General features: G+C 36.4%; 1 long non-coding RNA gene and 1 pseudogene across 2 annotated transcripts; one reads left to right on the plus strand and one right to left on the minus strand.

The window, feature by feature from the left end:
• Positions 1-17,526: 17,526 nt before the first annotated feature.
• Positions 17,527-36,142, minus strand: LOC107777293 (linoleate 13S-lipoxygenase 2-1, chloroplastic-like; annotated as a pseudogene).
• On the plus strand, positions 30,255-32,868 carry LOC107777292 (uncharacterized). 2 transcript variants are annotated; one of them, XR_012695065.1, is made up of 2 exons: positions 30,255-31,489; positions 31,636-32,868. It is a non-coding gene; the product is annotated as an uncharacterized LOC107777292 (long non-coding RNA). The 2 variants fall into 2 exon arrangements; XR_001646163.2 differs by having other exon boundaries at positions 32,562-32,868.
• Positions 36,143-72,089: the final 35,947 nt, after the last annotated feature.

Consider the following 72,089-nt stretch of genomic DNA (forward strand, 5'->3'; position numbering starts at 1 on the left):
CTTCTTCCACGATGGAAGAAATGTGTAGAAATTCATAACCAACTGCTGAGTCAACAAATTATTGATTTTCTCTTTCTGGCAAGAACCATTGCCTCATTATGGACCAAATAATGGTATTTGCTTTTTATTATACTTCATATAATCCGATCGTACTGATCCCAGATCCAATAACCTCGTCTTTCTTAGTATAAGTTGCTCAGGCAATAAGCCACCTCAGACATGACAAAAAAAATCTCCTATGACGCCATAATGAGCTAATAAGCTACGGACTCGATTGCGATACATAAAGAAAACAGACTATGGAAAGGATTACTCAACCCACGTGACTAATTAAACAACTGAAAAGGTGTCATGAACCTTCCTCAGAAAAATGGGACACAAAAACACACAAAATAGAATATAGGGAACTGTACTCAACATCACACTGTTGCAGCCTGCAACCCGATCCGCACAAAAAGAATCTATAAAACAAAAATACTTACCTATCTAGAATGCTCAGTACTTACAAAATATCTGAAAATCGGTCACAAGCACGCTAAGTGCTTCCTTGGAAGGACCGACAGCGCCATACGCTGCAAAACTCAAGCACAACTAAGGTGCGATATATGATCTGAATCTCTAGAGCCATCCTGCTCACATAACACCATCGCTACGCGGAACCTCAACACATAATAATTTTATCAAGCCGTTTCATAACTCACATGGCACAATATAGTATTTCATGAAATAACTGACGACGAAACGACATCCAACATCTGAATATTCCTCCATAGGGAGCGATTATGCTGAAATAAACACATCCGGCCTGATATAGAGCCCATATTCATATTCAAATCCATCCACATACCTCAAGCCGATTCTGATCGCATCTTACTAGGCTAATAACCTTTCGAGTATCCATAATAACCCTTTTTCCCATAACATACAAGAATAGCCATCATAACCGGAATAATACTTCCACAGTCGACAACCAAATGAACCGAGCGCCCTCCAGGCATAAATTCTCGAATCAGCGATATTACCACAATCTTCATAATTGGTTTCAATCTTCACTCAATCAAGTGACTACATGTCACTCTTACACAATCGTTCCGTGAGACACGCTCCCACGACCTTCCGCACCAGGTAACAAGTCTGCACATTCATGCTACCGGTTACACTAATGTTGTAAAGCATATCAAGAATCCACAAATCAATACACAAGGTCTCTTACACCTGACATTGACATTAGATGATGCCAAAAACAATACCATCTTACTTTAAACATCTAAATCCCTTTCCTGCTCATCCGAGCTCATGGCATCCTTGTCAACACCGAACCGAAATCTTAAATCCTCAACTTTTGAATCCCATGCTACTTAGTGCACTTAACCACACCAATGCGCAGGAGTACAAGAATTCCATCATAACTCCCGAACCACTAATAGGGTAAACACTCCATCATATAGAAACCTTCTTCTTAACTCATTTCAAGAGAACCATTGCAACACGTGATTGAATTTCCATATCCGTAGAAAATACCAGCCTCAAGTAGTGGTCTAAACCACCATAACTCTTCTAGGATCCCTCTATACATAACATGTCATAATATTTGAATTCCTCCAAATAAAATCAATTACGACGGCCGTCAAGCCTCGCACGTACCGCTATAAATCACATTCATAATTCAATGCACTGAAGGAACTGATCATTGCCACCATCATGCTGATTCAACCATTGTTAGCCCACCCGTTATTTCTCAATTTATTCTCAACTTTCCTTAGAAATAATAATAGCTCCATTCATTACAACATGAACTCAAATCCGTACTCATCCCAAGTGACCTTATTTTACAAGACCATGCTGTTTCAAAACCCACTAATCATCTCATATCCCTCATTGTGCGCACTTTCACATCTTAAATTGGTACACCCATACTGATACTTCTTTTATGAATCCGAAGTTATTGTCTTCTATTTCTCTAATGCTACACTACAACCTGAAGATAACGTAGAGTACTTCACGCCCCATTTCATAATCTGCTGCAAAGGCTCGATACTCAACCATACTATAGACTCGAGATCCTTAGATACCACACTTTAAATTGTTGAATCCACTAGGACCGTTATTGAAAGTCACTTGCTCTGAATTGTTTCCAAACATGATCAATTCTAAGGCCCTGCTAGCATATGGACACTTTATCAAGGAAACATCCGACTATTTCACTTTCCCGTGCATTACATCTATACGAAGCATAAACTCTGAGTCTTCCAAAAACCTGAATATGAATTAATAAGGCCAAATATGGCACACGTTCCCCAAATGCTTTGCTCAAATTACCACTGATATTTTCTTTCCTTAGTTGCAATGACCTACCAATACACCGATAACCAGAAACTGCACAAGTTGACACTACGCAATCCAATCATAGACGGTGGGGCTTTCCCACTTAGCTTGAAGCCACAATTACAAATTTGTTGGAATCCACCGAGATTCTTTATTCATTGTTGACATGATCCTGCACACGCAACTCGCCAAATTTTCTCGAAATCCTTCTATTAACCTTTAATAAATACTCTGAACCACTAGCCACATTTACTTATTAAATTTCTTACCGGAAGCTTCGTCAGTACCACGCAACCGCTAACCTGCTCACAGGAGATAACCCACCCGTGGAAATTACATGCCGACATATTCCAACGCCGCTGCACTAGGTGCAAATACTACAAAATCAGTAGATCATCCCAAGTCTAGGCTCATTCACCAGTTGCACCAGTCCATTCACTCCTCATGGACGTCAACTAGAGGTGCGACAATACCTTCCAATACAAAGTCATGTTGTATCCTTCTTCATATCAAGCAACTCTCTCCTGTTGTATTCAATCTTCCTCAATGTAGCAGCTAATATTACAACTTTAAGTCCGTAGACCTAGTCATTGTCCATTCTACATCCCAAATCACTCCAAACGTTCCTCAAGACGTGTAATCATACTACCACATAACCCATGTGCTACCTTGGCACTCTCCTACTTTGGTCAACCATCTCCTTTAAGCAACTACTCTGCTTCTATTTTTCTTACACTTCACCTTTTCGGAGCCTAACCACTGCAAGGCACCTACCACATATCCTTCCTCATCCTTCGCTGCCCAGTTGTTGTTTCAACTCAAAATCCGTCTCTATAGCACTTGAACCAATAGCTCGTTACCAGCTTTAAACCTTCTGACGATCATCCTTCTTGAGATATCAACACTAAAAACGCTGCTTCGATCTTGAATCACTGCAAACCGTGATCTCTAACTATTGTTTCCCCTATACAAATTCCTAACACCCCGTCGTGAAGGCGAGTTGAAGAAAACCTTAAAACCGACGAACCTTAACGCATTTTACAAGGCGATGACACCACATCAAAATTGAGAATTCTACCACATTCGAAAATAACAAGCTTCGGTACTCCATCAACCCCAAACCTGAACATTCATAGTTCGATTGCCTTTTCTCTGCTGGAATTAAAACATGGAACCTCTGAATCATGTACAAAGAAAAACTTTCTTTCAAGTCATTTACTGCCCTGACACATAGACATGCATTCTACCATTACATAAACACTATGCGATAATAATGTATGAATCGTCATAATAATCAATGCCAAATCTCAAAATCTTAGGTAGTATTGATACTGAACTAAAACGATAGAGTGGCCTTCCGCAAGGCGACAACAGTAGCCCAATTAATTACACAGGGAGAAGCATCCCGCACAACATCTGTAGTACCATTAAAAATTTCCTCGATACCCAATTTATAACAAGCACTTCACTTCGCATAAGATTGAATAGGAAGAAAAATGTAGGCATAAGCCTCAAAGGAATCAAATCGCACGATGAGGAATCAAAAAGGAAAGTATTCCTAGCAGCCCTGTAGCCTCTCGAAGATAAGCACAAACATCTCTGTACCGATCCGCAAGACTCTACTAGACTTGCTCATGACTCGTGAGACCTACGTGAACCTAGTACTCTGATACCATGTTGTCACGACTCAAAATCCAATTAAAGGCCGTGATGGCGCCGGAAACCACTGTCATGCAAGCCAACCATAATAAATTAACTTAATTACCCATTTAGTATTTTTGAAATAAAAATTTCTTCAATGAAATTATAAACATAAAACTCATAGAGTAAATGATAAATATTTTTAGCAACTAAATTTCTAAACAATTCACAACCATTCCCAAAACCCGGTGTCACAAGTGCATGAGCATTTACTAGGGAATTAAAAATAAAATACAACATCTGTCCAGAACACAAATTGGACAGGAAAATAAAATAACTCTCAAGGAGACTCTGTTAGCTACGGATCGTAATATAGAATGCAGCTCACTTATATCCCCACAATTATTAACCACACCTCTCTGCCCACAAGGCTCCTATACATATATGTACCTGCACAATAAGATGTGCAGCAAGTGTAGTATGAGTACGAAAATAACGTGTACCCAGTAAGTATCAAGCCTAATCTCGAAGTGGTAGAGACGAGATAGCCGACTTTGACACTCACTATGGGTCAATAATAATAGTTGGAATAAATTATAATTATTCAAATCAGCATGGTTCACAGAGTTAACAATAATTTTATTCAATTAGCAGAAATAATAAAAATCCTTCAAATGCAACAATTTTCCAATTTATTTATTTAAAACATGCAATTTCAATAAAACTTTCAATTTATCATTCAATTTCAATAAATTTTTATTTTATCAATTAAATCTCATCTACAGGAATAACAAATAATTCTTTAACAAGCAAGAATAATAATTCATTAAATTCCAAGGATTTTTCAATTTATCAATTAGTTTCGCAAGCTGAAATAAATTATTAAAGTATCGTGTAATAATTATTATTAAGCACGATTTCTGTCAAGGACGTACATCCCTATCTAGAGTGTCATGTATGCTGACGAGGGACGTGCGGCGCGATCCATAGATGCATCTATCATGCCGAGGCGTTCGGCCCGCTCCGCAAGAAAGGATGACATTTTCTTATGTACCTCCGGAAGGAGAGTATATTTATTATGAGATAAATTCGGAAGGAGAACAATTTCTTTTAACAATTAATTAATTTATACAGAAAATTAAGCATATGATATTTCAATCCTTTAATATCTTTATCTAACAATTCACAATATATTCATATATATCAATTAATATTAATTAATTAAGGAATACAATTTACACAAGTAATTCATGCTTTGAGTCTTAAACTACCCGGACTTTAGCATTAATTGTAGCTACGCACAGACTCTCGTCACCTCGTGCGTACGTAGCACCCGCAATTAGCAACAATTATTCAATTTAATCCCTATGGGGTAATTTTTCCCTCACAAGATTAGACAAGAGATTTACCTCGTCTCAAAATCCACTTTTCGATTACCACGCCGCGTTGAATTCTTGATTCGATGCCGAAAGATCCGAAACTATCCAAATATTATACACAATAATTAATATATGCTAAATGATTCAAAATTTATCTATTAAATAAATTACCCTATCCAAAATGATAAAATTTCTAAAATTCACCTCGGGCCCACATGTTCGGATTCTGAAAATTTTTGGATGAAAGCGCTACCTATAATCTCAAGAACTTAAATATATAATTTCTACCCAATTCCATAACTATTTTCGTGGTTAAAATCTTATTTTTATAAAAATCTAGGTTTTTCATCTAAGCATTTGATTTCTAAGATTTACTAGTTATAATCTACCTATAATCTATGTATTTAACTCAAGGGGTGTAGAATTAACTTACCTCCAAGTTGTTAGTTGAACTCCCATCTCAAAAGCTCTGAAATCACCCGAAAATGGAGGAAAAATGGGCTGAAAATGTCTGAGCCCCGATTTTTAACCATTCTGCCAAGCAGTGGTTTCGCACCTGCGGAAGGGGTACCACACCTACGGCTTTCACATATGCGAAAAATCCTCGCAGGTGCGAGTTTCGATCGCCTACCCCCTTTCCCATCTGCGCGCACTGCCTCGCACCTGCGCGTTCGCAGGTGCGCCAAAATTCCGCATCTGCGGCAGTGGCCTCCCCTTCCCTTTTTCCGCTTCTACGCATGAATCTCACATTTGCGAGAGTAGCACTTGTGGTTGTCCAAGTGCAAGTGTAAATGTACCAGAAGCAGAAAGCTTCAGCATTTTTTTCCCAAGTCCGAAATTGGTCCAAGTCTCGTCCGATTAACCCTCGGGACCCCTGGGCCCCCGCCCGAACATACCAACAAGTTTGTAATCATAAAACGGACTCGCTCGAACTCTTGGAACGCATAAAACAACATCAAATCTAAGAATCATACCCTAAACCAAATTGATTCAAACTTAAGAATTTCAAGATCTTCAATTTACTTCCAATGCGCCGAAATATACTTAAATTACTCGGAATGACACGAAAATTTACGTGCAAGTCTTCAATCACTATACGGAACTATTCCCAAATTCGGAATTCCAAACAGACTTCAATTACTCAAAATTCTACTCCAAACCAAATTTAAAGAATTTTAAACCTTCAAATAGTTGATTTTTCACTATTAAGAGCCAAAACGCTCCCGGGTTATCCAAAACCCTATTCGAACATACGCCCAAGTCCAAAATCATCATACGAACCTATTGGAACCGTAAAATCCCCATTCCGAGGTCGGTTTCTCAAAATATTGACCGAAGTCAAACTTGGTCTTTTAAGGTTAATTTAAGGAACCAAGTGTTCCGATTTCAACCCAAACACATCCAAATCCTGAACCAACCATCCCCGCAAGTCATAAATTAATAAAAGCATGTTAATGGAATTTTATTTTAGGGAACGGGTTTCTAAAAGTCGAAACGATCGGTTGGGTCGTTACATTCTCTCCCACTTAAATATATGTTTGTCCTCGAACGTGCTAAGGAGTGTTCCGGAGTTATCCAAAAGTACTGTTTAACACCTCGTGCACCTACCCATGCTACCACACCCCGTTGAGCACATTAACTCGAGCCAATCTGAAAATCCTCCCCTTTATTTAGGCAAATAAGCCTTAGAGCCCAAGTCTAACATCCAGAATTCTCCACCATGCCTGTTTCCAACCTATGAATGTCATATCAATCACTACACGATGCACTAATATAGGATTGCATACCTTTGTTGAATTTAGACCATGCACCGCATCATTCACATGACTATAATAACATTCTCCGTTAACAATAGCCAAAATTCCACGAATGTGATGTTCACAACACACCTCATGATACATATAAGTCCTGTTCCAACTCTTGAACTTCTTCCACGATGGAAGAAATGTGTAGAAATTCATAACCAACTGCTGAGTCAACAAATTATTGATTTTCTCTTTCTGGCAAGAACCATTGCCTCATTATGGACCAAATAATGGTATTTGCTTTTTATTATACTTCATATAATCCGATCGTACTGATCCCAGATCCAATAACCTCGTCTTTCTTAGTATAAGTTGCTCAGGCAATAAGCCACCTCAGACATGACAAAAAAAATCTCCTATGACGCCATAATGAGCTAATAAGCTACGGACTCGATTGCGATACATAAAGAAAACAGACTATGGAAAGGATTACTCAACCCACGTGACTAATTAAACAACTGAAAAGGTGTCATGAACCTTCCTCAGAAAAATGGGACACAAAAACACACAAAATAGAATATAGGGAACTGTACTCAACATCACACTGTTGCAGCCTGCAACCCGATCCGCACAAAAAGAATCTATAAAACAAAAATACTTACCTATCTAGAATGCTCAGTACTTACAAAATATCTGAAAATCGGTCACAAGCACGCTAAGTGCTTCCTTGGAAGGACCGACAGCGCCATACGCTGCAAAACTCAAGCACAACTAAGGTGCGATATATGATCTGAATCTCTAGAGCCATCCTGCTCACATAACACCATCGCTACGCGGAACCTCAACACATAATAATTTTATCAAGCCGTTTCATAACTCACATGGCACAATATAGTATTTCATGAAATAACTGACGACGAAACGACATCCAACATCTGAATATTCCTCCATAGGGAGCGATTATGCTGAAATAAACACATCCGGCCTGATATAGAGCCCATATTCATATTCAAATCCATCCACATACCTCAAGCCGATTCTGATCGCATCTTACTAGGCTAATAACCTTTCGAGTATCCATAATAACCCTTTTTCCCATAACATACAAGAATAGCCATCATAACCGGAATAATACTTCCACAGTCGACAACCAAATGAACCGAGCGCCCTCCAGGCATAAATTCTCGAATCAGCGATATTACCACAATCTTCATAATTGGTTTCAATCTTCACTCAATCAAGTGACTACATGTCACTCTTACACAATCGTTCCGTGAGACACGCTCCCACGACCTTCCGCACCAGGTAACAAGTCTGCACATTCATGCTACCGGTTACACTAATGTTGTAAAGCATATCAAGAATCCACAAATCAATACACAAGGTCTCTTACACCTGACATTGACATTAGATGATGCCAAAAACAATACCATCTTACTTTAAACATCTAAATCCCTTTCCTGCTCATCCGAGCTCATGGCATCCTTGTCAACACCGAACCGAAATCTTAAATCCTCAACTTTTGAATCCCATGCTACTTAGTGCACTTAACCACACCAATGCGCAGGAGTACAAGAATTCCATCATAACTCCCGAACCACTAATAGGGTAAACACTCCATCATATAGAAACCTTCTTCTTAACTCATTTCAAGAGAACCATTGCAACACGTGATTGAATTTCCATATCCGTAGAAAATACCAGCCTCAAGTAGTGGTCTAAACCACCATAACTCTTCTAGGATCCCTCTATACATAACATGTCATAATATTTGAATTCCTCCAAATAAAATCAATTACGACGGCCGTCAAGCCTCGCACGTACCGCCATAAATCACATTCATAATTCAATGCACTGAAGGAACTGATCATTGCCACCATCATGCTGATTCAACCATTGTTAGCCCACCCGTTATTTCTAAATTTATTCTCAACTTTCCTTAGAAATAATAATAGCTCCATTCATTACAACATGAACTCAAATCCGTACTCATCCCAAGTGACCTTATTTTACAAGACCATGCTGTTTCAAAACCCACTAATCATCTCATATCCCTCATTGTGCGCACTTTCACATCTTAAATTGGTACACCCATACTGATACTTCTTTTATGAATCCGAAGTTATTGTCTTCTATTTCTCTAATGCTACACTACAACCTGAAGATAACGTAGAGTACTTCACGCCCCATTTCATAATCTGCTGCAAAGGCTCGATACTCAACCATACTATAGACTCGAGATCCTTAGATACCACACTTTAAATTGTTGAATCCACTAGGACCGTTATTGAAAGTCACTTGCTCTGAATTGTTTCCAAACATGATCAATTCTAAGGCCCTGCTAGCATATGGACACTTTATCAAGGAAACATCCGACTATTTCACTTTTCCGTGCATTACATCTATACGAAGCATAAACTCTGAGTCTTCCAAAAACCTGAATATGAATTAATAAGGCCAAATATGGCACACGTTCCCCAAATGCTTTGCTCAAATTACCACTGATATTTTCTTTCCTTAGTTGCAATGACCTACCAATACACCGATAACCAGAAACTGCACAAGTTGACACTACGCAATCCAATCATAGACGGTGGGGCTTTCCCACTTAGCTTGAAGCCACAATTACAAATTTGTTGGAATCCACCGAGATTCTTTATTCATTGTTGACATGATCCTGCACACGCAACTCGCCAAATTTTCTCGAAATCCTTCTATTAACCTTTAATAAATACTCTGAACCACTAGCCACATTTACTTATTAAATTTCTTACCGGAAGCTTCGTCAGTACCACGCAACCGCTAACCTGCTCACAGGAGATAACCCACCCGTGGAAATTACATGCCGACATATTCCAACGCCGCTGCACTAGGTGCAAATACTACAAAATCAGTAGATCATCCCGAGTCTAGGCTCATTCACCAGTTGCACCAGTCCATTCACTCCTCATGGACGTCAACTAGAGGTGCGACAATACCTTCCAATACAAAGTCATGTTGTATCCTTCTTCATATCAAGCAACTCTCTCCTGTTGTATTCAATCTTCCTCAATGTAGCAGCTAATATTACAACTTTAAGTCCGTAGACCTAGTCATTGTCCATTCTACATCCCAAATCACTCCAAACGTTCCTCAAGACGTGTAATCATACTACCACATAACCCATGTGCTACCTTGGCACTCTCCTACTTTGGTCAACCATCTCCTTTAAGCAACTACTCTGCTTCTATTTTTCTTACACTTCACCTTTTCGGAGCCTAACCACTGCAAGGCACCTACCACATATCCTTCCTCATCCTTCGCTGCCCAGTTGTTGTTTCAACTCAAAATCCGTCTCTATAGCACTTGAACCAATAGCTCGTTACCAGCTTTAAACCTTCTGACGATCATCCTTCTTGAGATATCAACACTAAAAACGCTGCTTCGATCTTGAATCACTGCAAACCGTGATCTCTAACGATTGTTTCCCCTATACAAATTCCTAACACCCCGTCGTGAAGGCGAGTTGAAGAAAACCTTAAAACCGACGAACCTTAACGCATTTTACAAGGCGATGACACCACATCAAAATTGAGAATTCTACCACATTCGAAAATAACAAGCTTCGGTACTCCATCAACCCCAAACCTGAACATTCATAGTTCGATTGCCTTTTCTCTGCTGGAATTAAAACATGGAACCTCTGAATCATGTACAAAGAAAAACTTTCTTTCAAGTCATTTACTGCCCTGACACATAGACATGCATTCTACCATTACATAAACACTATGCGATAATAATGTATGAATCGTCATAATAATCAATGCCAAATCTCAAAATCTTAGGTAGTATTGATACTGAACTAAAACGATAGAGTGGCCTTCCGCAAGGCGACAACAGTAGCCCAATTAATTACACAGGGAGAAGCATCCCGCACAACATCTGTAGTACCATTAAAAATTTCCTCGATACCCAATTTATAACAAGCACTTCACTTCGCATAAGATTGAATAGGAAGAAAAATGTAGGCATAAGCCTCAAAGGAATCAAATCGCACGATGAGGAATCAAAAAGGAAAGTATTCCTAGCAGCCCTGTAGCCTCTCGAAGATAAGCACAAACATCTCTGTACCGATCCGCAAGACTCTACTAGACTTGCTCATGACTCGTGAGACCTACGTGAACCTAGTACTCTGATACCATGTTGTCACGACTCAAAATCCAATTAAAGGCCGTGATGGCGCCGGAAACCACTGTCATGCAAGCCAACCATAATAAATTAACTTAATTACCCATTTAGTATTTTTGAAATAAAAATTTCTTCAATGAAATTATAAACATAAAACTCATAGAGTAAATGATAAATATTTTTAGCAACTAAATTTCTAAACAATTCACAACCATTCTCAATATCCGGTGTCACAAGTGCATGAGCATTTACTAGGGAATTAATAATAAAATACAACATCTGTCCAGAACACAAATTGGACAGGAAAATAAAATAACTCTGAAGGAGACTCTGTTAGCTACGGATCGTAATATAGAATGCAGCTCACCTATATCCCCACAATTATTAACCACACCTCTCTGCCCACAAGGCTCCTATACATATATGTACCTGCACAATAAGATGTGCAGCAAGTGTAGTATGAGTACGAAAATAACGTGTACCCAGTAAGTATCAAGCCTAATCTCGAAGTGGTAGAGACGAGATAGCCGACTTTGACACTCACTATGGGTCAATAATAATAGTTGGAATAAATTATAATTATTCAAATCAGCATGGTTCACAGAGTTAACAATAATTTTATTCAATTAGCAGAAATAATAAAAATCCTTCAAATGCAACAATTTTCCAATTTATTTATTTAAAACATGCAATTTCAATAAAACTTCCAATTTATCAAATAGCTTTACAAGCTGTAATTCAATTTCAATAAATTTTAAATTTATCAATTAAATCTCATCTACAGGAATAACAAATAATTCTTTAACAAGCAAGAATAATAATTCATTAAATTCCAAGGATTTTTCAATTTATCAATTAGTTTCGCAAGCTGAAATAAATTATTAAAGTATCGTGTAATAATTATTATTAAGCACGATTTCTGTCAAGGACGTACATCCCTATCTAGAGTGTCATGTATGCTGACGAGGGACGTGCGGCGCGATCCATAGATGCATCTATCATGCCGAGGCGTTCCGCCCGCTCCGCAAGAAAGGATGACATTTTCTTATGTACCTCCGGAAGGAGAGTATATTTATTATGAGATAAATTCGGAAGGAGAACAATTTCTTTTAACAATTAATTAATTTATACAAAAAATTAAGCATATGATATTTCAATCCTTTAATATCTTTATCTAACAATTCACAATATATTCATATATATCAATTAATATTAATTAATTAAGGAATACAATTTACACAAGTAATTCATGCTTTGAGTCTTAAACTACCCGGACTTTAGCATTAATTGTAGCTACGCACAGACTCTCGTCACCTCGTGCGTACGTAGCACCCGCAATTAGCAATAATTATTCAATTTAATCCCTATGGGGTAATTTTTCCCTCACAAGATTAGACAAGAGATTTACCTCGTCTCAAAATCCACTTTTCGATTACCACGCCGCGTTGAATTCTTGATTCGATGCCGAAAGATCCGAAACTATCCAAATATTATACACAATAATTAATATATGCTAAATGATTCAAAATTTATCTATTAAATAAATTACCCTATCCAAAATGATAAAATTTCTAAAATTCACCTCGGGCCCACATGTTCGGATTCTGAAAATTTTTGGATGAAAGCGCTACCTATAATCTCAAGAACTTAAATATATAATTTCTACCCAATTCCATAACTATTTTCGTGGTTAAAATCTCATTTTTATAAAAATCTAGGTTTTTCATCTAAGCATTTGATTTCTAAGATTTACTAGTTATAATCTACCTATAATCTATGTATTTAACTCAAGGGGTGTAGAATTAACTTACCTCCAAGTTGTTAGTTGAACTCCCATCTCAAAAGCTCTGAAATCACCCGAAAATGGAGGAAAAATGGGCTGAAAATGTCTGAGCCCCGATTTTTAACCATTCTGCCAAGCAGTGGTTTCGCACCTGCGGAAGGGGTACCACACCTACGGCTTTCACATATGCGAAAAATCCTCGCAGGTGCGAGTTTCGATCGCCTACCCCCTTTCCCATCTGCGCGCACTGCCTCGCACCTGCGCGTTCGCAGGTGCGCCAAAATTCCGCATCTGCGGCAGTGGCCTCCCCTTCCCTTTTTCCGCTTCTACGCATGAATCTCACATTTGCGAGAGTAGCACTTGTGGTTGTCCAAGTGCAAGTGTAAATGTACCAGAAGCAGAAAGCTTCAGCATTTTTTTCCCAAGTCCGAAATTGGTCCAAGTCTCGTCCGATTAACCCTCGGGACCCCTGGGCCCCCGCCCGAACATACCAACAAGTTTGTAATCATAAAACGGACTCGCTCGAACTCTTGGAACGCATAAAACAACATCAAATCTAAGAATCATACCCTAAACCAAATTGATTCAAACTTAAGAATTTCAAGATCTTCAATTTACTTCCAATGCGCCGAAATATACTTAAATTACTCGGAATGACACGAAAATTTACGTGCAAGTCTTCAATCACTATACGGAACTATTCCCAAATTCGGAATTCCAAACAGACTTCAATTACTCAAAATTCTACTCCAAACCAAATTTAAAGAATTTTAAACCTTCAAATAGTTAATTTTTCACTATTAAGAGCCAAAACGCTCCCGGGTTATCCAAAATCCTATTCGAACATACGCCCAAGTCCAAAATCATCATACGAACCTATTGGAATCGTAAAATCCCCATTCCGAGGTCGGTTTCTCAAAATATTGACCGAAGTCAAACTTGGTCTTTTAAGGTTAATTTAAGGAACCAAGTGTTCCGATTTCAACCCAAACACATCCAAATCCTGAACCAACCATCCCCGCAAGTCATAAATTAATAAAAGCATGTTCGAGGAGTTTTATCCAAACAGACTTCAATTACTCAAAATTCTACTCCAAACCAAATTTAAAGAATTTTAAACCTTCAAATAGTTGATTTTTCACTATTAAGAGCCAAAACGCTCCCGGGTTATCCAAAACCCTATTCGAACATACGCCCAAGTTCAAAATCATCATACGAACCTATTGGAACCGTAAAATCCCCATTCCGAGGTCGGTTTCTCAAAATATTGACCGAAGTCAAACTTGGTCTTTTAAGGTTAATTTAAGGAACCAAGTGTTCCGATTTCAACCCAAACACATCCAAATCCTGAACCAACCATCCCCGCAAGTCATAAATTAATAAAAGCATGTTCGAGGAGTTTTATCCAAACAGACTTCAATTACTCAAAATTCTACTCCAAACCAAATTTAAAGAATTTTAAACCTTCAAATAGTTGATTTTTCACTATTAAGAGCCAAAACGCTCCCGGGTTATCCAAAACCCTATTCGAACATACGCCCAAGTCCAAAATCATCATACGAACCTATTGGAACCGTAAAATCCCCATTCCGAGGTCGGTTTCTCAAAATATTGACCGAAGTCAAACTTGGTCTTTTAAGGTTAATTTAAGGAACCAAGTGTTCCGATTTCAACCCAAACACATCCAAATCCTGAACCAACCATCCCCGCAAGTCATAAATTAATAAAAGCATGTTCGAGGAGTTTTATCCAAACAGACTTCAATTACTCAAAATTCTACTCCAAACCAAATTTAAAGAATTTTAAACCTTCAAATAGTTGATTTTTCACTATTAAGAGCCAAAACGCTCCCGGGTTATCCAAAACCCTATTCGAACATACGCCCAAGTCCAAAATCATCATACGAACCTATTGGAACCGTAAAATCCCCATTCCGAGGTCGGTTTCTCAAAATATTGACCGAAGTCAAACTTGGTCTTTTAAGGTTAATTTAAGGAACCAAGTGTTCCGATTTCAACCCAAACACATCCAAATCCCGAACCAACCATCTCCACTAGTCATAAATTAATAAAAGCATGTTCGAGGAGTTTTATTTTGGGGAACGGGTTTCTAAAAGTCGAAACAACCGGTTGGGTCGTTACACATATTATCACTTTTGCTTTCCTTATAAATTTAGCACTATTGCACTTTGATATATTTGTGATGTAACTACGGGAGATACATAATCTATCTTTGAAGTAAATAAGCATGTAACCAGCACAATATTTATATTTCTGCTTGTATTTTATCTGTAGTTGGTCTTCTGTTTCTAGTAGAGTTCTTTGGTCCATGCTTCATTAAGATCTGTTACATCTGTTTGATGTGCTTTCATGTATCTTAATGTTTAAGCTGCTATTATATCACCTTGTTTCGTGTGCGGTGAGGTTACTTTATTTTAGTACAAGTATGAGGGTAATGCCAGGGAAGGCAAAGTGGGGAGAGTAATATCAGAGAAGCAAAGCTTGCAACTACTGAACTGAAAACATACATTTTGTCATGGAATATATAATAATTGGCAGCTCGAATGTAGCAATATATATGAGTGTATAAGCTCGGGAAGGTCATTGGATAATAGTTTGGCGGGCGACGTCCACACGGGCGACGCGGGGTCGATGCACCGCAATGCCCCTCTGGGTCTGAGCCTGTCGTACGAGACTTACCTAGTACGGTTTACATCTCCTGTGTGGATTGCAAGTTATTACACAGTGGGGGATTTACCCAGTACGCACAGAGTGTAGGCATGTGTATATTATACCTCACACACCCCTCATGTGTTGGCATGACTCTTTTTTCACATGCCAAACACGTGATATTGATATTTACTTTTTGCCTTTTTGGATAACAGCACAATATGAAACCCGTGACTTCTTGTTGTTCTAATAATATGATGAATTGTGTGTTAACTCATTTAAATTTAAAAGTTTAAGCGGTAAGGAAGACTACATTTCTTATTATTTAATTATATTCTTATGTCTCGACATGTAGGTTTTATCTTCACATGTTTGATAATGGGAATTTGGTGCTTGTTACCCAAAGTGTGCCTTCCAATTCAGATTATGATGATGAGTACTATAACAGTCTAACTTCTGACGAGGCGAATGTAACCAATTCTGGTGATAAATTGGTGTTTGAAGTGAATGGCATGTTGTACATATTGAAGAGATATTGCTTGGCCAACCTCTGATTTTCAGAAGATTAGCCTTTCTACTGAACAAGACTGCCAAAGGGCTTGTCTGAATGATTGCTTTTGTGTTGTTGCCATTTATAAAGGCATTAGCTGCTGGAAAAAGAAGCTGCCAATATCGAATGGAAGAATAGACACCAGTTTGAAATCAAAAGGTTTTATCAAAGTCCGAAAAGATGGTGTTCCTCCTCTAAGCCCTGGCCTTCTAAATCCAGGATCTCGCCAAAGCAAGAATTGGCGAAATTGGGCAGTTGTGTCATCCAAAGGAAGGTCACTCAAATGCTCCACGGATCAATTGAAGTGGCTATTCCACCATGCCCATATACTTCAGCACTACTACCCTCAATATCTCTCTCGTTTAAGATCAGCCTCATTTATGTGCAATTACCTCCTCTGTATGTCTTACTATTTAAATACTACTCAAGTTATGTTACTCACTTTTATATTTAATGTTCTTTAAACTGTATGATCTGCACAAAATTCATGGTGTACTATAAATGAAGCAGTTAGACCCTATACTATTCAATTGGAGGCACATAGTTTTATAACTGCATCTTGACTTTACTGTGTTATAAAGATAACAAAGTAACCCTTCGGGGTTGACCACTTGGTTTGGAGGGTGGTCATCCATACGGATGACCTGGGATCGAATCCTTCCTCATTGTCTTCTGGGTTGAGCCTGTCGCACATGGCTTTCCTAGTGCGGTTTACATCTCTTGTGTGGTTTGCAGGCTATTACACAGGGGGAGGTTTACCTAGTGCGCACAGAGTGCTCACCCGAAGGGCAGAGGTTGTAGCGGATGCGGGTTTTCCGTCTCACCAAAAAAAAAAAGAGATAACCAAAGTAAAAAAAATAACAGTAATAAAACTGATGATAATACTATAATAATAATAATAATAATAATAATAATAATAATAATAATAATAATAATAATAATAATAATAATAATAATAATAATAATAATAATAATAATAATAATAATAATAATAATAAGGAGAAGAGAGGTAGAAGCTAAGGTGCTCTACCTTTTATAGTTGTAGTGGTAAAGAAAATAGTTGAAGTGTATAACATTTTGCAACAATTCGAAATATGAAGTGCATAATATAAATTGTGACATCATATCGTTACTATCTAAAAAGACTATGATTTCTGATCCATTGGTGCAGTTGCCTATGGTTCTATGAAAGATACAGGTTACTTTGTGCTCGTCAATAAATATTTTGAAAGTTCGTGCCAAAACTTTAATCAAAGCAAGGATATAATCGTGCAAAGCCTGGAATTTGCATAGCGATTAGGCTCTGCAAATTCATATGATTCATATCATATTTGCAAAAGAAACTAAAAACAACATATTTGGCTTGCATTATTTTTCTTTCACTTGCATCTTATTACAAAATTCATGTCTTGAAAATCAAATGGAAATGCTATAAGGTACACCTTTTCCGGTAACACCAGGTCCAGAAAATGGTTTGAGCAGTTCATAAGGCACAACTCCAGCTCCATTTCTGTTCATTAAATTGCTATCAGCATTTCTACCATCAATAATCCCTTCAAGTTCCTTTAACCTACCAGAAAATTTCTCGAACGCCGCATTAATCACAGGATCCTCTGCCCAGTAAGGTTCTATTTTCTCTCCAAGATATTCTTCATCTGGAGAATGATTAGATAAAACATTTAAAATTGCCATGACTTTTGTTGCCTGCATTTGTGATGGGAAGCATTTTAATAGTGCATCCTCAGGTCTTTTCAAGAAATTCTCCCATTCTTCATCAGTTGGATCCTCAGTTGGCATTTTTGCTCTAGCAGTTGTTGGCCTATTTGGAAAGTAGCCTACATATGCAATATCACTGTCAATATTCTATGATTTATAAATACAATAAGTAGAAAATGGAACTTCCATTTTTAAGAAATTTGGAGAAAGTGGATGGGAGGATTACAATGACAATGTAAAGATTTTTATACTATAAGTGTAGTTTTAACTTATGATAGTAGATTGTTATCATTTTTATCAGTTTACTCGTAGAGATTTAATTGTAATTGTCTTATAAATGGCTGATTGTGTAATGTCTTTCACATCACGAGTACATAGAACTTAAACTTGTTTTAAAACGAATTTAACCTCTATACACCGATAGTGTATAAAAACCTTTACACTATCTGTGTCAACTAAAAGATAACTACAAGTAAATATCCACAAAAGCTGAGATTTTTAACTTGAAAAATAAGGAGGGGGGTACCTGCATAGCTGTATTGGCCAAAGTTTACTGCTGCATGGTGTCCAGAAGTTACCCAAACTATTGTTGTGATAATTCCAATTAAGTCATCTGGGGTTTTTAGTTCTGGCCACCACGGCTCGTCTTTCTTGTCGCCATGGCCGACATTTTTTATCTCTGTCCACCAAACTTGGAGTTCTGTATCGGATTCTATGAGTTCGGTTTCTGTGTAGTAGTGGTTGACATAATCTGTTACCCATTGTTTAAGGGTATCCCATAGTACTAAACCATCATTTGCAAAAGGGTAATCTTCTATTGTTAGTTTCAAACCATATGGTGCATTTGGATCTTTCACAGCCATTCCCCTGTTAAAGTTTGCACAAATAACATGTTATGTGGAAGGTTAAAATGGAACACTCTGTATTCTTAGTGTAAATAATTTTTATACTATCAGATCATTGAAAATATAACGGCATGTAATTCTCCATAATAAGTGGGATCAGTAACATGAAAAATTAGATAGGTATAACTTGCTACGACAAGTTAAAATATACTGATAGTGAATTACCTGCTAATGAGGTCTTCTGGGAGTGCCTGTCGATCAAATCGCCATTCAAGATCATAAGCAACAGAGCTTAACTCCACGGCGTATTTGCCAGGGAAAAATGAACTCTCAATAACGCCATTGGCATTAATAAGAGCTTCTCTAGCTAAGGCATTTATCTCCATTGTGTATCTGAAGTGAGGATGCAATAATCTGTATATTGGATGCATTGCACTAAGTTGCCTATTTGTTGCTATGATGTATGGCTCTGTAGCACAATGAGTTCTTAGCCTGCGAAAACCAATTTCAAAGTATTAATATTCCGATAATGGATTTTAGCTTATAAGTATTTTTGGTTGTTGAAGGCATAATTAAATATATAAAAGTGTGTTCTCTCTAACATCTTAAGCTTTTAGATGAGATGATCATACATTTTAATATGGTATCAAAGCAGGCAGAGGTTCTGGGTTCGAATCTCATCGCCACCCAATATCAAAAAAAGAATTCACGTGTTTGGCTCATAAACAAGAATCAAGCCCTCACGTGAGGGGCGTGTTGAAGACATAATTAAATAAATAAAAGTGTATTCTCTCTAACAGTTTAAGCTTTAAGATGAGATGGTCACATATTTTAACATTGGTATTTACCAAACACGTAGATAAACTAAAAAATATTTATAAGCTGGTTAGATATGATTATAAGCTTATCTAAGTACCCTCCAAATGAAAAGTGATATATGAAGCAATGTTGATCTGACTCTTCAAAAATACTCGCAGATACGTGTCAGATCCTCCAAAAGTAGTGCATTTTGGAGGATCCGACACGAACGCGGCAATATTTTCGAAGAGTTCGAGCAACGTAGATAAGAAGTAAGTTGGTAAAATGCATGTCATCACTTACCAGTGGCTAACAAGCTGGTGATAGCCAGAGTCTTGAGCAAGAACATGAGCTTTAGCCAACTTCCATAGCCAAGAACCAGTGGCATGCCAAGTAGGGCAATATACTTGTTTCCATTGAGGTTTATCATATACTGGTGGCCTTGTTAATTCAATGGCCAAAGGTCTCAATGTTCCATCTGGTGTCAAGAAAAACAAAATTCTTGATCCATATACCACTCTTCCTTTGAGTTCATTCACTTTGTTCACATATGGTAACAACAAATCATGATAATCTAGGATAAACAACTTCTTTTGTTTAACTGCCTGCAATTTATGTATAATATCAAGAATTAATTAAGGCAGAAGGAAGACTATGTACATATCATATATGTATAATTAAGCATGTAAAGGCATAGACTTTACAATGGATTATTTGCACTATATGGCCTTTTTTGAGACCACTATTTAAATTATGTCCCCTTGTAAGTTCAATGGACTAAATATCACCTTTAAAAGTAGTTCGATGAATCTTTTTTTTTTCCAGACAAATTTAGTCCACTTAGAAATTTGATTTTTTTTTTGGGGGGGGGGGGGGGGGGAGGAGAATAATTTAAAGATTAGCCTCAAAAACGCCATGTGTGCAAATAAAGCGATCCAACCGTTGGGTAGAAATGACACCAAGTAGTCATTCTAAAGAGCTGATATTTGGGAATTAGCCAATATGTCCTGAATTTTAATTTTAATTTTCAGTTTAATTTTTCGGGACACAAATGCCCTGAATTGTCCTAAAAATAAGATTTTTACTTCAAATTTTCAGGACAAAATAAACGCTGGCTAATTACTAAATAGGAGCCCTAAGAATGACTGTTTGTGCACTACCCCCAAACGTTGGCTAGCAGAAACTATAAACAATGTGTTTTTTCTCATAATTATTTTTTTTAAAAAACAATAATTTGTTTATACCTCTTCAACAGTCATGAATCCTCCAATTTCTAGCTCAATTAGCTCTTTTGTGATGGCCGATTCAGGAGGTCCATATATCTCAGGGTCTAGCTTGCTCTTCAATGGCCATTCCTGGAATTTTCATGAACTATTTTTAGTTCTGTGTTTTCTAACAATAATTTGATCTTTAAACCATAATGTATGCCTTGATTTATAAACGACCTATTTAACGAGCAATAATCTTTCTTTTACAAGAAAAAAGAAAGATTGATCAGCACTGAAACAATAATTAAGTAATATTATAAAATGAAATAAAAATAACTAATTAAGGGAATCATACCGTAACCAAGCGTATACTATATGGGTTCAAACCAGCTAAGGTTTGACGAGCAAATTCCACGTCTCTAAACCAAGAAAATTTGTCCCCTGCAATAACGTTGAAAATATATAACTTAGATTTTTACAAGAAATTTACTAAAGGTGCAATAATATTACTTCTTCTGTTTTTTTTCCTCAACATACCGTGCACTTATTTTGACAGTTCCACTAAAATGATGCAAATTAAGCTATATCTATCCAAAAAATATGGCCCTATATTCGTGTCGAATTATCCAAATAAGTTATGCATTTTTGGAAGATATGTATCGATGTGACGTCATTTTGAAGGATCCAATCAACATAAGTTTTCGATATAATATTTTGATTTATGAATTTTTGATGGATCCGAGCAATACTAGGGACTTACTTTGAAGCAATTCAGGGGTTTCAAAGAGCAAGACATCTTTTTGGGTATCAGAAATGGCCTTAATGAGCCTTGGTATGATATTCAACGGGCTACTTTTATCGTTAAGGGGTGGAAGTCTGACTCCGGCGTTGAACGGTGAATCAATGGCCGGAAAATGTGGAAATCCGACGTCCGGATCGACGGCTACGGACTCCAACGCCGGCACCACCGCGTGCAGAACGGAGAAAAGTGTGTTGCCTGAGAATGTTAAGCTCTTCACTTCTGAGAATGCTTCATCTCTTGGTACATATACAAAGGCACTCCTTGATTCAGATAATGGATCTGCAATGCAACCACAAAAACGAGTACTATAAAATTCAATTCGAGTTAAAACATTGGAAACTGTAGAATTTTTATACTATCAAATCAAGAAATAAAACTTTATAAATAGAGTTATATTGACAGTGTAAAAAATTTGTCAATTATAAGATAATTACATGTATTTATATGATAAGCACTAAGTGATACAACAACAACAACCTAATATAATCTCACTAATGGGGTCCGAGGAGGGTAGTCTGTACGCAAATCTTACCCCTACCCTGGGGGTAGAGAGGATGTTTCTAATAGACCCTCAGCTCCCTTCCTCCTAGAACTCCCCACCTTGCTCTTGGGTGACTCGAACTCACAACTTCTTGGTTGGAAGTGGAAGGTGTTCACCACTAGAGCAACCCACTAAGTGATAGTCTAGTAAAAATAATAACTAACTTGCTATTTCATATTACACTACACTATTACATAAAAAAAAATTGCATTACCAATATTGTATATAACTTAAATCTTGACCCTTTTTTCTATAACAAGCAGTTTGATAACATGCAAATAATGGTAACATGTTATGTTATAGTAGGTAAAACTACATAGAGTGGAAATATAAATTACATGGTTAATGTATATAATTAATTAGATTCAAGCCAAGTTTAACTTCTATAAACTTAATAGAACTTTAATTTTACATTATCATATCACTAAAATATAACTATGAATAACTGTCCATAATAAATAAATTTAGGATAATATGACAATAATTAGTTACAACAAAAAAAAATAACATAGTATTATAAAAATTATTTACACTACTATGGTATATAAGCTAAGCCTATTTAGAAATAGTATATACTCTTTTTGTCCTAATTTCGGTTACATACTTTCCTTTTTAGTTAGTCCTAACAAGAATAACACATTACTATATTTAGTAATAATTCAATTTTACGCTTTCGTTTTATTTTTAATGTGATGCTTTATAGCCTAAAATCTTTTATAACTTTTTATACCATAAGTTTTAAAAGTATTTTTTTCATTCTTAAATTTTAAATTAAGTCAAACTACTTCATATAAATTGAAACATCGGAGTACCTTTCTCGCTTCGTGGGCGACCGGTTAAGGGAAGTCTTTGCCACCAAGTACAGGTCTTTTAGTATCATCACTAGCATCGGTATCTCCAATATCATTGTATACATCTTAATCATATACTCTCTCGAATTGTTTACGTTGTCCAAATCCATCACCTCTCATTAATACAAGTTCTCTTTCTCTTAATCTCTTAATTGCACTTGGTGTTTGAGATGGTAGATATGACTGTCAATACGGCAAAAGAAAAAAACATATTAATAAGTCTGGATTGATTCTCATTATGCAGACAATTGAAAGAGGGAATCAAAAAAGATTTTGCAATAAAGAGTACATTGAAAAGAGACAATTATGTTAGTAGAGTTTCAAGAAATTATTGAAATCAAATCGTAATACGCTGAATTTGAAATCTCTTGACTATCAAATCGTCCTACGAAGTAATTTTTTTTTTTTATCCTTGACGTAACTGGTAAAATTGATGTCATGTGATTAGGAGGTCACAAGTTCAAACCCTGTAAACAGCCTCTTGCAAAAATGTAGGGTAAGACTGCTTACTACATATCCTTGTGATCCGGCTTTTTCCCAAACCCCACACATAACAGGATTTTAGTGCATCGGACTGCCCACTTAGTGCACCGGGCTGCCCTGCCGGATAGCGTGTTCGAGATTACTGGTATGTCTAGCCTTTTTTTCTTTTTTCTCGTATGGGTCCTAGGGGTTACCTGTTGCGGAAGCCGAATATATAGAGAGTGATTAAATCACAACTACTATATCTAAAGGTAGCTAATAAATAGTAAATGAGACAATAATAAAATGAACACCAGAAATTAACGAGGTTCGGCAAAATTTGATTTTTGCCTAGTCCTCGGACACAATCAACTCAAATTTATTTCATTCCAAAAATACAAATGAATAATACTACAAGAGAGAAAGAAGATTCAAATGCCTTAGGAGATAAGAAGGCAAGTGAGAGATGTTTACAAATGAACAAAACTCTTGCTATTTATAGAAGAGAAATGACCTTAATAATGTTATGCATGACATCATATTAAGTGTGAACATGCAATGTAAATACATGAAAAATACATCTACCAATTTCTTCCTAAAAGGAGGCTTCAAATGTTCACGCTAGTTCACATTAATCTTGTCAAAATTTAACAAATCTCCACCTTGGCAAGATTTCACTTTTGCAATTTTCTCTTACTGATAAATTTTGATTGTGTCTTCAACTCCAATCTTCAAAGTTCAACAATATTGATCAAGTTCAAACAATGTTAAAACTTGATCGCAGTCACTATTTTTGTTAGCATATCGGCAGGGTTGTCTGTAGTCCGAATTTTCTGCACCATGACTCCACCTTCTTCTATAATATCTCGTACAAAGTGATATCGAACATCAATGTGCTTCGTCCTTGCATGATAAACTTGGTTCTTTGCTAATTGGATAGCACTCTGACTATCACAAAATAGTGTGATATTTTCTTGACCAATACCAAGATCTCTAAGTAACTCTTGAAGCCAAATTGCCTCCTTTACAGCCTCCGTAATTGTCATGTACTCTGCCTCAGTAGTAGACAAAGCAACCGTTGACTGCAAAGTAGACTTCCAACTAACTGGTGCATTTGCAATAGTGAAAACATAACCAGTAGTTGATCTACGCTTGTCCAAATCACCCGCATAATCCGAGTCACAATATCCAACCAGATACTGATTATCTTCCTGCTCAAAAATCAATCCAACATCTACAGTATTACAAATATACCATAGAATCCATTTCACAGCTTGCCAATGCTCCTTTCCTGGATCATGCATATACCTGCTTACAACTCCGATAGCATGTGAAATATCAGGTCTTGTGCAAACCATTGCATACATCAAGCTACCAACGGCATTCGCATATGACACTCTTGACATATACTCTTGTTCAGCTTCATTCTTCGGCGACATAGCAGCACTAAGCTTAAAGTGAGGAGCAAGAGGAGTGCTAACCAACTTCGTGTTCTCATTCATGCCAAATCGATCTATTACTTTCTTCAAGTATTCTTTCTGAGATAGATAGAGTTTCTTTGAATGTCTATCTCTTTTTATCTCCATGCCAAGAATTTTTTTCGCCTCACCTAAATCCTTCATCTCAAACTCCTTTCTTAGTTGAATCTTCAACTTCTCAATTTCCTCTTGATTTTTGGAAGCTATCAACATATCATCAATGTATAGGAGAAAATATATGAAGGATCCATCTTCAAGCTTGCGCAAATACACACAATGATCGTATTTGCTTTTTTTGTACTTCTGCCGTAACATAAACTTATCAAATCGTTTATACCATTGTCTAGAAGATTGTTTCAATCCGTACAACGATTTTTCAAGTTTGCACACCATAGTTTCCTTTTCAGTAACTTTGAATCCTTCTGGCTGAGTCATATAGATTTCCTCTTCTAAGTCTCCATGTAAAAATGCAGTTTTTACATCTAACTGAACTAGTTCCAAATTCAACTGTGCTACCAAAGCCAACAAAACTCTAATGGAGGAGTGTTTCACGACTGGAGAAAATACCTCATTGTAATCAATTCCCTCCTTTTGAGCGTACCCTTTGGCCACCAATCTTGCTTTGTAGCGAACATCTTCTTGGTTAGGAAATCCTTCTTTCTTTGCAAATACCCATTTGCACCCAGTTGCTTTCTTGCCCTTCGGGAGATTGGCCAATTTCCATGTGCAATTCTGATGAAGGGACTGCATTTCTTCATTCATGGCAATCCTCCACTTATCTTCTTCTGAACTTTGGACTGCGTCTTTATAAGTGGTAGGAACACCATCAGCTACAATTGAGGCTGCACAAGCCACCGTCTCTATGAGATGAACATGTTTCTTTATTGTTCTTTTTGGCTTGCTGGTTGCTATTGATTCAAGTTGTTGTTGGGGTTCCTGAGTTGGAATCTCCCCTTCCACTGACTCTTCTTCCAGGGGAAAATCTTCTATTGTTTCCTAGTTTTCTCCCTGTGTTGGGAAAGTTAAATTTCCCTCAAACTCTACCTACTTTGAAGCACCATCAGTTTATTTGACATCTTCAAATGTCACCTTATCTATTATGGCAATTTCATCACATGTAACATCTCTGCTGAATATAACTTTTCTTGTCTCTGGACACCATAATCAGTATCCTTTGACTCCAGAAGTAATCCCCATAAATATAGCTTTCTTTGCCCTCGGATCCAATTTTGACTCTTTCACATGATAATATGCAATTGAGCCAAACACATGTAAAAAATTATAATCTTCAGCAGATTTTCCATACCATTTTTCAAATGGTGTCTTGCCTCCAATAGCGGCAGATGGTAGACGATTAATGAGGTGGCATGCATATGTTATTGCCTCAGCTCAAAATTCTTTGCCCAAGCCAGCATTGGACAACATACATCGAACCTTCTCCAGCAAAGTCCGGTTCATGTGTTCTGCCACTCCATTCTGTTGTGGTGTATTTCTGACGGTGAAATATCTCAAAATGCCATCATCTTCACAAATCTTATTGTAAAGATCATTTTTGTATTCTCCACCATTATCTGTGCGAAGACACTTTATCTTTCTGCCTGTTTGAGTCTCTATCATCGCCTTCCATTTGAGAAAAATTCCCAGCACCTCATCTTTGGTTTTCATAGTATACACCCACACTCTCCGGAAAAAGTCATCAATAAAGGTTACAAAATAGTGTTTCCCACCTAATGAAGGTGTTTTGGAAGCACCCCAAACATCAGAGTGAACATAATCCAAAATACTTTTAGTATTATGGATTGTTGTTCCAAATTTAACCCTTGTTTGTTTCCCCTGGACACAATGCTCACAAAACTCCAAATTGCAAGTCTTTACTCCTTTTAACAATCCTTGATCTGATAAAATCTTTAAGAATTTTCCTCCAGCGTGTCCCAAGCGCATGTGCCATAGCTTGGTTGCTTCTGCCTCCTTGTCATAACTGGATGTCACTGTTGTTGTCCCAATAACTGTACTACCACGGATAGTGATACATGTTATTATTTCGCCGGATTCTCTTCATTACCACTAGTGCACCAGAGCATATTCTCATTACCCCATTTTCTGCAACGACTTTGAGCCCCTTTGACTCTAGGGCTCCTACAGAAATAAGATTTTTCTTCAATTCCGGTACGTATCGAACATCTGTTAATATTCTGATCAATCCATCATGGTTCCTTAATCGGATTGAACCAATACCATATGCGGTAAGAGGATTGTTATTTGCTGTGTGAATAACTCCACATTCTCCTTCTTGAAAATCAACGAACCAGTCCTTATTGGGACACATATGATAGCTACAAGCTGAATCCATCAGCCATATGTCAGATGGTTTGAATGGCTCAGTTGTAACTAGCAAGAAATCAAAGTCGTCACAATCAGCTACATTTGAATCCATGACAGCCTTTCCATTGTTAGGTTTGGCCTTGTTTTTCAACTTTGGACAGTCTTTCTTCCAATGCCCTTTTTCTCGGCAAAAGGCACATTCATTTTTGCTGGGTCTGGATCTTGACTTGGATCTTCCTTTCTTCGTTCTCATATGATTTTGAGAACGACCTCTCACGACCAGTGCTTCTCCTTCTCCACTCTTTTGTTTTTCTCTCTTTCTTTGTTCATAGCTATACAAGACAGAACAAACTTCTTTGAGAGACACTTCATCATTCCCATGAAGTAGAATAGTTTCGAGGTGCTCGTACTCATCGGGAAGTGAACTTAATAACATTAAGGCCATATCTCCATCACTAAAAGTCACGTCCATATTCTGCAAATCTGTCGCCAACTTATTAAAGCTGGTGATATAATCATTCATTGTAGTACCAGAAACATATGTGAAGTGTAACAGTCTTTTTTTCATGTATAGTTTATTTTGACTGTTTTTCTTCAAGAATTTATCCTCCAACGCATTTCACAATTTACTTGCATAAGTTTCTTTTGTGTATGGATACTTCTGTTCTCTTGCGAGATAAGATCGAATGGTACCACAAGCAACGCGGTTGATAATCTTTCAATCTCCTTCTCTGATATTGTCTGGTTTATTTTTTTCTATGGTAATATCTAGCCCTTGTTGAAAAAGGACATCAAGAACCTCAGCTTGCCACATCCCGAAATGTCCTGACCCGTCAAAAATTTTAACTGCAAATTTCGCATTTGACATAATTCTTGTCATAAGCGAAGATGCCAACGACGTATTACTGACACCCGATGTGGACTCTTCATTTTTATTATCTCTCATTTTTTTATAGATACTATTTATTTGCTGACAGTACAGAACACCAAAGTAATTCTTTTCTGATGTGGAAGTTCAGACTATGCTGCAACCACAGAGCATACTAAGATAGAACCTTGGCTCTGATACCAATTGTTGCGGAAGCCGAATATATAGAGAGTGATTAAATCACAACTACTATATCTAAAGGTAGCTAATAAATAGTAAATGAGACAATAATAAAATGAACACCAGAAATTAACGAGGTTCGGTAAAATTTGATTTTTGCCTAGTCCTCGGACACAATCAACTCAAATTTATTTCATTCCAAAAATACAAATGAATAATACTACAAGAGAGAAAGAAGATTCAAATGCCTTAGGAGATAAGAAGGCAAGTGAGAGATGTTTACAAATGAACAAAACTCTTGCTATTTATAGAAGAGAAATGATCTTAATAATGTTATGCATGACATCATATTAAGTGTGAACATGCAATGTAAATACATGAAAAATGCATCTACCAATTTCTTCCTAAAAGGAGGCTTCAAATGTTCACACTAGTTCACATTAATCTTGTCAAAATTCAACATTACCTAAGTGTCGGTAGGCTATTTTTAACGTTAGATAATTAACTGCATGCATGTTGTTGTTTACCCCTTAGCCAAAAGGCATTTTGCTACAAGAAATTTAGTACACAAGACGAGCAGCCTGTGTTTGTAATAATATATGCAATTAATAGGACCACTAGGTCCACTATATATATATATACACGTTTTTGGTACATTTGTCTAGTTTATAAGTGAGATGAAACAAAAACAAAAGTATATATGGAATATTGGAATGGACCACTATAATGTTCTAGCTAAATTAGTATATGTGGTCTTGTACTCAAGGAAGCTTGACGCAACGATAAGATTATTTTTGTGATCAAGAAATTACGGGTTTTTAAGTTGCAAAAATCTCTCGTAAAATTGTGTAAATAAGAGCCAATGTGCTGTAGCTTTTTCCCGATCTAACTCTTTATTCTAAGATAAGATAGTTTTATTGAGTTTTATTAAGGTTATACAATTAAGTCACTAATTATAAATAATTACAAGTATGTTTCTATGCTAAGCATTGAACAGTAACCTGGAAAATATAACTTTAATTCATTCTTGATCATATTCCCGTCCACTATAAAAATCAACCAGCTATTTCTTATTCTTAACGAAGAAATCATGTCTAAGTTATGAAATATATGTCAAAAATAACTCACGTTTTTATATCACCTATTATGGTTCGTGAATCCTTATAGTTAGGCTACAAGTTAGAATTTAAAATTTATGTGTTCTAAATTCTAAGGTAGTGATATAAAGTGTAAGTGTTAGTAAATTGGTTCTGAATTTCATTTTTGTACATATTTTATGTGAATTTCTTAATACATATAGAGTTTGCACAAAAATTACTGGGTTCGGCCGAACCCGTACTTCGACTTCTAGCTCCGTCCATGAGAAAAATCATTACTATTTTTTCAAAAATATAATATGATACATGCAGACCTCTCTATATATAACATCGCTATATAACAATCATTCACTATAAAAGTCAAGTTTTTATGGAACCGATTTTTATGCTATGTTATAATATATGTTCTTTATAATAACATTTCATAATAACAACCAAAAATATCTTAAACAAATAAAGTTGTTATAAAGATGTTTGACTGTAGTAATTATTTTGGGTAAAATAAATAAAGCATAAATGAAGGCGGAATTTTTTGCAAACCTTGTTGGTGAAAAAAATCCTTTTCTCAGGATTATCAAATTTGGAGTGAACCCAAGAATTGCAAGTAATATGAACTATGCCATGGGGAAATCCATCAATTACTATATTCTTGACATACATTTCCTTGTGATGCTCATTTTCTACTAAAATTGCTCCAACCTCCCCAAAGTCTTCAGGAATAACAAAATCAGCCTCATAATGTGTGTCACCATCCACATCTCGTCCACGACGTGCAAACGTCTTAATGCTTGGTTTCTTTATTCCAGTCTCTTTTAAAGATAATAGAGAACAAAATAATTATTAATATTCAAAGAAAAACAATTAACAAAAAGAATAGCAATTAAATACAAGTTGCAAGACGAGTAAACCAATTCAATGAAGTATTACCAAAAAATCTTATTAGCTATGGGCTATTTAGCAACAGATTAACGACGAATTTTGTACCTAATTTTTGCAGTGAAAAAATGAGGAAGAACTTGAACAATTATGAAGCAAGAAATCAGCATAAAAGAAATATTGAATGACTTTTGCATGATTGTGCTTCTTTATTTCTTTTATAAGATAAGGCGGTAAACAAACTTTTAGGTATAAGCTCGTCAAAAATTTAAAAAAAAAAAAAGACAAAAATTTAGCAATAATAATTTTCAGTCGAGGATACTAAAGATATATAACGCCTTAAATTGGTTGTGTAAAAGTTTTCACTAGTAGTTTAAATCACTTATTTGTCAAAGTTATTGAGTTAATTATTTAAATTGTTTTCAATTTTGAAAAAATGATCAAAGTACAGTTTCACTACAAGAAATTAGGGCTACGGTCACATTTATTTGGTGACATTTAAAATAAATGTCAGAAATTAATTACTTTTGTGACGTTTATTAAAAACAGTTGCTAACATATTGACATTTGATAACAAATGTGAGAAAATTATGACATTTTGATTTAAATGTTGCAATATTAATAAGCAATTACCGACAATTACAATTAAAGAAGGAAACTTTAACCTAATGTCTTTCTTTTAAATACGTGAAATGAAACAAATTAGACCCACAACGGCGGCTACGGTGATATAATTCTTCTAGGTCTCCTTCACTCTGCTCCCAGAGTTCTTGCTGGCCTTTGGAATCCTCTGCTAATGGTGCCTTATCAGTCGATTGCTTCTTTTCTGCTTTTGATACCGTCGTAGACAGGAAGGATTGAGAAAGCAAAGTTGCGACTTGGGAGGAGATCGGCTACAGACGATATATTATTTAAAATTAAGATGAGATTTCCTTCTGAAGTTCGATGTCTCCACTGATTCGAATATGAAGTCCCTCGATCTCTCTTTCTCTGCTAATTATTATTCATACATTTTTGTTCATTGATAATCATACAATTAAGTTTAGTTATTTTAAGGTTTTTATAGTGTGTAGCTTTGATGATATTATTTGCTTGCAAAATTGGTGCTTTATTGAAATATTTGCTGCTTTTATGCAGCGCTTTCATATGTTCGTATGATATCTAGTTTGGAGTGCTTAAGGGGAAGGTAAAGATTGTTTTTTTTTTTGGGTTATCTAAGCAAATTTTATTTTGTTTTTGATAAAGCATTAATTAATTTTGTTTGATTTTCCATCTTGCTTTAGAGTAAGGAATTTATTGTCTAACTCTAATTAGTGTAATGAATGTTATCAGGTTTTTCATCTAAAGATACTCAAATGGTTGATTGTTGGCTCATACGTCTATTCCAATGTAAAGATTAATCATTGGCGTCAATTTCTTGGTAGGAGGAATGTGAAAATGAGATAATTCTTTTTTCAATTCTAACACTGATTTCAAATAGGATACAAATATTCAGTGATCTTAATTGGCATTTGGCAAGCTGATTAACAAAGAGTTTTGCTTGATAGTGGAGTTTGGACGAAACTGGCTATGCATGTATCTTTAGTTTTGCCTCTATTTGGTCTTGTTCTAAAAAGCTATATTTTTAAGTTTTCTTTTGTATTTTTTGTTTACTTATATATGATATATCAAGTATGCCTCACTCAAATGAGCTCTGTTTCTCGCAGGGTTACATTTAGATGTATTCTTGGTATGGAGCTCAATTTAGGTGTATGCTAGTTTTGGAGCTCCGTGTTTATTCCTTGTACAGTAAACTTCTGCTAGGTGAATAAAATGTGCTCCTTAACGGTGGTTGCTAAAGTTAGGATTGTTGATTCCAATATCACCAAATTCAATACTCCACCAAACTTTTACCAGAGTTGTTTAACATTTAAATTGTTGTGTATCTCTGTCAAATTCATGATAATATTGTCCTTGATTTCTGTTAAGGTATGTAATTGATTGTTGCAGTCTTTGTAAGTTAGTTTTATTTGTTATATTTTTTGGATTAGGAGATACTTTACTTAGAAAGATAAGTATTGGACTATAATAACATACAACTACTTAAGCGATAGCTGCTATCTTTGATTAAATCCTACTGCATAGTTTATAGAGTTACCCAATATCCTTTCTGTTCTCTTCTAGGGGATTTATTACTTAAAGTTGGAATTCTGCAATAATTAGTGGTATTAGCCATCATTTTGATCATCACCTCAGATAATCCTTTTCTTGCAATTCAGGATATTAACAAATGAGTAGGCACTCAAGCGACTTGGAGAGGAAGCTCCTAAAAGAAAGTAGCAGAAGGAGTGGAAAAAAGAGCTGAAGAAGTGAAGATATCTCTTGTCTCGATATTAGTTTGAATCCAGCAATGTTTAATTGTAAAGGTTTATAGCTATTCACAATTTTATTCTTGTATAGGGATCTTATGTTTGCAAATATTTTTTTTGTTTAAATTCTCTATGGTGAATGACATTTGTAGGTACAATTTGAACTTTGATGGTTATACTTTCCTGTTAATGGAATAAAATTTTTGTTTCTACATTATAGGATGTGTTGCATAAACATCAATGAGTATTTCAATTTTGACATTAAAGGATGTGCTACAGAAGTGTCACTAGTCACTCAAATTTCGCAGACACTTTTAAATGTCATAAACTAAATAAGCTACAAACTATTTATTTACCGACAATATATTAAATGTCAGAAAATTTAATGTGACATTTCAAAAAGAGTCATGAAATAAATGTTGTAAATTATTTACCGACATTAATATAAATGTCGGAAATTTCCCAGACATTGAAATTTACGACATTTGACCTAAGTGTAAAATAAATGTCAGGTAAGTAATTTTATGACATTTATGACACTTAATACGACATTTATTAAATTTCATCGTAGCCCTTATTTCTTGTAGTGTTTGCTTCATTTTTGCACGTTACATTCGTACTTTGGTTTTGAACTGAGTGAATGTGATAGAAGAAGCAAACGAAATAGCATCCACAAATGGCTTATTAAATACTATTTACATGAAAAAAAGTACTACAATTATTTACTTAGTTGGAAAAAAAAGTACAATTATTTACTTCACTATTATAATAGGTTAGACAACATATGCTGATTTGAAATTTGATATGCAGAAGGGTATTTCTTTTATCACTCTATTCCATGTTGTATTGTCTCCTTTTTATTTTTTGTTTTTAAAATAGAATGATATTTTTTAATATTTGAAAATAACTTAACTTTGAACTTCTTATTTTATCCTTAATAATATTATTTTTTTAGTCATAAATCTCATAACATGCTTAAGACGAGAAGATCCATATTTTTTTCTTAATCTCTATACTCAATCAAATAAGTTCATGTAAAATAAAATAGGAGGAGTAAAATTGATTTCCGTTTCAAAAAAACTTTGTGAAAAATATATAGCCGTAGACTCGTATTTTTGATTGAATTTGGCAGTGGAAAAAGAACTTTCTTTTTAAAAAACAAACACCCTTAAACCACTTCCCAAGAAATCAACAAGCTTGTTACAAGATTTCAACAAATAAAAAAATTCATGCATCGGTAAATTACTTATTTCTTTCATATTTTCATTTTATATTCACCACAAATTAATATTAGTTCAAGTAATTGTATGTAGTGTCATTAATTAAGTCTTGGTTTGAAGTTAAACCTAATTTTACATCTGGCAATGCATAGCCCATACTGCCTAATGCATGTCCTTTTTTAAATTTGTGAAACTTATCATCTTTATTACTTTTAAATTCAAATCTTTATTTCTTTTCTTATATAGGAGGATGGGAGGAAATATGTACCGGTTAATTCCAACCATCCACTTTAGTGTCAACGGGCTCAAATATTGAATACTATATACTCCCTCCGTTCCAATTTATGTGAACCTGTTTGATTGGACACGGAGTTTAAGAAAAAATAAAACTTTTGAAATTTGTGGTCCTAAACAATTCAAAAAGGGGCCCAGAGTATTTGTGTGGTTATAAAAACTTCTCATTAAGGGTAGAATTGTAAGTTTAAGCAATTTTGTTTCCAAATTTAGAAATGGGTCATTTTTTTAGAACGGACCAAAAAGGAAATAAGTTCACATAAACTGGAACGGAGGTAGTATATAAATAGAGTTAATACCCTAAAATCTGCCAAAACTATATAAACTTTGTCAGTTGCCTATCTAAACTATCGCATGTCCCCGAAAACTCCTTGAACTATATCTCCTTTCATAATAAAACTCTCTCGCCGCATTCTTACTGGTGTGTATAATACACGCTCCAAATTATTTTTAAAATTTGCCATGTGGCATTCTACGTGGATATTTGTTTGGCTTAATCTAAAAAACATACTTAATTAGGATTTTAATGCTCTTTATTATATCATTGTAAAAAATTACACGATAAAAAAAAGGGGGGGGGGGGGAGGGGGGGCTAGAGTTAAAACTAAGTGGGTAATTGTAAAAAAACATATTTTCTCTTTGCTCTCATCGGAGACTTTGCTCTCATAAGAGAATGGCTACACCTTCTCAGTAGCGATTTTCTCCATTAATCTTGGTTCTAACCTCAATTGCTTTGTCTATTCTAGCTTCTGTTAAAAAATGGGATAAAAACTAGGGGTCTGCTCCTGAATCGGTATAGAAGATTATAGTTTTGACAAGAGAGAGGGAGAGAATTTCAGATAGATTCAATGAAGAAATAGAGAAGAAAGGTGAAAATATGAGGAAGGAAGGTGAAATATAATGAAAAAAGGAGAAAATAAAAAGAAACACTGTCAGGTAGGCCATTTTAATGGTTTTTTGCCGCCTTCACGCGCTCTTTGGCAATTTATTATACACATTGTGCCACATAAGCGACGAAGGGGGTATTATTAAGAAGGGGTTATAGTTCAGGGGGTTTTTAAGGACAAGCGATAGTTTAGGTAGGCAATTGACAAAAGTTGTATAGTTTAGACGGTTTCAATATATTAACACTAAAAAAACACTTAACATATTTACAAGTATTAAGCTTTGAACTCATAATTGCAAAAATACAATAAATTCAGTAATGAGAACATAAAGGGTTGAACCCCATCAAAGTTAAATCCTAGATTCGCCTTAATCGGGGGACACTTTGATTAATTTAGTTCCAACGGGCAGGGTTCTATTGAACCGCAATATCTTTTAAGCAAAGCATAGATATACGTTTTCAAAAGTCCATGAGTTTAACGTTAAAAACTTTAAAGATTGAATTCATCGAGTTTAAACTCTGAATCTGTCCCTCGTTCAACCCTTATACCAGGAAAAAAAATGGAAAAAGAGAACACTTACTAGGATCAAGCTCAGCAGCAACAATCCCCAAAAGGAGTGTTTTACCAAGCAAATCACCAATATCATCAAGTCCCCTTGTTAAAGCTAAGTTAGTGCCTCCAACTGTTTTTTGGACAGTTACCACTGCTTTTGCACTAGTAGATTTCTCAGTAGAACTAAGCACAGCTTTTGTGCTATTTGCAGCATAATGAACCCTAAAATTCTTCTTCGGTTTTTGTCTAAGGTTTTTATTTAAAATATTGATGGGAAAAGAGGCTAAGATTTCTCCTGAAATGAATGGTTTAGTAGTATTCCATGGGATTAGGGTTTTTGTAGATTGTGATGTTTGATGAAGCTGAGGCTTCAACATTCTTTTATTTTCTTTTTCTCTTCTTTGGTTTTTTTGGGAAATAAGGTTCAGAGGATATATGATTTGCTTTGAATTATGCTAAGGGTTCTCTTTATATAGACATGTTTTGCTTAGCTTGGGGTAGTATAGGGTATTTTTCATTTTTTTGTGTGATGTCTTTGGCTTGCAGCTCTAGCTATTGCATGGAAACTAGGGTTACATATTTTTCCAGATGATAAACGTGTAGATATATGTAATGTCTAGTCCCTTTGGAAAATCCGATAAAATTTGAGACGGTACAGAGAAGATTATTATGATCTCTGTGCTGAATTATTTTTTATAAAAGTAACTTGTGTCTATAAATATCAAATTAATCGATTGCAAGGAGTAGTTATATATAGAAAATAAAAAAGTGGATAATCTAGCTTATAAGGAGAAGGACAAGGAAAATTTTACTCTACTACTGTAATGACCCGACTTGTCGTTTTAATAACTTACGTCCCGTACAACGACTTAAGGTCCCGAACAACTTCATAATACGTATTATGACTTGCGTGTGGTTGAGTTTGGTTTTCGGACGATTTGGGGTCAAATTAGGAGAACAATTCTTATTTAAGTAGCTTAAAAGAAAAAAGATGACCAGAGAGTCGACTTTTGAGAAACGACTCCGGAATTGAATTTTTATGATTCCAATAGCTCCGTATGATGATTTTGGACTTAGGAGTGTGTCCGCATGTTTATTTGGAAGTCTGTAGTTGATTTTGACTTGAAATGGCGAAAGTTGGAAATAGAAGGTTTGAAAGTTTGACCGGGAGTCAACTTTATTGATATCGGGGTTGGAAACCAGTTATGAAAATTTTGATAGGTCTGTAATGTTATTTATGACTTGTGTGCAAAATTTGAAGTCAACCGGACTTGATTTGCTATGTTTCGACATCGATTCTTCAAGAATACGTGGTATCACATTAAGAAAATGATCTCCAAATTCAGTTTTGATTAAAGCATTAAATCCGTATTGAAAATTCGGAGTCATAGCAAAATGAATCGTCGAATTCGGACATCGTATGAGAGAGTTATGCCCATTTCCGTGTCGGGAACGATTTTCTGTCGCTGTCAGCGCCCAGGGTAGCGTGAGGCGCTACCCCATGGCGCTGAGATGTTTAAAGGTTCTGGAAATAGCGCCCCACGCTACTTGTGGTGCCAGAATAGTAAAAAATCCATAAAACTGGGAGTTTTGCCATTTTTACTCATATTTTAGTTTGGGGAGGTCGGTTTAGGCGATATTTGGGCGATTTTCACTGGAAAATATTGGGGTAAGTGTTCCTTATCCTATATTGATTATATTTCATGATTCCATACTCATTTACATCATGAATCCGTGAATTTATGAAAGTAAAATCAGTTTTTTTATAAAATCTTCCAAAAATGTAAAATGAAGATTTGAAGGTCAATCCGATGTCGGAATTCGATAATTTTTATATGGTTGGACTCGTGGTTGAATGGACGTTCATTTTTGTAAATTTTGTCGGGTTCCGAGACATGGGCCCCACTGTTGAATTTTGAGTTAGTTTCGGATTTATATTGTGAAATTTAGCAAATTCATATGGAATTATTTCCTACAATTCGTGTTGAGTATATTGAATTATTTGTGACTAGATTTGAAGCTTTCGGACACTAATTCGCAAGGTAAAGGTTTTTTGGATTCTTGAAATTGGTTGCGAAACGAGGTAACTATCTTGCATAACCTTGAGTAGGGGAAGTACCCCTTAGGCATTGAGTCTTATGTGAAAATTGTGTGATTGAAAACTATGTACGCGAGATGATGAGTACGCACTTGGTTTATATGTGCAAATTATATCGGTTGAAATTCATATACGCCCTTATATATTAAATTGAAAAAATATTGGAACTTAGTAAATCCTTGATTTGTCATGCCTCATTCCTTATTTGTTGAATTTGTATTTTATATGATAATTTGGTGTTATTGTCACTTGAATTTTTATGTGAATTTCGTGTGTTGTTGATTTGATATTTTTTGAAAATAATCACATTATGAATTTTTTATTTGCAAATAATTAATTAAATAAGTTTAAATTGAGGCGTTTATATATTTATCAAAAAGTTGGATTAAAGAAGACGTTGTCTTGTGATGAGTTATTTTCCCATCCTTGTGGTTGTTTTTGAAATTTTATATACATTGTGTTGAACCGTGGACTATCTGTTGTGAAATTAATTGACTTTATTGTACCTTTGGAATGGTTGTGGCCTACAGGCAATTTGTAAATACGAGTTGATGATGTTGTGCTGTTGTGATAATATTCTATGTGAATTATTGTGTGTTTTGGGTTACTGTTATGCGGCGTATAAGGGTGACATTCCATTGTTGACATTATACGGGCATAAGGGTGGCATTTCACTGTTGTTATATGTGTTGAGATATTGTATGAGCGGAGTGATAAGGGAGGCTATTATATGAGCGATAAATGTGGCTATAAGAGCGATAAGGGTGGCTATAGATATTGTCAGGGCGGAGGGATAAGGGAGGCTATTATAGGAGTGATAAGGGTATCTATAGGAGAGATGAGAGTGGCTATTGTAAGGGGTGATATGTGATAATGTGGGGTTATTGTGTTGGTAATTTTTACGTGATGATTTGGGGTTATTGCGTTGGAACGTTTCATGTGATATTGTGATTTTCCATGTGTTTATTTTATATCTTGTGCAACTTATCTTGTTGTTTCGGTAAACATGATAATAGTCTGATCTATGTTGAAATTGTGAGCATGTGGCTATTGCTGGGCAGATTATGTTATTGGCACGTGGACTGTCCGTGCACATATGATATGAAATATAGGCACGAGGTGCCAGAAAAATATAATGATTATGATATTGGCACGTGAACTATCCGTGCAAATGTGAAATGAAATGCAGGCACGAGGTGCCTGGGAAAATATGATAATTTTTATTATTGGCACGTGAGTTGTCCGTTTTGATAGAAATATGGGCACAAGGTGCCATGAAAATATGAAAGTGGGTTGAGACCCGTGTTATGACAATATGAAAGTGGGTTGAGACTCGTGTCTTATGATTATGAAATGAGGTGTCACAGAGTGACTTTTATTCGAAAGATATTTACTTGAAAGAATTTTATATTCGAAAGATATTTATTTGAAAGAAATATATTCGGAAGGTATTTATTCGAAAGAATTATATGTGAAAGATTTATATATAAATGACTTGTTTAATTGGTTGTGCCGGTGTTCCTTATTTGTTTGAGCAATAATTAGGGTGTTCTTGTTGCCTTGCTGTTTATATCATTAGTTAATTTTTGTTCCTATCACTGCTAGTTATTTTCTAGTATTATAATATACTGCTATTTTGCACAGGTTATTTGACTAGTGAGTGTCTTGACTATATCTCGTCACTACTCCACCGAGGTTAGTCTTGATACTTATTGGGTACCGACTGTGGTGTATTCATACTACACTTCTGCACATTATTTTGCAAAGCCAAGTATTGGAGATACCGGACTCGGGCAGAGTTAGTGTATTGATCGCAAGGATTCAAGGTAGAGCTGCTTGGTCGTCATAGTCCCTTGGAGTCTTTTCATTTTTTTGTACTGACAACTCTTATTCGAACAGTATTGTATATTCGATCTTTGAGATCATTGCATGTATTCAGTTAGAGTTCATGACTCAGTATTACCAATCTTGGGTGTTGTTACATTTGTTTCTGCTTCTGATTTAGACACTTGTATTACATTATATGTAAAAAAATAAAAATGGCTCGAAATGTAATAGTAATTGGCTTACCTAGTCTTAGAGACTAAGTGACATCACGACGCCTATGGTGGGGTTTTGGATCGTGACAACTACTTTGAGCCTACGATGAAAATCATTTTTCATGAAAACATTATTTTCCATATATACGAAATGGTTTTTAGTAGAGTATTTGTTTGATGGGTGAAAATTTTGTTTTGGAAAAGTTATTTCTAAAAATTAATGCTAGTAAATTTGGTATAAATATTGAGGACATGTAGATTTTAATGTATCATAAATTATGTTGTTGAGACGAGGGTCTATTGGAAACAATCTGTATATCCTTACAAGATAGGGGTAAGGTCTGCGTACACACTACTCTCCCCAGACCTCACAGTGTTGGATAATACTGGGTATGTTGTTGTTGTTGTATAAACTATGTTGCTCAGCTATCCGAAAATGTCACCGAGTGCGTGTCGGATCCTCCAGAGATTGTGCATTTTTGAAGAATTCGATACGGGTACGATAATATTTTAGAGAGTCCGCGCAACACAGATCATAGATTAACGTACGTTACAATATTTTGACATTAATGGATGTGCTACAGAAGTGTCACTAGTCACTCAAATTTCCCGACACTTCTTAATGTCATAAACTGAATAAACTACAAACTATTTATTTACCGACACTATATTAAATGTCGGAAAATTTAATGTGACATTTCAAAAAGAGTCGTGAAATAAATGTCAGTAAATTATTTACCGACATTAATATGAATGTCGAAAATTTCCTGATATTGAAATTTAAGACATTTGACCTAAGTGTAAAATAAATGTCGGTAAGCACTTAATACAGACATTTATGGCACTTAATACGACATTTATTAAATGTCATCGTAGCCCTTATTTCTTGTAGTGCGTGCGAACAACTTCTCCCAAATTCCTTTTCTATGTGGGTGTGAAAGAGGGAGAGAGGGCGTGTGGGTGTGTGCGTGAGTGATTGAAGATTGATATTAGCAAATCTCTATCAATATATTGAAACAAAGTTAACCACATATAAACATGTGCATCCATTTACTTCTAATTCCTTCTCTGATTGGATGGGAAAAGGCTAGACTACATATATAAGGATATTAAGGACAATTTGCCAAATTACCTATGAGCTGGCCCTTTAGTTTGGTAGGTATGTAGTTCATTGAATATGAGCGTATTAGATACACTCGCGGTCGGATTTAGGATTTAAACTTTATTGGTTCAACTTTTAGTATTTTTAGCATTGAACCGATTATATTATTAAAATTATAGGTTCAATCAAATATTTATTGTAATTTTAGTGAACTTTTACACATAAATTTATATTTTGTGTCGAAAGTACCGGGTTTAGCTTAATCTGGTACTAAAGAGTTGAATACGCCCCTGGCAGAAGTGAAACTAGAATTTAGGTTACCGTCAAACTTAATGAACTTTGGTCTAAATCCTGCATTCGACTAAAAAAATCAAAAAAATACATTCAATGATCTTGAAATAGGATAGTCTTGAAAGCCAAACTACACGATATAAAAATTGGCATGAAAAAAGTATTAATTTAGAATTTAATAAGTTAAAAGAATTAAAATTCTGACCCGGTCGTAAATTTCAAATCTTGATTTTGCCTCTGCCTGCATAAGTAGTCAAAGAGTCTGCAACGCTCGTTTCTAATATTAACATATTTTAAGTTTTTAACCCTAAAATCTTAAAAATGAAAAAAATCCAAAAAAATAATCCTTTAAAGTATGACCAAGAAAGTCTTTTTGTGTGGAAATAAGCTTAGAATGTTTTTAGAGTTTTGGAATATACTCGAATTTCCCTACTTAAGTTCTTTCTCCACATGCTACGTACGGCCTATGATAGCACGGATGTATGAACACAAATATCAGCAAGCTGGTACGAATTCGACACGACATATATAGGAAACTTTTGAATAAGGTGGGGACTCGAGACAGGGTAAAAACTTATGTTAAAAACATATCAATTTACCCGTGGTTAAGTGATTAATAAAGTACTACAGTAAAAAAAATAATACTTCATCCGTTCCCATGTATGTGAATCTATTTGACTGTGCATGAAATTTAAGAAAAAATGAAGACTTTTGGAAGTTGTGGTCCTAACAATTTAAAAAGGGGCCCAGAGTATTTGTGTGGTTATAAAAACATCTCATTAAGGGTAGAATTGTAAGTTTAAGCAAAATTGTTTCCAAATTTAGAAAGGAGTCATTCTTTTTGGAACAGACCAAAAAGAAAATAGGTTCACATAAACTGAAACGAAGGTAGTATATATTAACCATGATAAAAAGTGAGAAGTTTACGGGCAAACACGCGTATTAAACCATGATATGATCCTTTTAAATTTAAGTCTCCGTCCGTTTTATTTATTTATTTAACAGTTTATTAGTCAATTCCAAAAAAATAATATTTTTTTTATATTTAAAAATAATTTAATTTTAAGTTTTCCTTTTTATCTTTTCTCAATTTTCATACCAAGTCAAACTGATACAAATTGAAGCACATGGGGAGCAGTATATGGCTTCATTAACATGACTTCATACAAACCATGAAGTCATTAATGACCAAAAAACAACTCGAATAACTCATACCGCCGTATGTACAGTCAAACATCTCTATAACAATCTAATTTGTTCCGATATTTTTTGATTGTTATAGTGAAGTGCTATTATAAATGACATATATTATAACATAACATAAATATCGATTGCGACAAAAGTTTGACTTTATAGTAAATAGTTCTTATAGAGAGAGGTTTGACTGTATGTAATATATACATATAATTATGGTCAATATTTTGGCTAATGGAGTCCATCCCACATAAGCATAAGTATCTTTGCAAAATATAGACTTTGTTGGCAATATTCTTTGGAACCCAAAATGATTGCATTATGTGGTGGACATCATTTGCACAAGTTGTATCTCTTCTTTTACACCTAAGAGGCCAAGACTTTTTTGCCTATAAAAGGGAAGACAATTAGTTCATTTTAGACACACCAACAAGACTTGTCTTCAATTCTTGTTTCTTCTTTTATTCATTTATTAAGAGTGTTTTGTATGAGAGTTAGTGTTGGGAAGCACTTGTGTGAACCCTTTCTTTGGAGTGATCTTGTGAGGTTATTCTCTTAGGGTATTTGGGATTAATTAAAGTGTTTACTCTAATTTTGTATTTTCTTTTGTACTCTTATTGTTATAGTAAATTGCTCCTCCCCGCTTGTGGATGTAGGTCACTTTGACCGAATCACGTTAAATTTGTATCTTCTTTATCTACTTTAATTACCGTTGTTATCAACTTCCATTGTCTTTGTTATTGCCATTATACCGTTGTTTGGCTATATTTCGCACTACCTGGGTTCCCGATCCTAACAAATTAGTATCAGAGCTGGATCTAACCGGGTTAGTTTCAATAGACAAAATGACTCTAACAAAGACCTATGTTGAGAAATTTGATCGAAGTGCAAACTTCAGAATGTGGCAATTAAAGATGAAAGCTATCCTAATTCAGGATGGCTTAGACTTGGCGTTGCAAGGAAAGGAGAAGTAGCCGGATAAAATGACGGATGAGGAGTTTGCCGTCATAGACAAAAGAGCAAAAGCAAGTATCATTTTAAATCTCTCAAATGAGGTTTTACGTGAAGTTTCTGTAGAAACCACAGCCAAAGGCATGTGGGAAAAATTGAAAACCTTATATATGAAGAGGACGGTGGAAAATAGACTTTACCTGAAGCAGAAGCTTTATACAATTCGTATGGGTGAAGGTACCTCTATTCTCTCTCATCTTGACACCTTTGATTCCATTCTTATGGATTTGAGTAATATAGATGCTGAAATTAAAGATGAGGATCAAGCCGTGTTACTGCTTTGTTCTCTACCCCCATCTTTTAAGCATATAAGAGATACTATGCTTTATGCAAAGGATAATATCTCTTATAAGGATATTAAATCTATCTTAAAATCAAAAGAACAGATAGATAGTGATATTACTAGGGAAGCTAGTGGAACTCAAGCGGGAGTTGGCTTGTTTGTTAGGGGCAAATCTGACTCCAATTCCAGATACAATAATTTAGAGTATCGCTATTGTCATAAGAAAGGTCACAATATCTCTGAATCTATAAACTGAAAAATAAAGAAAAGCATAAAGAAAGAAAAAATGAGCACAAAAATACTGACACCGCCGAAGCTAGTGTAGCAACTGATGAGATTGAGGGAACTATATTTTTAGCAACTAAAACTAGTTTCAGATTAGACAATGAGTGGATATTAGATTATGGTTGTTCATATCATATATGTTCTAGCAGAGACTTGTTTTCTATATATGATTCAGTTGCAGGTGGAGTTGTCCAACTGGGTAATAATGTTACTTGTAACGTTATTGGCAAAGGTACAATTCGGGTTAGAATGCACGATGATGTGGTGAGAACTCTCACCGATGTTAGATATATTCCTGAGTTGAAGAAAAATCTCATATCTTTGGGCAATTTAGAATCCCTTGGGTGCAAATTCACTAGTGAGGGTGGAGTTTTAAAAAAATTTCAAGATACTCTTGTGATCATGAAAGCACACAGATCTCGTTCGTAGTATACTTTATTGGGCTCCACTGTTATAGGCCCTACTACAGTTTCAGTATCAGACAACTTGTCTGATTTTGATGGCATTAAATTTTGACATATGCCCATTAAGGCTTTTGCGGAGAAGGTGGAGTAAATTTACTATATGTCACGACCCAAAATCTAACTAGTCGTGATGGCACCTAACCCAACCCGCTAGGTAAGCCAACTTTCAATTATCCAATTCCAATAACAATTATTAAAGTAATTTAAGTGAATAAATATCTTAATCTTATACATCCCCCAAGAACTGGTAGTACAAATCACGAGCTTCTAAGAATAGAGTATACAAAGCGGAAATAAAATAAATACATAGTCTGTTTGAATAATACATAAACAAAGCTTTTATAAATCTAAGGCTACCCTGAACAAGAGGCAGCTACAACACAAATGCGGGTACATCTTCAAGTCCGGCAACCATCGAGCACATCAACAACGTCAGCCAACATCTGCACGCAATGTGCAGAAGTGTAGTATCAGTACAACCGACCCCATGTGCTGAGTAAGTAACAAACCTAGCCATAGGTTGAAAGTATTAACGAGCTTCTACCAAGGTCGGGTCCATAACCAATAGTCAACAATAATCCATAATAATATAAAGCAAATAATGCCAGAAGTAACTCAGAGATAAAATGCTCAGCCAAATCATGATTTCAAAAATAATAGTTCTTCCTTTCAAATACATTAGTGAAAACCCAAATCGTTTGCCGGAGTTGCCAAAAATATGAATAGTTTAAAAACAATAAATTTCTCCCAAAATCTTGTCAACTCAATGATAAAATCATAAACAGCCCCTCGGGCACAACATCACTCATATACAGCCCCTCAGGCAAACCTCACAGTCACTCGTGCCACTCGAGAATACCTCACAATCACTCTTACCACTCGGGCATACCTCACAATCACTCTTGCCACTCGGGCATACCTCACAATCACTCATGCCTCCCAGTCACTCAGCACTCGACACTCGATACTCACACTCAGTAGGTACCTGCGCTCATTGGGGTGTGTACAGACTCTGGAAGGGCTCCTTCAGCACAAGCGCTATATCAAGCCAAATCATGACATAATCACTCTGTCCCTCGGCCTATATCAAATACATTATGTCGTGCAACCCGATCCCATAAATATGCAACATGCTGCGGCGTGCAGCCCAATCCCATAAATTTACAACATGCTGCGGCATGCAGCCCGATCCCATAAATGTGCAACATGCTGCGGCGTGTAGCCCGATCCCATAAATGTGCAACATGCTGCGGCGTGTAGCCCAATCCCATAAATATCCTCACAATCAGGCCCTCGGCCTTACTCAATCGTCAATCTCTCCAGTCACTCGGGCTCACCATGTCATGAAAAAAAATAGCCCAAAAATGATGATATGATGTATCAATAAATAATAACAGAGACTGAGATATGATATACAATGAAATGAATATGGTTGAGTAGGAATTTTCAATTTCACAAAATAATTCACAGCAATATGACCTCTGTGGGTCCCAATAATATTGGCACATAGCCTCAACATGATTTTTAATATGTTTTTGAGCTCAATTTCTTTAACACATAAAACTGCATGGAAAATGCCAAGATTATTTATCTATAAAATTCCACAGAAACAATTATGTCACAATTTCTACAGTGCACGCCCACACGCCCGTCACCTAGCATGTGCGTCACCTCCCAAGAATTCACAAAATACATTTATTAGGGTTCATACCCTCAACTCCAAGATTAGGAGAGTTACTTACCTCGAACAAGTCGAATCCAATGTCGAGCAAGCTAAACAATACTCTAGAAATTCCATTATGCGCGTATCAACTCCTGAACGGCTCGAATCTAGTAACAATTAACTTGATTCAGTCCACACAATTTATAGGAATTAATTCCATATCAAAACGCTAATATTTTCCACAAAAATCCGAAATTATGCCCCAAAAATCACTCGTGGGGCCCACGTCTCGAAATCCGACGAAACTCACAAAATACGACAACCCATCCAATTACAAGTTCAACTATACTAATTTCACTCAAATCCGACTCCAAATCGGTATTCAAACTTGAAAAATTCGTTTTGTGACATTATAGAAATTTCCTTCTATTTCTCTTGAAGATTCAATAATCTTACACCAAAAATGAAGATTAATTCATGGAATATAATCACAAGGGAGTTAAGAACACTTACCCCAATTTGTGTGGAAAATTTTCTCTCCTCCAAAATCCTAAAATGAGAAACATTCTCGTAACCCTCGTTTTAAACACTGCCCAGGCATTTCCGCACCTGCGGTGCCTGGGATTGCACCTGCGTATCCGCATTTGCGGAACAAATTGTGCGCCTACGGACAATGCCAACCTCTTAAAACCTTGCATCTGTGGCGCCGTTCTCGCATCTGCGGGCTCGCAGATGCGTAAACCCTTCGCACCTGCGTTTGCTTCAGGCCAGCCCCAGTCCGCATCTGCGCCAACACCTCGCACCTGCGGCCTCGCAGATGTGGCAAATTCCTTGCACTTGCGAGCACTGCCCATCCCCATTCTTGGCCGCTTTTGTCACTGACCTCGCGCACATGCGGCTTCGCACCTGCGATCAAAAGCTTCGCAGGTGCGATCACACCAGTATGCAGTAGTTCCAAAAATGTTTCAAGTTGAATTTGATTTGTCAACTATCCGAAACTCACCTGAGCTACTCGGGACCCTGTCTAAATACACCAACAAGTCCTAAAACACACCACGGACTTATTCGGGGCCTCAAATCACATCAAACAACCTCAAAAATACGAACTTCACACGGATTCAAGCCTAAAATATTTTGAAATTTGAAAATTCTACAAACAACACCGAAATCTATCAAATCACGTCCGATTGACTTCATATTTTGCACATAAGTCACATTTCACATTACGAACCTATTCAAATTTCCAGAATCGGATTCTGACCCTGATATCGAAAAGTCAACCCCCCCGATCAAACTTTCCAAAAATTTAACTTCCGGCATTTCAAGCCAAATTCCACTACGTACTTCCAAAAACTTTTCTGGACACACTCCTAAATCCAAAATCACCATACGGAGCTATTGGAATCATCAAAACTTCATTCTGGGGTCATTTTATACATAAGTCGACATCCGGTCACTATTTTAACTTAAGCTTTAAACCTTGGAACTAAGTGTTCCAATTCATTCCAAAACCTCACCGGACCCGAACCATTTACCCCGGCAATTCGCACAACAACTGTAAAGTACAATTTGAGCAGTAAACGGGGAAGCAAGGTTGTAATACTCAAAATGACCGGCCGAGTCGTTATATTCTCCCCCACTTAAACTTACGTTCGTCCTCGAACGTGCCAAGAGTTGTTTCCAAGCCATAAAATTACTATTCCATCTTACCACACACGTACCCGGGGGTGAACCCGCGTCACCCTATTCCATATAGGCTTGACAGCACAATCCAACTGAATTCATTAATTTAACTCTTGCCCATAAACCTTGGAATTTAATTTCCAGCTTTTAGAATTTCTTTCAAGACACAAATCTTACATTTACACTCCGTATACATTCGAACTATATGCATCGAGCTATAACTATAACCACAGATATAATCAACCAACATATTACACAACTCGCTTGCTCGTAGCACCATTCCTGATCGCAGTGACTACTCCAAAACCAACCGCATACTAGTATCAAACCCATATCGAACCAAACCTCATCCCAAAACCTTCGTACACTGTTGATAATAAAAAAAAACGCAAAATTTCATGACCACTTACCAGATCAACAAGTCACGGAGCCCTCTCGCCCCAACCAGAACCATAATCCCTTTCTGAGCAGACTTTCAATATTATACTCCCGAATATACCGAAATCAAACCTGATAGTACCCATTCTAGGTCCAATGACATTATATTACTAAACACAATTGTTCCAAAGACATGCCTCACCAATATAACTCAGAACCACAACTCATGCCATCCGTGCACCAATACGCAACAATTCAAATGTACCCAATTATGGAAAATGACTCAAATGAGAGAAGTGCCCCGCCAGATTAACAAGTACCTCCACAACGAAACGCTGAAAATTCATCATACACCGTAGAACCATCACCCGATTCTAACACGAGGTTCATATTATATACCCCAAGCCACCCTGCTCCAAATTAATAACGATGGAGAGGCAATTGACAAAAATACCACACAAAACCTTAAAGGACATAACTATTACGCTATCGATCATGTAATACACAAATACTCCTCATACTCAAATTCCGCTATAAAGCTCAAATAGAACCACACCATATGTGCACATAACCAATGAATCATAACTCCTCGTAGCATAAAAGAGTAACTCACAAATCATCTCAGAACACGAATAAGCTCAACATCAACCGAATGACACATCCCTCAACAATAGCAGTATGGAGCCAACCATTCCGGCTCGGTGTAGAATACACATCTTAATTGGGCCTACCAATGGACCGTCAAATCAACTCGGGTTACCCACAAATAGATAAAAATTCTTCTGAAAATCGAAAATGACTAAATCATAACACATTCTATCATCTGGCTAGCTCCGGCCACAACTTTACAGTCCACAACCATGAAACAATCTGCTCATGGGAACTCCCAATCTTCAAATCCATAGAACACGCGAATCACCATATTTGATTCCATATCCACCGCCCGAATGCCTAACACCTCTCTCATACACGATTATCCCACGATAAATACTTTGAAAGTTTTTCCGTGCCACTTGACAAAAATTGAATATCAACAGTCTATCAACCATGTGAGTACTGCAATACTAATTTATACATCCGTAAGTTAAAATACAATGCGCCTTCTGAAGTCCTCCCCTTTCTCATACAACACCAAGTAGTAATAGTATTCATCGTTATTTGAAATCGTCCAAGTTGTCCAACATTCGTTACCTTCTCTTCAAGACTGTACTGCCACCTTGTACATGAAAATCTAGCTTTCGTACAACCCATAACATCTATCTTGCCATCATGTGAAAAGCACAAGAATCTTATTATCAACTTTGAGACACCAATAATTTACATACTATTCTAGTTAGAAACCTTTCTCTTGCTTCTTTCCACGAGGAAATCACAATTCACAACACGTTCTCCACACCGGTAGAAACCATCAAGAATACTTTGGAATCCATTTGCACATAATCAAGCCCTTAAAACTAAATTCCTCTAACTCGACCAAGCCACGCAGGTCACCAAGTCCAGGTGTATTGCCACAAAGCACCTGTAGAAAACCCCCACGTCATAAGCACCCAAAGAACCGATCATATCTATTACCATACTGGTCCAACCTACTACCCAGCTGTCCTATTTTCTCCGAGTCCCTTTCGAATTTATCTTCAGATTGATACTTCTTCTTGCTAAAATACCACGATCTTTAACCACAACTCACCCTACAAACCTTAGCATAGAACCACAACGCCCTACGGCCCATAAACAACTGTATTCTTCTTAAGCACCTTCAAAAATACCACAACTATAACATTCACTCTGAGAATACCTTATGTGAATTTTGAAATTGTTCTTCTTACCTTCCTTATACAAAAATGTAGAATCCATAGTCATATAGAATTTCCGCAAGTCCAGGCACCATCAAACGCAAATCACGGATTTTATCCTTACACAAGTCCGAAAATATTCTCAATTGCTAAATATAATTCTCAAACCCACTGAAAGTTTCTCGGGAGTTACCCACTTTGCTCAAATCTAATTGCACCGCCCAAATGGGCCAAAAGACACGTGCCCCATTAGCACCACAACACACAAAGAAGTAACTCTACTTTAACACCACATATCAAATTCATACTCCGTGCGCACTACATCATTCACCAATAACAACTCACTCATCCCACAAATTTCATTTACTCATACGTGCAATATAATCCTTAACCAGGAATTTCCTTATTCGAGTCATCCTCGATCTCAACTTTTGGAAGTCATAGCTAACCCACAAGTATGCCTCAGACCAAAATTAAAATTTAACACCTAACCATGAAATCAAATTGTCAATAGCAGAGTCCCCCACTTGGCTCAAAGCCATAGATTAAAATATTCCATAACTCATAATACCAATACTCTCTTGCTGCCATAATGCCACAGTCAGTCCAATAAAACTTCTTCCCAATTTGATACAATGCCAACCATAAAAATACTTCAATCATCCGCTAAGCTCGTATTCATCATCTTAACACACAAGTCAACTTTCTCAACCAAATTCAGATTCAAACCTCCACCCATACACCCCGTCGGCAGAAAAGAAACTCTCTACTCACATCATAAGGAATACTCCTACATAGATTACTCCGCAAAGGATAATCCACCTGCTTAGCCTCAATCTGGTATCTTGTTATACCCTTTCACATTCACAATTACTATGCAATCACTTAGTCTATCTGAGTCCAAACTCATTAACCAGACGTGAGAATTTAGTTTTACCCCAAAATTTAACAATGTGAAAGCTCCTTCAAAACATTCATACTGGAGACTGTATGCCACATCAATTTGAAAATCAAGCACCCAATGGCCTTTCCTTTACATTTCACGGAAACACTTCTCGTCATATTCAAATCATCTTAACACATCTCACATTTACATCATACTCATCACAAAGCCATTCCGCCGCTCATCGAGCCACAACTTCCACTCATAGGGATATTACCGGACATATGAGTCCAAATGTACAGGTTATAACTGAAGCTACTGAGCCTAAGCTGCGGTCTAAACCTGGCCTCAAGTCTTCCAGACTGGCCCATCACTAAAACACAGAATATACATCTTGAACCTCGTTCATAAAATCACAAGCCAGCTATGCACAACTGATACCGAGCGCTCATGTGCACATATGAATATGTAGAAGGAATTCAAATAGTTTATGTCTCAAGCTGAATCAATCTCGCACGATAAGGAAATAAAGATCGGAAGTATATATCTTAATGCCTTGTAGCCTCTCGAAGATAAGTATGGATGTCATCATATCGATCCGCATAACTCTACTAGACACTTGCTCATGATTTGTAGAACCTATGAACCTAGTGCTCTACTACTGTCACAACCCAAAATCCAACTAGTCGTGATAGCACCTAATCCAACCCACTAGGTAAGCCAACTTTCAATTATCCAATTCCAATAATAATTATTAAAGTAATTTAAGTGAATAAATATCTTAATCTTATACATCCCCCAAGAACTGGTAGTACAAATCATGAGCTTCTAAGAATAGAGTATACAAAGCAGAAATGAAATAAATACATAGTCTGTTTGAATAATACATAAACAGAGCTTTTATAAATCTAAGGCTACCCTGAACAAGAGGCATCTACAATAGGAATGCAGGAACATCTTCAAGTCCCGCAACCATCGAGCACAACAACAACATCAGCCAACATCTGCACGCAATGTGCAGAAGTGTAGTATCAGTACAACCGACGTCATGTACCGAGTAAGTAACAAACCTAACTGTAGGTTGAAAGTAGTGACGAGCTTATACCAAGGTTGGGTCCATAACCAATAGTCCACAACAGTCCATAATAACATAAAGCAAATAATACCAGAAGTAACTCGGAGATAAAATGCTCAGCCAAATCATGATTTCAAAAATAATAGTTCTTCCTTTCAAATACATCAGTGAAAACCCAAATCGTTTGCCTGAGTTGCCAAAATTATGAATAATTTGAAAACAATACATTTCTCCCAAAATCTTGTCAATAATAAATAAGATGTTTAATTTTTCTTCCGGATAACTCGTGTAAAACCAAATGCATCACTATGCCCATCTGTAAAAAAATGTGTGAAAAATCATGAATGATGTGATGCAGTACAACACGAGGAAATACATCTCTATACATGTATGTCCTGTGTGCATGCCAATGCGATGCAACTCAATGATAAAATCATAAACAGCCCCTCGGGCAAAACATCACTCATATACAGCCCCTTGGGCAAACCTCACAGTCACTCGTGCCACTCGGACATACCTCACAATCACTCTTGCCACTCGGGCATACCTCACAATCATTCTTGCCACTCGGGTATACCTCACAATCACTCATGCCTCCCAGTCACTCAGCACTCGGCACTCGGCACTCGCACTCAGTAGGTACCTGCGCTCACTGGGGGTGTGTACAGACTCCGGAGGGGCTCCTTCAGCCCAAGCGCTATATCAAGCCAAATCATGGCATAATCACTCAGGTCCTCGACCTATATCAAACGTACTGCGGCGTACAGCCCGATCCTATAAATATGCAACATGCTGCGGCGTGCAGCCCGATCCCATAAATATGCAACATGCTGCGACGTGTAGCTCGATCCCAAAAATGTGCAACATGCTGTGGCGTGCAGCCCAATCCCATAAATGTGCAACATGCTACGGCATGAAGCCCGATCCCATAAATATCCTCACAAATCAGGCCCTCGGCCTCACTCAGTCGTCAATCTCTCCAGTCTCTCTGGCTTACCATGTCATGAAAAGAAATAGCCCAAAATGATGATATGATGTATCAATAAATAACAACAGAGACTGAGATATGATATACAATGAAATGAATACGGTTGAGTAGGAATTTTCAATTTAACACAATAATTCACAGTAATATGACCTCTGTGGGTCCCAATAATACTGGCACATAGCCTCAACATGATATTTAATATGCTTTTCAGCTCAATTTCTTTAACACATAAAACCGCATGGAAAATGCCAAGATTATTTAACTATAGAATTCAACAGAAATAATTATGTCACAATTTCTACAGTGCACGCCCACACGTCCGTCACCTAGCATGTGCGTCACCTCCCAACAATTCACAAAATATATATATTCAGGGTTCATACCCTCAACTCCAAGATTAGAAGAGTTACTTACCTCGAACAAGCCGAATCCAATGTCGAACAAGCTAAACAATGCTACAGAAATCCCATTATGCGCGTATCAACTCACCGAACGGCTCAAATCTAGTAACAATTAATTTGATTCTGTCCACACAATTTATAGGAATTAATTCCATATCAAATGCTAATATTTTCCACAAAAATCCGAAATTATGTCCCAAAATTCATCCATGGGGCCCACATCTCAAAATTCTACGAAACTCACAAAATACGATAACCCATCTAATTACAATTTTAATCATACTAATTTCACTCAAATCCGAGTCCAAATCGGTATTCAAACTTGAAAAATTCGTTTTGTGACATTATAAAATTTTTCTTCTATTTCTCTTGAAGATCCAATAATCTTACACCAAAAATGAAGATTAATTTATGGAATATAATCACAAGGGAGTTAAGAACACTTACCCCAAGTTGTGTGGAAAATTTTCTCTCCAAAATCGCCCAAACCGTGCTCCAAAATCCGAAAATGAGAAACATTCTCGGAACCCTCGTTTTAAACACTGCCTAGGCATTTCCGCACTTGCGGTGCCTGGGCTTGCACCTGCGCATCTGCATTTGCGAAACAAATTGCACGCTTGCGGACAATGCCAACCTCTCAAAACCTCGCATCTGCGGCGCCCTTCTCGCATCTGCGGGCTCGCAGATGCGCAAATCCTTCGCACCTGCGTTTGCCCCAGGCCAGCCCCAGTCCGCATCTGCGCCAATACCTTCGCACATGCGGCTTCGCAGATGTGGCAAATTCCTCGCACTTGCGAGCTGTGTCCAGTCCCACTCTTGGCCGCTTCTGCGACTGACCTCGTGCACATGCAGCTTCGCACCTGCGATCAAAAGTTTCGCAGGTGGAATCACACCAGTAGGCACCAGTTCCAGAAATGTTAGAAGTTGAATTTGATCTGCCAACCATCCGAAACTCACCCGAGCCACTCGGGACCCTTTCCAAATACACCAACAAGTCCTAAAAGATACCACAGACCTACTCGGGGCCTCAAATCACACCAAACAGCCTCAAAAATACGAACTTCACACGGATTCAAGCCTAATAAATTTTGAAATTTCCAAATTCTACAAACGACGTCGAAACCTATCAATTCATGTCCGATTGACTTCAAATTTTGCACACAAGTCAAATTTTACATTACTAACCTATTCAAATTTCCAGAATCGGATTCCGACCCCGATATCAAAAAGTCAACCCCCGGTCAAACTTCCCAAAAATTTAACTTTCGGTATTTCAAGCCAAATTCTACTACGTACTTCCAAAATATTTTTCGAACATGCTCCTATGCCTAAAATCACCATACAGAGCTATTGGAATCATCAAAACTTCATTTCGGGGTCATTTTACACATAAGTCGATATCGGGTCACTATTTTAACTTAAGCTTTAAACCTTGGTACTAAGTGTTCCAATTCATTCCAAAACCTCACCGGACCCGAACCATTTACCCCGGCAATTCACACAATAACTGTACAGTACAATTTGAGCAGTAAAGGGGGAAGCAAGATTGTAATACTCAAAACGATCGGTCGAGTCGTTACACTATATCAGCCAAAATTAGACCAAGGTAGAGATTTGTAATTATTGTCAATATTTTGGCTAATGGAGTCCATCCCACATAAGCATAAGCATCTTTGCAAAATGTAGACTTTGTTGGCAATATTCTTTGGGACCCAAAATGATTGCATTATGTGGTGGACATCATTTGCACAAGTTATATCTCTTCTTTTATACCTAAGAGGCCAAGACTTTTTTGCCTATAAAAGGGAAGATAATTAGTTCATTTTAGACACACCAACAAGACTTGTCTTCAATTCTTGTTTCTTCCTTTCTTCATTTATTAAGAGTGTTTTGTATGAGAGTTAGTGTTGGGAAGCACTTGTGTGAACCCTTTCTTTGGAGTGATCTTGTGAGGTTATTCTCTTAGGGTATTTGGGATTAATTAGAGTGTTTGCTCTAATTTTGTACTCTTTTTTGTACTCTTATTGTTATAGTAAATTGCTCCTCTCTGTTTATGGACGTAGGTCTCTTTGATCGAACCACGTTAAATTTGTGTCTTCTTTATCTACTTTAATTGTTGTTGTTATCAACTTCCATTGTCTTTGTTATTGCCATTATACTGTTGTTTCGCTATATTCCGCACTACCCGGGTTTCCGATCCTAACAACATAGTGCTACAAATGCCATATGAGTTTCTTTTTCAGACAGACACGTGCTTAATTAAAGTTTACCTTTTTGTTTTACTGAAGTCTATTTCGTTTTTGATGAAATTAATGGTATTATCTTTATCTATTCGATGTTAATATTAAATCCTGTAACATTGAAATTTAAAAGCGTGAAAGTTATGTGGTAGATGTGGCTACTAATGGAGGTGGTGTTTGTCTATGGTAGATGTGCCGTAAAGGTCGGCGGTGGAGGTGGGCGGTTGATAATCAGAAATGTATGGGTTCAATTTTTGGAAAATTAGAGTTGAACTTATTGTATATTTAAAATTATGGGTTCAAATCTAATACTTGTTAAGATTTTAGTAAGTTTTTGTATATAAACTCATATTCCGTGTCGAAAGTTATAAGTTCGATTAAACCCGCAACCGAAAGACTATATCCGTGGTTGGCAATGGTGGTTATACGTTGAAGACGGATGAGGGCAGTTGTGTAATTATAATGAATATAGAGTAATAGTAAAAAGTCACTTTTACATGAATATTTCAATGGACAATATCTTAACAACTTTAAACAGTACAAAATTTGGATGACAAATAAATTAAGAGCAAATAAAGAGTTACTATAAAAAGAAAAACTGTGATGACCCAAGATGTAATCTTTAAATTTAATAATTAATTTTGTGTTCTAAGACCTCGAAAAGCACTATTTATCATTCTTTGACTTGCGTGTGCAGTCCGTAAAAATTTTTCGAAAAGTTTTCAGGTGAAAAATGGATTAAAATATGAATTAGAGGTTTAAAACTCAACTGAGTTGACTTTGGTCAATATTTTGAGCAAACGGACTCGGATAAGTGTTTTGACAGTTCCGGTATGTCTGTATCGTGAATTAGGACTTGGGCGTATGCACAGAATCAAATTCCGAGGTCCCTAGCCCGAGATATAGAATTTTGATGAAAAATTTAAAGTTCAAATAGTGATCGGATGTCGAATTAAGTGCAAATGACCCGGGATAGAATTTTGATGATTCCAACAGCTCCGTATGGTGATTTTGGACTTAGAAACGTGATCGAAATTTTATTTGAAAGTCCGTAGTGAAATTAGACTTGAAATGCCGAAAGTTGAATTTTTGGGAAGTTTGACCGAAGGGTTGACTTTTTGATATCGGGGTCGAAATCCGATTCTGAAAATTTTTATAGCTCCGTTATGTCATTTATGACTTGCGTGCAAAATTTGAGGTCAATTGGACTGGATTGATAGGTTCCGGTGTTGTTTGTAGAAATTGAAAGTTCAAAGTTCATAGATTTTGATTTGAGGTGCGATTAGTCATTTTGATGTTATTTGATATGGTTTGAAGCCTCGACTAAGTTCGTATTGTATTTTGGGATATGTTGGAATAATTGGTTAAGGTCCCGAAGGTCTCGGGTGGAATTCGGAAGGTAAACGGAATGGTTAAGGTCCAGAAATTGCAGAACTTTCGCCAGAAATTTCTGGTGTGTGGAGCCAACTTTGGAAGCTTATATCTGTAATTCATAAGGAATCAGAAACTTGGCAAAACATGAAAGTTGTAGTCGCTTGTTTCTAGTTTCCAGAAAGTTAAACCATTCATTATTTGGACATTTGTACAGAAAGTTATGATGGATTGAATGAAGGCTGGTAGAGCAGTTTTGCTAGAAATTCTGATGCATGGAGCCAACTTTGGAAGCTTATATCTCGCAATTCATAAGGAATCAGAAACGTTGTAAAACATGAAAGTTATAGTCGGTTGATTCTAGGTTCCATAAAGTTAAACCATTTATCATTTGGATATTTGTACATAAAGTTATGATCAATTGAAGGAAGGTTGGTAGAGCAGTTTCTGATGGACTTTTAGTGACGGAAAATGGGCTTGTAGTGACGGATTGACAGAAACTTAAGGACCAAAAATAGTCATTTCATTCATTTTATTTTGGATTTTTGGAGCACGGTTCTTGGGCCATTTTTGGGCGATTTTCACGGGAAAATATTGGGGTAAGTGTTCCTTATCCTATATTGATTATATTTCATGATTCCATACTCATTTACATCATGAATCCGTGAATTTATGGAAGAAAAATCAAGATATTTGCAAAATCTTCCAAAAATAAAATTTTAAGATTTGGAGATCGAGTTGTTATCGGATTTTGGTAAAATTGGTATGGGTGGACTCGTAATTGAATGGGTTATCGGATTTTGTAAGTTTCACCGGATTCCGAGATGTGGGCCCCACGGGCAAATTTTGAGCTAATTTCGGATTTTAATGAAAATATAATATTTTCTTATGAAATTGATTACTATAATTTTTGTTGACTGTATCGAATTAATTATGACTAGATACGAGTCGATCAGAGTCGGAAAATCGAGGAAAAAGCATAATACTTGGTTAAATTGGAGCAAGTCGAGGTAAGTGACTTGTCTAACCTTGTGTGGGGGAAATTTTCCCTAGAATTGATATTAATGTGATTATTGAAATGTATTGAAAGTCGTGTACACAAGGTGACGAGTGTGTACACGGGCTAAATGTGAAAGATTATATTTTTAAATTGTGTAGATCATTGTTGCGCATTTATTAAATTATTTTATCTTGGTATATTCTTCATCATTGATCTGTGATATATATTTTAAATTTGTTTGCCTTTTTCCTGCTAATTGTTTTACCTATTTAATTGAAACTTGATTTCTTTCATACTGTGCATTATTTGAAGGTTGATTTTCTTTAAATTAAATATTATTAATATAAAGTATTTGACATTTTTAATTTTGATATTGAAGCAACGTATTAAAAATTTGGAATATTATTTTCCTGAATTATTTATTCTTGAATATTTTCGTGAGATTTTGTTTTTCGTGGAAAATTGAAATATTGGGCACTTGAGGTGCAAATTGTGATATATTGTGATATTGATACGCATGCGGTTGTATAAGGTCTGGGTGTTGAAACACATGCGGTGAGATAAGGGTAGCTTGATACGCGTGGCTAGTAGGGGTGACTACTAGAAGTCATGCGGTGTGATAAGGGTGGCTAAAACGCGGGATGCTATTTCGGAAAAAAAAAATATTTTCTTTAAATAAATTGTGAAGGCTCCCGCGGTGAGATAAGGAAATGAGATATTGTGAATTTGTTTATGATTGGGACTACGAGGCGGTACCTCGGGAGTGCCCTAGTTGATATTGAGTTATGGCCGCAGTTGCCTTTGATTATTGTTATGATCTTCTTAAAGTTGAAAAGAATTTTGTTTTGTTTCCACGAAGTATTTATTTGCCATTATTTGATGTAATTAAATGTGACATACTACTTGATTCATTTCCATTGTCATTTTATCTTATAATATTGTTTAAACAATTTACCATGCCATTATTTATTCTCCAGTAGGGCCTAACCTGACTTAGTCACTACTCTACCGAGGTTAGGCTTGGCACTTACTGGGTACCGCTGTGGTGTACTCATACTACGCTTCTGCACATCTTTTTGTGCAGATCCAGGTATATTTTATCAGACCACGCATCAGTAAACTAGCTGTACGAGGAGACTTCGAGGTATATCTGCCATCGTCCGCAGACTCCGGAGTCCCCTTCTATCTTACTATGTTGTCTTTCTTATTTGCTTTAGACTCTGATGTATAGAGACATAGAGAATAAATTCTTAGAAGCTTGTGACTTATTTCTACCGATTTTTGGGAGTTGAAATTGTTTGAATTGTAGTTTATTTATTTCAGATATTTATTATTATTATTCCGCATTGATAGGCTTACCTAGTCTTAGAGACTAGGCGCCATCATGACATCCTACAGAGGGAATTTGGGGTCGTGACAAAAATAATCTTAATTTAATGGACTAAAATCTAAATGATTCACATTCAAAACCACTTGAAGTGGAAATAGAGAGGTTTAACAGTATCTATACCATATTAAAAGTACGAAAACCCTTAGCGAAACTACATTCGTCTTTTTTACCCCTTTAAAATAAAATTCACATTGGACAAAATAGTCATTTGATTATTCTCCTAATATTTAAAAATATTCATTTAACTAATTTTCTACTATTTAGGAATAGTTATTTAATTAATACCCTACTATTTAGGAATAATAATAATTTAATTATCTGTCACGACCCAAAATTCCACCACAGGCGCCGTGATGGCACTTAGTCTCTAAGACTAAGTAAGCCGATTATAATTACAATCCAAGACTTTCTTTAATAGAAACTAACATCGGAAATAATTACAAATAACCTCCTAAGACTGGTAATACCGAGTCACGAACTGTAACTGAATACATAAAATGATTGCAAGGATTGAATACTCAATATTGTCTGATTAATAATTAATAGTACAATAAAATGGAAAGACTCCAAGGGACTGCGACGACGAAGCAACTCTACCTTGAATCATCGCGATCATACTTTAACTCTGTACGAGTCCGATATCTTCAATACCTAGCTCTGCACAAACATGTGCAGAAGTATAGTATGAGTACACCAAAATTGGTACCCAGTAAGTATCAAGACTAACCTCGGTAGAGTAGTGACGAGGTACAGTCAAGACACTCGCTAGTCTAATAACCTGTGCAATATAGTATACAAAAATAATAGAAAAATAAATAGCAGTGGTAGCAACAATAATCAACTAGTGATGTAAACAGAAAGGTAGCAATAACTCCATAAATATTGTTCAAACAAGTAATGAACACAAGCACAACCAATAATCAAGTCCTTCAAAGTATACATCTTTCATCTATAAGTTTTTTAATAGAAATCTCTAGAATATAATCCTTTCCAATAAATATATTTCAAACATACTTCTTTCAATTAAATATCCTTCAAATATAATTCTTTCAAATAAATGTCTTTCGAATATAATTCTTTCAAATAATATTTTGAATATAATCCTTTCAAATAAAAGTCACCTGGTGACACCTCATCTTAGTCATAAAATACGGGTCTCGGCTCACTTTCATATTTTCACGGCACCTCGTGCCAATATCTCTATCACAATCGCACGGACAACTCACACGCCAATATCATCATCATATTTTCCCCGGCACCTCGTGCCCACATTTCATATCTGTTGCGGCGTGCAACCCGATCCCATATAACATTAATCATACATGTTGCGGCGTGCAACCCGATCCCATATAACATTAATCATACATGTTGCGGCGTGAAACCCGATCCCATATAACATTAATCATACTTGTTGCGCCGTGCAACCCGATCCCATATAATATAGCCACTGGCTCCCAATTTCAACATAGATCTGACTTGTCACTACCCCAAATTTCATCCGTAGGATATCGTGATGGCACATAATATCTAAGACTAAGTAAGTCTATAAATGCAGAATAACAATAGAAATCTAAAATAAATAAATCTGCAAATTCACAAAATTACAAATCCCAAAGAATCGGTAGAAATAAGTCATAAGCTTCTAAGAATTTATCTTTAATGCCTTTATACATCAAGGTCTAAAGAAAACAAGGAAACAACATAAGAAGGATAGAAGGGGACTCCAGAGTCTGCGAATGCTGGCAGATATATCTCGAAGTCTCCTCGTACGGCTGATTCACTTCCCAAAAATTCAACTTTCGCCATTTCAAGCCAAATTCTACTACAGACTTCCAAACAAATTTCTGGACACACTTCTAAGTCCAAAATCACCATTCAGAGCTATTGAAATCATCAAAACTCTATTACGGAGTCGTTTACACATAAGTCAACATCCAGTCACTATTTCAACTTAAACTTTAAACCTTGAAAGTAAGTGTTCCAATTCATTCCTAAAACCTCATCGGACCCAAAAATAATCACCCCGACAAGTCACATAACAAATGTAAAGCATAAATTGAGCAGTAAATGGGAGAATGAGGCTACAACTCTCAAAACGACCGCTCGGGTCGTTACACGACTATTATCAAGTTTACCGAAACAACAAGACAAGTTGCACAAGATATAAAAATAAACACAAGAAAAATCACAACATCACATGAAAATTACTAACACAATAACCCTGATGAGGCTGAGACTTCTTCTTCGCGAACGCGAAGGCCTAGTCGCGAACGCGAAGTGATGGGGGATTTATCCTTTGCAAATGCGAAACATGTGGGGACCTGGGGGGGAGGGGGGTTAGTCGTTCATTCAGCGCGAACGCGAGCCATTCCTCGCAAACGCGAAGGCCAGAGGGGAGTGAACATCGCGGACGTGAGCTGGGTCTCACGAACGTGAAGGCTTGGCAGCCAGTACCCTTCGCGAATGCGACAGTGCTCTCGCGAACGTGATGAACACTGTCGCCCAGCACTTAACAGAACCCAAAATGGAATTTTTGCCAAAAAACTCATTTTTCTCAAAAACCAAACGGAGAGGGGCGATTTTTCAAGAGTCATTCCTTCCCCAAATTTTTGGTAAGTGATTCTAAACCATCTTCTTTCAATTACCCATTACATTTCTTGAATTTTCAACCTAAAATCTAGAGTTTTCGTGGTAGAATTAGGGGTTAGGGTAGAAAATAGGAATTTCGGGAATTTGGTGATTTAGACCTTAATTTGAGGTCGGATTCCAAAACTAATTACATATTAGGGCTCGGGGGTGAATGGATAAAAGGATTTTGGTCTGAACCTCGGGTTTTGACCAAGCGGGCCCGTGGTCGATTTTTTGACTTTTTGGAGGAGAATTTGGGAAATTTAATTTATGCAATATAATTGATTCCTTTAGCAATATTTGATATTATTGAGTCAATTTTGAATAGATACGAGTGGTTTGGAGGTGAATTCCAAAGGAAAAGTTGTGATTGAGAACTAAGTGGCATTCGGAGCGAGGTAAGTGTTGTGTCTAACCCAGACTTGAGGGAATTATGAACCTTAGATTATTTGCTAAGTGAAATTCATGTGAGCGGCGTATATGTGAGGTGACGAGTACCTATGCGCCGACAATTTACTTGTTTTTCCATGTTTCTCTATTTTTCTGATATTGTCTCATTCCTATGCCAAATTGCTACGTGTTATACTAGTATTGTTCAAATTATCGTTCTTATCATGTTTACGGAATTTTCTGGTGATAATTGAGTTTTTATTTCAAGTTGAGATTGATATTATGGAATCAAATGCTGAAGTAAGGTTTGTACTTGTTATTCTATCTCCCTATTGTTATTTATGTATTGCATTATGGTAAGAGAGAGTGTTAATGCACGATAGGTGATGCCGTGCCATATTGTGAGTATTAATGCACGAAGGGTGATATCGTGCCATATTGTGAGAATTAATGCACGAAGGGTGATGCCGTGCCATATTGTGAGTGTTAATGCACGAAGGGTGATGCCGTGCCATATTGTGAGTGTTAATGCTTGAAGGGTGATGCCGTGCCATGATATGAGAGTAAAAGCACGGAGGGTGATGCCGTGCCGTTTCTATAAATTTTATGGTGAGATTGAGAGTAAAAGCACGAAGGGTGATGCCGTGCATTTTTCTTTACTGTATTCACTATTCCTGTTGATTCATGGTATATTGACTGCTCTGGTGATCATTCTGTTGTAGTTCTTTATCTTGTATTTCCCTCAGTATGTCTCCCCTCCCGACATTTCCTGTTTAGTTCTTCATTCCTGTTATTTGTGTATACACTGTTAAATTGTACAGGTTGATTGTAGGTGCCTTGCCTTGCCTCGTCACTACTTCGTCGAGGTTAGGCTCGACACTTACCAGTATATGGGGTCGGTTGTACTGATGCTGCACTCTGCACTTTCTATGCAGATTTTGATACCGGCTCAGGTTGATTGAGATTTGCTATTGGTCCGTTGTCCGGAGACTCAAGGTAGATCTGTCGGCGTTCACAGACCTTGAAGTCCCCGTCTATCTTTTTATGTCCTACTGTTTTCTTTCATTCAGACAGTTGTATTTCTTTCAGACTATTACTTGTAGTAAATTCTAGAATACTCGTGAATTGTGACTCCAGATCCGGATGGTAGTAATTAATACAGTTTTATGATATTCCGCACTTATTATATTTTATTTTAGTTAATTATTGTTATTTACTTAATGGAAATAAGGAATTGGTTTAATTATTTTCTAACGTTGGCTTGCCTGGCAAGTGAAATGTTAGGCGCCATCACGGTCCCGTCGGTGGAAAATTTTGGGTCGTGACATCCTTATTGTTGAAGTTGTTTTTATATGATAATTTGATGTGATTGTTACTTGAAATATTTATGAAATTTCGTGAGTATTGTTGGTTTAATATTTCTTGGAAATTAATTCCAATATGAATTTTCTTATGCAAATAATTAATTTAAGCGAGCTTAAGAAGAGTGTTAGTATAATTATCTAAATTTGCATCAATGAAGGCTTTGTTTTATGCTGAGTAATTTCTATCTCTATTGATTGTTTTTGGGTATTATATACATTGTGTGGAGCCTTAGGCTATTTATTGTGAAATTAATTAATTTTATTATATCTTTGGAATTTGGTTGTGGCCATTGGGCAAATTGTGATATGAATTGATTTTATTATGTTGCCGTATTAATTTTTCGTGTAAATTATTGTGTTGCATGAGTTATTATTTTGGGGAGATAAGCGTGGCATTTCACCGTTGATATTATGTGGGTATAAGGGTGGCATTTCACTGTTGTTGTGTTTGTTGGAATATTATTTGGGCTGAGCGATAAGGGTGGCAATAGGAGCGATAAGGGTGGCTATTGACATTGTCTGGGCGGAGCGATAAGGGTAGCTATAGGAGTGATAAGGGTGGAAATAGGAGCGATAAGGGTGGCTATTGTTAGGGACGATATGTGATGATATGGGGTTGTGATGTTGATAATTTTCATGTGTTGTTATGATTTTCTTGTGTTTATTTCTATACCTTGTGCAACTTGTCTTGTTGTTGGTAAATTGATAACAATCTGATTTATGTTGAAATTTAGAGCCTGTGGCTATTGCCAGGCGGATTATAAAATGAAATGTGGGCATGAGGTGCCGTGAGTAAATAATGAGAATATTTGGCACGTGAATTGTCCGTGCAGTTGTGATATGAAATGTGGGCACGAGGTGCTGTGATGAAATGATAATGATAATTGGCACGTGAATCGTTCGTGCATTTGTGATATGAAATGAGGGCACGAGGTGCCGGGGAAATATGATTTAATTATGGGCACGAGGTGCCGTGAAAATATGAAAATGGGCTCAGACCCGTGTTTACGAAAAATATAAAAATGGGCCGAGACCCGTATTTTTATGATTATGAAATGAGGTGTCACATGGTGACTTTTTATTTTAAAGAATTATATTCAAAATATATATTTGGAAGGATTTTTACTTAGAAAGTATTATAGGAAAGAATTATATTGGAAAGATATTTATTTGAGGAAATTATATTTGAAAAGATTTATTGAAAGAATTATATTTGAAAAATAATAATTGAGAAAATTATATTTGAAAGAGAATTATTTGGAAGAATTATATGTGAAAGACATTTATTTGAATGACCTGATTTGATTGGGTGTAATTGTACTTATTAATTGTTGAGCAATATTAATGGCTGTGCATATCACTAGTTGTTTCATGTTGCCCTATTGTTATTTGTTTCCTATTATTTTGTATATTATATATTGCACAGGTTATTAGACTAGTGAGTTTCTTGACTGTACCTCGTCTCTACTCCATTGAGGTTAGTCTTGATACTTACTGAGTATAGACCGTGGCGTACTCATACTACACTTCTGTACATTTTTGTGCAGAGCCAGGTATTGAAGATAACGGACTTGAGCAGAGTTAAAGCGGGATCGTAAGCGTCACGACCCAAAATCCCACCACAGGAGTCATGATGGCACCTAGTCTCTAAGACTAGGTAAGCCGATTTCCATTACATTTTTGAAGCGATTGTTTTTATTGAATTAAATAAATAATCAAAACTAACAGCGGAACAAATATGAATATACAACCTCCCAAGACTGGTAGTACTGAGTTATGAACTCTAAATGAATACATAGAATGATCAAGAGGACCGAATATACAATACTGTTTGATTACATGTTAACAGTACAATGAAATGAAAAGACTCCATGGGACTGCAACGACCAAGCAGCTCTACCTTGAATCCTTACGATCCCGCTTTAACTCTGCTCAAGTCTATTATCTTCAATACTTGGCTCTGAACAAAACTGTGCAGAAGTGTAGTATGAGTACGCCATGGTCGATACCCAGTAAGTATCAAGACTAACCTCAATGGAGTAGAGACGAGGTACAACTTAAGCAGCTCAATTCCGATCTTCACTGGTCTGAGACGGCCCTCTGTTCAAGTACCCCTTCTTCTACTCGAGCCTCGGCAGAGCCATCAAGACACTCGCTAGTCTAATAACCTGTGCAATATAATATACAAAATAATAGGAAACAAATAACAATAGGGCAACATGAAACAACCAGTGATATGCATAGCAGACAACAAGAATACCATTAATATCGCTCAACAATTAATAAGTACAATTATACCCAATTAAATCAAGTCCTTCAAATAAATGTCTTTCACATATAATTCTTTCAAATATAATTTTCTCAAATATAATTCTTTCAATAAATCTTTTCAAATATAATTTTCTCAAATAAATATCTTTCCAATACAATTCTTTCCTATAATACTTTCTAAGTAAAAATCCTTCCAAATAAATATTTTTAATATAATTCTTTCAAATAAAAAGTCACCATGTGACACCTCATTTCATAATCATAAAAATACGGGTCTCAGCCCATTTTCATATTTCTACGGCACCTCGTGCCCATAATTAAATCATCATATTTTCCTGGCACCTCGTGCCCTCATTTCATATCACAACCGCATGGACAATTCACGTGCCAATTATTATTATCATTTCATCACAGCACCTCATGCCCACATTTCATATCACAACTGCACGGACAATTCACGTGCCAAATATTCTTATTATTTACTCACGGCACCTCGTGCCCACATTTCATTTTATAATCCGCTTGGCAATAGCCCATATTTCATATCACAATGTCATGATCCAAAATTCCACCACAGGTGTCGTGATGCACCTAGTCTCTAAGACTAGGTAAGCCGATTTCTATTACATTTTGAAGCCATTTTTTTAGAAAAAAAAAAATCTAACAGCGGAAATAATTACAATACACAACCTCCCAAGACTGGTAGTACTGAGTCACGAACTCTAACTGAATACATGGAATGATCATGAGGACCGAATATACAATATTGTTTGATTACAAATTAACAGTACAATGAAATGAAAAGACTCCAAGGGACTGCGACGGCCAAGCAGCTCTACCTTGAATCCTTATGATCGCGTTTTAACTCTGCTCAAGTCTGATAACTCCACACAATGTCTCTACACAAAAATGTGTAGAAGTGTAGAGTGAGCACACCACAGCTGTGCCCAGTAAGTATCAAGACTAACCTCAATGGAGTAGAGACGAGGTACAGTCAAGACACTCACTAGTCTAATAACCTGTGAAATATAATATACAAAATAATAGGAAACAAATAATAATAAAGGCAGGATAAAACAACCAGTGATATGCACAACAGACAACAAGAACACCATTAATATCACTCAACAAGTAATAAACACAATTACACCAAAGTAAATCAAGCCCTTCAAAAAAATGTCTTTCACATAGTTCTTCCAGATAACTCTCTTTCAAATATAATTCTCTCAAATAATTATTTTTCAAATATAATTCTTTCAATAAATTTTTTCAAATACAATTTCCTCAAATAAATATCTTTCAAAATACAATTCTTTTATATGATACTTTCTAAGTAAAAATCCTTTCAAATAAATATATTTAATATAATTCTTTCAATTAAAAAGTCACCATGTGACACCTCATTTCAAAATCATCAAAATACGGGTCTCAGCCCATTTTCATATTTTTTGTAAATACGGGTCTCAGTCCATTTTCATATTTTCACGGCACCTCGTGCCCATAATTAAATCATCATATTTGTCCGGCACCTCGTGCCCTCCTTTCATATCACAACTGCACGGACAATTCACGTGCCAAATATCATTATCATTTCATCACAGCACCTCATGCCCACATTTTATATCACAACTGCACGGATACAACTGCACGGACAATTCACGTACCAATATCCCCATTTCATATCACAATTCACGGTACCTCGTGCCCACATTTAATTTTATAAACCGCCTGGCAATAGCCACAGGCTCCCAATTTCAATAAAATCAGATTATTATCAATTTACTAACAACAAGATAAGTTGCACAAGGTATAAAAATAAACACAAGAAAATCATAACATCACATGAAAATTTTCAACACCACAACCCCACATCATCGCATATCGTCCCTGACAATAGCCACCCTTATCGCTCCTATTACCACCCTTATCGCTCCTATAGCCACCCTTATCGCTCCGCCCAGACAATATCAATAGCCACCCTTATCGCTCCTATTGCCACCCTTATCGCTCCGCCCAGAAAATATCAATAGCCAACAAACACAACAGTGAAATGCCACCCTTATAACCACATAATATCAACGATGATATGCCACCCTTATCTCCCCAAAATAACAACTCACACAACACAATAATTTACACGGGAAATTATCACAACAACAAAACAAAAATTAATTCATATCACAATTTGCCTGATGGCCACAATCAAATTTCAAAGCTACAACCAAGTCAATTAATTTCACAGCAAATAGCCAAATGCTCCACACAATGTGTACAACTCCCAAAAACAATCAATAGAGATCGAAATTACTCAACATAAAGCAAAGTCTTCATAAAAGATCAAATTTTTAATAATTATATAAACACCTCTTCTTAAGCTCATTTAATTAATTATTTGCAGAGAAAAAAATCTAAAATAAAATTAAATTCCAATAATTATGAAGCCAGCAAATTCACGAAATTTCATAAATAATCAAATAACAATCACATCACATTGTCATATAAAAATAGAGTCAACAACAAGGGTTTAGGCACGACAAGTAGATGATAAAATATATTTCAATAATTATCCAATTTACTACACAATATGCTCAAGACTTTAACTCAATAAAATTTGCACATATAAACCAACTACGTACTCGTCACCTTGCGTACATGATTTTCAATTACCCAAGTTGCACATAAGACTCAATGCCTAAGGAGAATTTCTCCCACTCGAGGTTAAGCAAGACACTTACCTTTTTGAAGTTAGGCCGATATTCCAAAATAGCCTTCTTGCTTGAATTGACCTCCGGAGAGCTCAAATCTATCCAAATTAATTGTATAACTTCATTAAAAATTATCGAAAATAATTCCGGATAATAATACGTCGACTTAAAATTTTATTCCAAAAAGTCAATAAAAGTCAACGCGGGACTCGCCTCTCGGAACCCGACATAATTTTCATGAAATCCGAACACCCATTCCGATACGAGTTCAACCATACCAATTTTATCGAATTCCAATAACAAATCAACCTCCAAATCATAAATTTAAACCAAGAAGGTTTTCTAAATTTTTCAACCCAATTCACTAATTTAGTGATAAAAATAACAATAGATTCATGTAATTTAACCAAAATCAAGTTAGGAATTCTTACCCCAATGTTTTCCTTGAAAAACTCTCGAAAAATCGCCTCATCCGAGCTTCCTTGGTCCAAAAATGGAAGAATGATACGAATTTGGACTTTATTATGCTGCCCAGGGGTTTGTTCTTCACGTTCGCGAGACTCCCCTCGCGTTCGCGAAGAACAAATTCTTCAAAAGTCATTTTCAAACTCTTTTCAGACAGCCTTTAGTATAATAGTCATAACTCTTTGTACAAAACTCCAAATGATGAATAGTTTGACTTTCTGAAAACTAGACCCCGAGAGCTATAATTTTCATTTGTTGCTTATCTCCCAATTCCTTATATATTACGAGATATAAGCTTCCAAAGTCAGCCCTGTGCAACAGAGATTTCCAAACTCTTCCCGGACAGCCTATAGTATATCCATCATAACGTTTTGTACACAATTAAAAATGATAAATGGTTTACCTTTCTGAAAACTAGATACAAAGGGCTACAACTTTCATTTTTGGATCATCTCCATATTCCTTATAGATTGCGAGATATGAGCCTCTAAAGTCAGACGACGAACAGCACAATTTCCTTCTTCGCGAACGCGAGAAACTCTTCGCAAACGCAAAGAACAAAGTCCTAACAGAAAAATCCTTCTTCGCGAACGCGAGAGGCTCCTCGAGAATGCGAAGAACAACACCAAAACCAGCAACCAGCACCATCAAAACACCCAAACTTGGTCCGGAACCACCCCGAATCAAACCCGAGGCCCCCAGGACCCCGTCAAATCATACCAACCAGTCCCACTACATAACACGAACCTGCTCGAGGCCTCAAATCACATCAAACAACATCAAAGCCACGAATCATACCCCAATTCAAGCCTAATGAACTTTAAAATTTTAAATTTTATATCTTGTGCCGAAACACATCAAATCAATCCGGAATGACTTCAAATTTTGCACACAAGTCATAATTGACATAACAAAGCTATTCCAATTTCCAGAATCGGATTTCGGCCCCGATATCAAAAAGTCAACCCCCCGGTCAAACTTTCCAAAAATTTATTTTTCGCCATTTCAAGCCAAATTCCTCTACGGACCTCCAAATAATTTTTAGGACACGCTCCTAAGTCCATAATCACCATACGGAGCTATTGACATCATCAAAATTCCATTCCGGAGTCGTCTTCACACAGTTCCGACTACGGTAAAAATTCTAAGACTTAAACTTCCATCTCAGGGACTAAGTATCCCAAATCTCTCCGAATCATCCGTAAATCAAACTCGACCACACACGTGGGTCATAATACATATTGTGAGGCTGCTCAAGACCTTAAGTCACTGAATTGGGCGTAAATTCTTAAAACAATAAGTCGGGTCGTTACACACAACTGCACGGACAATTCACGTGCCAAATATTCTCATTATTTACTCACGGCACCTCGTGCCCACATTTCATTTTATAATCTGCCTGGCAATAGCCACAAGCTCTCAATTTCAATATAAATCAGATTGTTATCAATTTACTAACAACAAGACAAGTTGCACAAGGTATAAAAATAAACACAAGAAAATCACAACATCACATGAAAATTATCAACACCACAACCCTACATCATCACATATCGTCCCTGACAATAGCCACCCTTATCGTTCCTATTGCCACCCTTATCACTCCTATAGCCACCCTTATCGCTCCGCCCAGAAAAATATCAATAGCCACCCTTATCGCTCCTATTTTCACCCTTATCGCTTCGCCCAGACAATATTCCAACAAACACAACAATAGTGAAATGCCACCCTTATACCCACATAATATCAATGGTGAAATGCCACCCTTATCTTCCGAAAATAATAACTCGCACAACACAATAATTTACACGGGAAATTAACATGACAATATAATAAAATCAATTCATATCACAATTTGCCCAATGGCCACAACCAAATTTCAAAGATATAACAAAATCAATTAATTTCACAATAAATAGCTCACGGCTTCATACAATGTATATAATACCCAAAATAATCAATAGAGATAGAAAAATAATCAACATAGGGCACACCTTCATTAATCCAAATTTAGATAATTATATTAACACTTCTTCTTAAGTTTATTTAATTAATTATTTGCAGAGGAAAAATCCATAATGAAATTAAATCTCACGAATATCAAACTCACGGAATTCACATAAATATACAGGTAACATGCACATCAAATCGTCATATAAAAATAAATTCAATAAATGCAAATTGAAGCATGGCAAATAGATGACTAAATAAATGCCAACAATTATCCAATTTAATATACAATATGTCCAAGACTCTAACTCAATAAAATTTACACATATAAGCCCGAGTACGTACTCGTCACCTCGCATACACGGCTTTTCACATTTCACAAATGGCACATAAGACTCGATTCCTAAGGGGTAATTCCCCCACTCAAGGTTAGGCAAGACACTTACCTTTTTGAAGTTAGACTGATATTCCAAAATCGCCTTCTTGCTTGAATTGACCTCCGGACTGCTCTAATCTTTCCTGAGCCTTCCTTACATTTAGAGCTCGGTGGGAGACGATTTCTCAAGAGATTTTGAAGGAGAAATATTGGGTAACTAATTCTAACTCTATTTTGATCATAATACATTAATCTATTATTGTTTTCCTCGTCTAATTAAGGAATTTGAGGGTAGAAGTTTGGAAATGGGGCAAAAGGTTCCCCAATTGAAAATATGAGATTTGCATGGGAATTTGACGTCGGATTTAGATGATTTTTGTTCGAGTGAACTCTTGAGTGAATGGGTGTTCATAATTTGTAATTTTTACCCGATTCCGAGACGTGGGCCTGGGGAGACGTTTTGGGCGTTTCCTAATTTCACGCATTAGTTTCGAATTAATTAGTTAAATTAGTTACTTGTAGTTATATTTATATTATGCAATTAATTTGAATAGATTCGGGCCATTTATAGTTGGATATTCATGGCAAGAACGTGATATCGAGTTGATTTGAGCGGTTCGAGGTAAGTGGCTTCCCTAACCTTGTGTTGGGGACTTCCCCCTTAGGATATTTGATATTAATTGATGTGTGGGCGCCGTGTACGT

The sequence above is a fragment of the Nicotiana tabacum genome, chromosome 9 (assembly GCF_000715075.1).
Source record: "Nicotiana tabacum cultivar K326 chromosome 9, ASM71507v2, whole genome shotgun sequence".
Taxonomy (NCBI): Eukaryota; Viridiplantae; Streptophyta; class Magnoliopsida; order Solanales; family Solanaceae; genus Nicotiana; species Nicotiana tabacum.